This window comes from Catharus ustulatus, chromosome 3 (genome assembly GCF_009819885.2).
Source record: "Catharus ustulatus isolate bCatUst1 chromosome 3, bCatUst1.pri.v2, whole genome shotgun sequence".
Taxonomy (NCBI): Eukaryota; Metazoa; Chordata; class Aves; order Passeriformes; family Turdidae; genus Catharus; species Catharus ustulatus.
Window position 1 is genome coordinate 20,567,971 of NC_046223.1, and position 55,972 is coordinate 20,623,942.

Genomic DNA, 55,972 nt, shown 5'->3' on the forward strand with positions numbered 1-55,972 from the left:
TGTAGAACAACACAAAGGCTTGCCTTAATTGTTCTTTCCAAGCAATCATTAAAATACGAAGGACAGAACCCACTGTTAGTAATCTTCATCTATCACCTCTATAACCTTATTTTTCATCTGAAACTCGCCATAACTTTGAAAATCTCTTCAGCATAAATCTCTTTCTAATTCTGCAGTAATTTCTGCCTGCTCAGTTACCTGAATGGGAGTAGAACACACAGCATGTATCAGCTTGCTTACAGAAACTGTAGAACTGCTAACACAGGAGAAGAGTAAGGAAAGTTGAGATTGAATCTAGCAGCAGGAATCAAGCATAGAAACCAGCACGTAATGTGCAGTCATGCTCTGGCTGTACCACTACCTCCACTGCACAAAAAGCACAGGTTCACCAATCAAGCATTTCATAATGTCTCTGTTAGCACATTAGGTGCTACAGTAACAGCTATAAAATAGATGGGGGGGAAAAAATCACGGTGACACTGCATTGTCCTTGCTACAAAGTGAATTTGAGCCAGTCTCCTGTGAAAACCCGGTGACGCAGCATTTTGTAATTCATTCCAAGGCTCCAGAAGGAGCCTGGGCACTGGGACGGGCTCTCCAGTGAAGTGGTCACAGTGCCAAGCCTGCCAGAGTTCAAGAGCGTTTGGACCACGTTGTGCAGGGCCAGGAGTCGGACTCGATGATCCTTGCGGGTCCCTTCCCACTCGGGATATTCTAGCACTCATTTGACCCGCTGCAGAATTCGCACATTTGCCAAGAGTTGAACGAGCGACATCCCACAAAACCAGAGCAGTGAAACCACAGTACTCAAACGCGTTGCGGCGCTCGATTCGTTTGGATCATCACGCATAGAAAAGGGGCTGGAGGCATCTCCACGGCTGCTGCCAGACACCCAGCTAAGGGCTTTGGCAGGCAGCGCCCGGAGGAGCCGTGAGAAGGGAAGCACCTGCTGAGGGCAGGGCAGCCTTCCCCCGTCCCTCATCCCGGAGGGCTCCACGGGCGCGGCCCGCTCGGCACCTCCGGCCGGCTCCGGGCCTCGGCAGCGCCCAGCGGGACTGCCCGGCGGCCAAGGGACACGCGGGGCTCCCTCACGGCCCGCACGGCTTCTCCCGCGGAAGTGACGGGCGCTTCCCCGCCCCGGGGCGGGTCCTGCCGGGCCGCCCGGGCCGCGCCGGCCCCTGCCGAGCTGGCAGCGCTGCGCGCCCCGCCCCGCTCCTCCCTCGGTTCCGGCGCTGGCGGCGGGAATGGCGGCGCTGAGCCTCACCGTGGACGCGGGCAGTCCCCCGCTCGGTAAGTGCGGGCCGGCCTCGCCCCGATCCTGCTCTGCCGGGGCCCGGCGGGGCTCTGTCCCCTCCCTGCCTCCCTCGCTCCTTCCCTCCCTCCCTCCGCCCGTGTTGCATCATGCGGCGCCGGCCGTGCGGCGTGCGGGGCCGGGCGAGGCGGCACCGGGGCCCGTGCTCGTCCTTCCCTCCCATCCCTCCCGTCCTTCTCTCCCATCCCTCCCGTCCTTTCCATCCCGCAGCCCTTCCCGGGCCGTGTCCCTCCGGCCAGCTGCCGGGGCCGGCGCTGGGCAGAGCTCGGGCACGGGTGACTGGGCACGCTGGGGCTGGATGTTCAAGGCAGCCCTAGTTCGCATTGCCTCTTCGTGAGCTCCGTGCTGTGTTGCTGTCTTTCATTTTCAGTTCTGATCTGCTGCTAAAATTCCTCTCTGGGGAGCTGGCTCGAAGTTGCGCTGGGAAATCTTGCTTTCTCAGTTGCTCACTGCCCTTCGGTGTTATTTTGCCTTTAAAAATGTGAGAACCTCCTTCATTGCACTTCCAACCATCTGGAAACAGTCTTTCGTATAGGTTCCGTAAAATTTCTCCATTTCGTTATAGCTATTCAAAATAAATTTGCTTCCTATTCTTCATTGTAGTTTATTGATTTCTTTTTCTTGCTGTTATTCCCAAACACATTTCAGAGTTAAATGCAGCTTGCATGTCTACTGATTCAAGATATAAAAACATACAAGTTTTAAATAAAATCTCTCCTGATACTTGTTTATACTGATTTACCAGATGCAGTATGAATTATGATTAACATCAGTTTTAGGGGCTTATTTTCTTTGACAGCTGGTGAGTGGCACTGGAGGCTTATTTCAGGTGATTGCATGATTGTGTCAGAAATACTACAGATGAAACATTTATATCAAGGAGACAAGCACACTCATCTTACTCATCCCTACTTCATACCCTTCATCATGACTGCTGTGCAGTGGGAAAACTGTATTAGGTTTTAGTGTCATCAGTATTAATTACATAGCTTGGTGCACATAATACTAGTCATTTTCAAAGCATTTCCATGCATGTTATTAAAATACTTACGTGTCTTACTGAAGTATTGCATAAGGGATGTCACCCTGAATTTCACAGATGGATAGCTGAGGGATGAGAAGAACTTTGACTTACTCTTAATGCTACCAGAAGGGTTTTCAGCTGAGCAGAGGTGAGAGCTAGGGAATTCCTAGCTCCAGTGGTTTGTATTTAGGCCAGTGTATTAATAGCTTATAGTATCATCTGCCTTGGTAGCTGGAGTGTTGTTCTAGGGGAGATAAAGTGCGCAGCATGCTATGGCTGTAACAGGTTAGGTGCCTTTCCAGACCTAGAGTACAATCCTTTGGCTGGGTTGCCCATGCAAAAACTTGCTGCCTTTGTACATGCTTCTCAGCAAAGTTAAAGAACACAAGCTCCTCTGCTTATGCTCAGCAGGCTGGCTGGAGCAGAGCCAGTGCAGAAACACAGCCAAGTGAGCTCGGTGCTTTGTTTGAGCTGCTGTGTTGTGCTGTAGAGCCTCGAGATCAGAGCAGGTTTGCATCAAACCTCTTCGAATGTGGGCAGAGCTGTCTTCCAGTCAATGGTGTAGCCTAAAAACTTCAGTAATTCTTTTCTTTCTTTCTGGAGACCCTTTTTTACTGCCACTGGTGAACTATGAAAACCCTGCATAAGCTTCCTGAGTTTTTACATGGATGAAGTTCCTTGGTTTTGGATAGCTAATCTTTTCATAAACTTTAAATCAGGTTAAAAATAGTCTCATCCTTGTTCAGAAAGTGCTGGTATATTCAGTAATTGATCTCCTTTGATGCATGTGTCAGGGCTGGAATGGAGTACATTAGTAATACTGTTCAATAATTAAGAGCTTTTTGATTACATTCTCCTCATATACTGACTATTTTTTACCATGCCATTAGGAAGCAAAAATGCATTGCAGCTGACACTTGCTGAGCTCACTGCAGATCACTGTGTGCTGGACATTATCAATTTGAAGCTGTAAGGATTGCCAAGAAGAAGCCTCCTGTATTTTAGACTGAACATTGATTTTTTTGTTTTCCTGGGTGTTCTTACTTGAAGGAGCTGATTCTGTCACCTGGTCCTAGTGGATAGGAGATGTAACTGGTTGGTTGTAACTATGAAAGGTATCTCTCCTGGAAGAAAGTTCAGTATCTTTTTCTCTTGTTTTTTCAAGGAGCTCTGTTGACGTTGGAGCATGTGAAGAATGATATTGAAATTTCAGTGCGAGAAGGCAAAGAAACCATCCTCTCTGTGTCCGAGTAAGTGACTTTGCATCTCTTCTTCTGCCTTTGGGTCAGCAGTTTTAAAAATCACGTGGTTGTAACATTGACAGTAACCTTTTGAGGTAGAAGGAAGAGAAAAAAAAATACAGTTTTATTCATCACTGCATTACTGATGTCTCTGTAGCCCAGGTAAAACATTTACAGTGTATTCTGAACTAGATCTTTATGGAAAAAAATCTTTATTCACATACCTGTGTATAATCATTTATGCTGTAGCAGTCACTTTACTGTTTAGGACTTTTTGTGGTGCCATGGATTACCAACAGCAAGGCCATTTTATATTAGAGAGGTTTGATATATAAGATTCCTTGGACTTGCACATGTGTGGTGGACTGAAATTTGAATGTTTAGATGCCATTATTTTAGGCTTCCTCCTGTGTACGTATAAGTAAAGGCATGATGTTATCTCAGGAAAGTGCTAATTAACTGTGCTCTGCAGTCCAGTGTTTCCATCTGCACACTGTAGAAAGAATACTGGAATTTTTTGTAATAGTCTGTTGTCTGTCCTTCTAAAAATACTGTGCTATTGCAGTGGATAATTTCAAGTTTGAGGCATGAAGATGGTTTTTGCAATCTGAGTAAGATCAAATGCCTATGAGAAATACAGGACTAACAGTTAGTTTTGGGAACAATGTAGTAGTTAGCTGCATTGTTACCAATTACCAATGCAGTTAGCTGCATTGTCATCTTCAGTTCCAGATCAGTTAAGACATATGGATGTATCAAGAGGAGAGACCTTGCTGTCTGGCATATCAATGGGAACTCTGGCATTTAGTATCTACAGTAAGGAGCATATTTGTACACAGGAGCAATGCAGTTGTAATGTAAAGTATAAAAGTAACACCATGATAAATTTGGAATTACTGATTATAACTGTAGTTTTTGAACATTGATTTTTTTTTTTGAAGATCGGGGGAATCTCTTGTTCACAGACTTGCTGACAAACTCTCCTTTTGTGAGCTAATTCAGTAGAAGATGCTGTTAAAGCCACCAAATGCATCATAAACTGGAATTCCTGTTTGTCTGTGGAATGGCTATAAAAGCAACAAATTTCATCTTGTATTGCAGTTACTGACTTGCTCCTCATAAATTAACACCAACTGAGCATTTCCATGTCTTCTAACCTTAGGTAAAGAGCTTGTCACTATGTACTTCTATTTGTAGAAAATCAAAGTACAGGAAAATTCACAGTCTTCAGTCATAGTTGTTTTTTTGGTTGCAAATACTGTTTTCTGTTTAAAGTTATGGGCCTCAACTGAGGTAGGAGTTCTTGCATAATCTGACATTGCATGTTGTCTTTTTGCTGTGCCTGGTGATGGCATTGGATTTGTGGTTCTACATTAAAGCAAGAGAAATGTGACAGGTTGTATTGGGATTAATTTTGTACTGCTTTAATATTCTTCAGTGAGTGTTTTGCACATATATAACAGCTTATATAACAGAAAGTTAATTGGATTTTTTTTAGTTGCAGGAGAAAGTTTTCCCCTTAGGTTTAGATTTTGTATTACTTTGACAGTTTAAGCAGTGTATATATTAAAATACATGAATACGCTCCTGTGACACATGAAAACGATCTTGGATTGTTTTAAATATATATAGTTGGCTTTGAAATAATCTTTATTTCATTAAATAATCTAGTGTTACCATGCCTTCTTCCTACTGCATTGCAAAACTGCTCATTTTGGCTGTAATGGAACTTGTCAGAAATGTAAAGCAAACACTCTTCTTCTGCACTTTGGCCCCAGGAGGATAATGTCTAGAATCATGGTCCCATCAGATGGAAATTTTTGTGTGTTAGTGTCCTCTCTCCCTGGCATTGGCTTATGTTCAAGAAGTTATTTCAGACCTCAGTATTGCATTAATTTTCCCTCACTTGGTTGTACAATCATTTTAAAAATTGATTCTCTACCTTAAAGTCCGTTAAAAGTATATCTGCAATGTGAGAGGCATCAGCTGAACTCATATCTCAACTAATGCTTTTGGTAAATGGATTTCATGGCATCAGTTCTGCTGAAGCATCTTGTTTTGGCATGATGTAAAAATCACTTGGGATATTTTGGATTTTGTTGTTTGTTTTTTTTTTTGGGGGGGGGGGAATCCATTAGTTCTAATGACTTCAGCTGAACAAGAAAAAAACATTTTGTTTGTGATCCTTCTAGGTTCTGTTTTGAAGCTCAGTTAAAATCTGGTGTCAAAATTTTCAGCTACCTAGCTGAAACTTAGCTGTTAGCTAGCTGTGTGAAAGGTTAATTGTTCATTTGAGATAATGGATTTTATTTTAAAAGTTAATTTTTGAAACCTTAGCTTCAAAACTTCCCGTAATAAGCAAACCACTCTGCTAGGTGCTGATGGCTTTTTGGACAGTTTTGGTGTACCTATGTCTTGTCAGAAAACAAACTGCAGTTACAACTTTTGTGTTTTGTGTGGTAAGCACATTTCAGAGTAGTTATTCCTCCTAGGCAGATAAATCCAACCATTCTGCAATGCTTTTTACAAATCAATATTGATTCATTATGATTGAAAATAATTTGTGTTTGGGGTTTTTTTTGTATTTTGTGTTTGCTTTTTTTTTTTTGTCTGTTTTCCCCATCTTGTCTTCTTAAATATTTGCCCTGGTGTTTAATTATGTGGCATTTCATGTCACTCTCAGTAGCCACTCTTTGCCTGTAACATTGCATTGTCCCTGTTCATTCTTCCTTGCTTAGCCCTGGAGTTAGCAAGCACTGGTTGCAAAGAGCCTTTTGTAACTTTTCCAGGGAGGTCAATTAGTGATATTTGGGTCGGAGTATTTTGTTTTTCCTGAAGAAAATAAGAACTTTAAAAACATAAGTAAGATTTTACTCAGAGTAACATTTTCCCACTTCATACATGTATTCAGTTTTGCTTGAGTAATCAAGAGGTATTTGGTTTTGTATGGACTAGTGAAACAATGAAAGTGCATTTTACAGGCTTTTCAAGTGAAAATGTATTGGAAATGTCTTGTTTTCTCAGTTTAGAAAAGCTTCCTTAAAATCTGAGAGTGGGAAATTAGAAAGGGACACACTTTTTGTAATACGAACATGCTACTGTGACTTTTGGGTTTAGTTATATTTTATGGATCTCATATATATATATATATATATATATATATATATACACACACACTGGATCCTAGATGCTTGGAAAGCAAGCAAAATTAAAACCAAGCAAACAAAAAAACCCCTCCCAATGAACTATATTCTTTAGGTTTTACTGCAATTAATCTGATGAGACTGGCTGGTCCATTTCTAGTAAAAATGGGACACTTGTTAATATATCAAGTACTTTCTGTATAATTTTTTATTAACAGAACTTTTGTTGATTTTTTCAAGACTTGAGGGCTATAAGGAGTCATTTAATTTTATAAAGGACTCACTAGGTAAAAAAGGAAATAGAGAACAATGACAGAGCAGAAGTGGAACCTTGGTTGGACAAGATGGAATTTAATGTAGCATTCAGTCCATTAAATTGAGTAAATGTTCAAAAGAACACTTACAGGGACTCCTTTTGTTGATATCAATGCTTGATTTAGAAGCAATTGGAGCTCTGTCTTTGCAATCTGCATCCATGTGGGACTGTAGAGTAGAGATGAGTATTATCTGGAGAACTGATGCTTCTGATTCATCCTTCTTCCAAAGCTCTTTAGTAAATACTAATTTATCTTAGATGTACTGGAAGTTAGATTTCTGACAATTTTCAGATTTTTTTCATACTGTGTATAATGGAGAAAAGGTACATGAAAATAAAGAAAGAATTACTCCCTTTGGAGAGCCTTTATTCTGTGGGTGTGTTGGGAACTTTCATAAGTGGAATGGGGACAACAAATTCAAATTAGTCTGTTATCTGGAGAAAAATGGGTAAAAAAAACAAATACAGGCAGGCAAGTTTGTTCACCAGGGATGGTCTCTGTGAAGTGTGAATAGAGTAAAGTGAGTAACAAATGAACAGGGTTTTTCCCCCTGATGCTAGCCCTTAAAACTGTGATGAAGACCTCTCAATTTTTCTGCTGATTCATTAGGAATCCTCTTCAAAGTCATCCTGCTTTTATGAAAAGAAAGCAAATATTGATGAGCTCCTCATAATTTGTAAAATCTGTAGCTCACGTTATGCTTATGTCAGATGTGGAGAGAGTTTTAGTTGAAAGAATAATCAGAGTCTTATTTTCTTATTTTCAGCCTAAACAAAATTCTTTCACATATAGAAGCTTATTTTTCCATATTGTGATAAAAAAGCAAGGGCTTATTTATTCTTGTGCTAGGTTGTAGGGGGTTGGTTGGTTGGTTGGATTCTTTGGGTTTGGTTTTTTTTCCCTCTGATGACCTGGTACCTGTAGGCTCACCCAGAAGTTATTTTGTGTTTGCTTTGCACATTTTTCAGCTATGTGTTTGCAATTAGAGCTGAACTGACTGGAGGTAGTAATTTACTATACCTTTGTCTTGTCTTTCTCTGTTTTCAGGCAAGTTTCATTTACGGATGTGAATTCAATAGCTCGGTACCTGGCTCGAGTTGCTGCCTCTGCTGGCTTGTATGGCTCAAATCTGTTGGAGCACACTGAGGTGAGAAGGAATCACAGAATCATAACATGGTTTGGGTTGGAAGGGACTTAAAGACCATCTATTTCCAACCCCAAAGACCATCTATTTCCCATGGGTAGGGATACTTTCCACTAGACCAGGTTGCTCAAAGCCCCATCCATCCTGGCCTTGAATCACACTCTTGTCTCTTGGGTTTTTTGTTTTTTTCTTTTCCCTTTTTCTCTTTTGGCCTGTTCTAAGTTGGAGGGTGTGTTTTGGGGTTGGGTTTTTTTTTTTTTTGACCTTGTGTCTTTTGCTCTGCATTTTACTGTTTCACTGAGTTTCCAGCTCTGTGGGATGCTGAGGGTTTTGTTTTGCTAAGCTTCCTCCTTGGTATACTCTGACTTCTCAGTTTTGCAACAGCACCTCCTAAGCTGACAGCTCGCTAATACAAAATAATTCAGGTTGGAAGGGGATACATTTAATTTTCCCTGTTGCCATGAGTTGCTATCTTGTAACACTCCAGTGTAACACCAAGGAACGCTGAGTTGAATCCCGAGGTAGTTTTTGCTGTGTATGATGGGCAAATCCCTGACCCCGGTTTCTTCCTGGGTCTAGCTCAGAATAATCAGTCCTATGCTGAATTTTAAATTGATAACTGAAACTAGCAGACAAATTGAAATTTATTTTCTCTGAAATTTGGGGAAGGAGAGAAGGACTTGATTCAGGCCTTTTCTTCTTGAAGCCAGTGGTAATTACTCTTCAATCACTCTTCAGCCCTCACAGCTGGCCTCAAGGGAAGTGTTGTCTTAGTCCTTTGCCTGTGAGGCATTAAAAAGCTGTAAGTTATCTTGTGGCTACTTGAAATTTCTGTCCAAATCCCTTGTTTTTAAGTTAAGCCCAGACCTCAGCAAACACACTTTCAGGGCTGGTATTTCTGGTACAATACTTCTTTTCACTTCTGCCTCTTTCCAAAATAATATTGTACTTGGAGAAGTACAGGGACAGCTGCATTTGTGGTGCACATATTTTGGCCTGCAACTGCAGCTGACTGAACTGAATTCTGGTTGTAATTACATCTGTGCCTGCCACGTCGGCTTGAATCTTGGAAGGATTCCCATTGCAGTTTGCAGAGCACTTACACATGAAATAGGACCAGAGGAGTAGAAGAGATACTTAGTCTCTTGCAGGGTTGAGGGATTCAGTTTGCAGACAGGGCTGCCTAATTCTTAACTTTTTTTTTTGTATGTTTATGTGCAAAGTTGCAGGAAGAGACTTTTGCAGGAGAGGGGAGTAGGACTTGTGAAGGGCCGGGGTTTGATTTCCTCAAATCTAAAAGGAGATGAGGAAAAGAAGATAGGGACTGAGGGGGAAGTGGTATACTAACTAGTAGCAGCACCAGGAAGAGGAAGTAGGTCACAAATATGGTATCTAAATAGCTGAGGGATAATGATGATTATTATATGGTCTGTGTGATAAATATCTAAGAACTGCTTCTTATTTTACCAAAGGAAATAACTTCAGTAAAGTTGGTGTTTTATACAGTTTGAATTCTTGCTGAAGGAAGAAATTAAATTTCATCTTTTAGTATAGTTCTGGGTGAATTTTTCAGTATGATTTATTTTAAATATTCTTTCAACATGTGTCATGATCTGATATATTTAGTGCTAATGTTCCTGTTAGTGTTTTCTGTTCAGACATTGGATCGATTGTGTATTATTCAGTTATTTAATATGCTTAATCCTCATTCCTTAATTAACTTTAACTATCTTTTGTTCCTTCAAACAAGATTGACCATTGGCTGGAGTTTAGTGCTACAAAATTATCCACTGCCAGCCAGTTCCCTTCAGCCATCCAAGAACTCAACCACTGTCTGTCTCTAAGGACCTACTTGGTGGGAAACTCTCTGAGTCTTGCGGACTTGTGTGTCTGGGCTGTACTAAAAGGTATTGGCTTATGTTCTGTTTCCTTGGCTTGCAATCAGTATACTCCCCAAATTTTCCTTTTTTGTGGGTGCTAGTAGTGACTCCTTGCTATATGACAGACTGTGTACTGTCATGCACACTGCTGTGACCTGTGTATCACTAGTGATGGCAATAGTATAGCTTAGGAAATCTTAGATTTCTTTTTTTTTAAATTGTTGTTACATTTGGAAATTTATGGGCTTTAATCCCTAGGTGGAATTTTTTCTAGCTTCTTTTGTATTAATGATTGTAAGAACATCTTTTATTACCTGTTGCCTCAGTGTGAAAGTGTGCAACGTAAAATTATATGTATGGACTTTTCCGTGGCATTGTCTTAGCAGAGGAAATTTCTTTGGTGTTTACTGTGAATTATTAAAAAAGGTAGTTGTTAGTCTGCAAAATGCCCTTTGGACGTTAAAGAAGCTCTTATATCTGTTTTTATGGATTTGGTTTTTATTTTCTCTTAGCTCTATATCTGAAGGTGATAAGTGACAATTTACCATTCAGTATGACCCAATTCCACTTGAAAGTAAAGGGCATAATTAAGATTAAAAACTAGCAGCTTTTGGTATTTTTTCAAAGTTGCTGCTCCTAAGAGCAATCTGAAGGGAGTATCTTTTTTTTTTTTGTGGGACTACAGCCCCTCAGATATAAAGGGGGCTATTGGCACATGTTTCACTTATGATAAAGCTTAGAAAACATCAAATGTTAACACAATAATAGGATTTCTTACATTTCTGTCTTGAAATAAAGTTGCTACTAATTTTGAGGTGAGTGATATAAGGAAAAATGTGTGTTGGCTGTTCCCCCTCAACTTCTGCCTTGCTGAATTCAAGAAGGAATGTAATATGTTTTGGGTTTTAAGGGAATTGATTTATTTAATTTGCTTTTGAATGGTTTTTGTCCTCATGACTAAATCTCTTCATAACAGAGAGAGTAGATTTTTAAATCATCTTTTCTTAGTCTTAAAAAGCTGCTGTTGATAAAACTAATTTTATTTTTATAATTTAATAGTTTGAAAACTTCTTTGTTTTCTAACAGATAATAGCACGTGGCAGGAGCAGTTAGAGCAAAACAAAGCTCCTGTGCATGCAAAGCGATGGTACAGCTTCCTTGAGGTACAGCGTGCTTTCCAGTCAGTAGGAGCCAAGTGGGCTGCTGGTACACCAAAGGTTAAGATGGTAAGATTTACTCAGATCCTCTGGAGAGAGTAGCTTAATTTCTGTGAATACACTGCAAGATTTTTTTTTTAAGTTAGAGAATTAAAAACTAAAAGTAAGCAGTCGTACAGGGAACTAAACATTTCTAAACTCTTGTTTGCGGCTAAAGCTGTCACTTTTAAGTTTAGAAAGGCAGGAGTTGTCTAGTCCAGTGCTTAAGTGGAATCATTGAAATAGGGCACCTCTTCTTTTAATCAGCACTGCTCTTTAGATATATTATTTACTTTTTCTAAAGAGAGTTTGAGATCCTAATAGACCTGCAAAGATTGCTCTCTTCAGTTGGCTGAATTTGTTAATCATGTTCAGGTTAAGAACACTAAGATACAAAACCTTAACTAGCAATTGTTTTCTTCTATGGAATAAGTTGGTGGGGCTTTTCAGTCCTGGACCAGATTTGAAGACAAAATAACTTAAAACTCTAGAATTAATCTTGTTTTGGAGTACCTTGAGTAATATGAAAATTGTGAAGAGATTAATTCGGGGTCTGATATGGCAGCTTGTAGGTTTGAAAGGAGACTTCGATACAGCAGTTATTATCTAGAGTTTGATATCTGATTTTACAGCTAATACAACCTGTAATTATGCCTCTTTTCAAGGCAACAGAAAAAGAAAAGAAAGCGGATGTCGGGAAGTTTGTTGAACTTCCTGGCGCAGAGATGGGAAAGGTCATTGTGAGGTTTCCTCCTGAAGCAAGTGGGTAAGAAACATGAATACTTAGAGAAGGTTCTATTTGTGTTTTGTCTTAAAAAAAGAGTGCTTTGATGAGGATGTTAATCAGCTTATCAGACAAGGCTGTTAAACCAAATGAGAGTTTAAAGCTGTCTCCACTAGAGCTCTTAGTTCACTTCTCTGTACTTCATTGCACTGTTGCCTGAACTTGGACTAGGGAATTTAGTTGTGAGATGATGTTGTACTACTCAGCAGTGGGATGAGGAGAAAGAGGAGGGTGGCATTTGGATAATGGATGTGTGTGTCCTGCCAGGAGCTATGGTGTGGACATGCAGCCCTTATGAATTGGGTCAAGGGACTCAGTGCTTCCCAAGGAAACTTAGAGTTGAGAAAGGAAAGATGTATGGGACAGCTTTCCTTGGGGAAGCTTGACATCAGATGTATAATGGAGGCTCAGGGGTCCAGACTGTGTGGAATACCAAAGCACAAACTCCTTAAAGACCTCACAGAGGAGATGTGATGAGCCAGTATAATTGACTCAATTTTCAGCCAGCTTTTTATTTTCTGTTTCTTTTTGGAGTTGCCTGATCACCTGTAAAATTTCTGTGATTGCATTTGTTCATTAAACTGGCTGTTCATCATCACATGACTTCTGTAGTTGTGTTTCTTACTCTTAGTCCAATATAAACTGTTACTCAAATATCTTAAATTACGTGTTTATGTACATATATGTCTGTAACATATATTATTCTCAACTTACCTTAGTAGTTTTTAGTGTCTTAATCCTGGTGTTTCAAAACACTGTTCTTCAGGGACATGTTACTCTCTTTCTGTAAGAGATTTTAATTTTGTGGATTTGGGGATTTAAATTTAGTTTAAAATGTCAGTAACTTTAAAGCTTATATTAAAAAATACACAGCAGTCAGAAAATTCCACTCTTGTGAATGTGGTAGGTTCAGGTTATCTGGTAACTGCTACTGGGTATCATCAGCAGTTGGTTTTTCTAATTTTCTAATTTTTAACAGTAAAGTACTAAATTTGTGGTAGAAGAAACAAAATCTATTTTCATAAACGTGTAGTATTTCAACAAATATCCTAAGTTTGTTTGCTTGTTCCACTTAGGTATTACTTTCCATTCTTTCTCCTTCCCTCACAAGTAAAGAAGTCTAGCTGAAGTAGTTCTGGTGTATATATTTATTTTTTAATTTCCTTTGTAGATATCTGCATATTGGTCATGCCAAAGCTGCCCTGCTAAATCAGCACTACCAAGTTAACTTTAAAGGAAAACTTATTATGAGATTTGATGACACAAATCCTGAAAAAGAGAAAGAAGACTTTGAAAAGGTATGATAAGATATCAGAGTGATTATAGGCTGTGAAAGAATGAAAAGTTCATGCCTCTGTCTTCTTTCATGGTTACTCTTATGGCTTATCCTTCCTGCAAAATGGAGCATTAAAAAGCCCACATCTGACATGAAGAGGATAAAGATGTAAGAGAACTACCTTTCCTGACTATTACAGTGCACGTTTTCACACTTTGCAGGTTATTCTGGAAGATGTTGCCATGCTGCACATCAAACCAGATCAATTTACATATACCTCAGATCACTTTGAAACAATAATGAAATATGCTGAGAAGCTTATTCAAGAAGGGAAGGCGTACGTGGATGATACTCCTGCGGAACAAATGAAAGCAGAGCGTGAGCAAAGAGTGGAATCTAAACACAGAAATAACTGTAAGATATTTTAAGCTTTGATCTTTCTTTTTCACTTTTTTGATTTGGCATCAAAACTTGATTTTTATTAGTGAATATGAGTGAGATTACTGAATTGCATATCTTCAAGGTCCTTATGGGGACTTGAAAGTGTTTAGTGCTTTGCTCTACAAGGCTGTATGGATTAAGTATACATTTAGACCAGGGCAGTAAACTTGTGTATATATGAGTTAATCACCATTAATTCATTACTACTTAAAATTCAAAATGTAAAATGTGTGAAAATGAATTCCAGTGTCCAAAGAGGGGGGTGATGCTAATTTTGTTTTTTTTAATCAGTTTCATAATACCTTAGAAAATGGTTTATTTTTGTTGTTCTTAGGTGTTAATAAGAATCTACAAATGTGGGAAGAAATGAAAAAGGGAACAGAATATGGACAAACTTGTTGCCTACGAGCAAAAATAGATATGAGTAGTAATAATGGATGCATGAGGGATCCAACTCTTTATCGTTGTAAAAACCAGCCTCACCCTCGGACTGGAAATACCTACAAGTATGTCCACTTTCTCCTTGTGTGGCCTGTAGCTTTTGCTCTTTTCAGGGCATTTACAATTCCTTAAGAAATTTGCTTTGATACTTGGCACCTGCTAGCATTTTTCAACCAGAATATGTGATGAGTCTCTTGACTTTCTGAAACTCATGCAAAAGACTTTTAAAACCTGTGAGATGGCCATCATGGTCAACAGTGAATATTATTTCAGTTTTGGTCCTTATGTATGTTTGAAAAAAGCATTGGCAGTGTAGGGTTTTGGGGTTTTTTTTGGCTTGAATGTCAAGGGTGTGATCAGTTAATTTCTTGAAGGCTTTCTTTGTCTTAAAATGTACTGCCCTCTGGATCTTTTTGTGGACAATTTATTGTGTATGTAGTATTTTAGTCTTAATCTGGAGATTTTCAGGATCATATATTATAAATATTTATAATACCTGAATATAAACTGCACTAAGTTTAAATGTTTAGGTGGGAGGAAAGTGCTTTGTTCTGCCCTGCTAATTAAAGATCTTTTTTTGTCAGGGTTTATCCCACGTATGACTTTGCCTGCCCCATTGTTGATAGTATTGAAGGTGTCACACACGCACTGAGAACAACTGAATACCATGACAGAGATGAACAATTCTACTGGATTATTGAGGCTCTGGGCATAAGGAAACCCTATATATGGGAGTATAGCAGGCTGAACCTCAACAACACTGTGCTCTCCAAGAGAAAGCTCACGTGGTTTGTCAACGAAGGCCTTGTGGATGGATGGTATGTTCCATGGCTCTAGGTCAGCACTGTTCCCTAAAATCCTTGTGACTGGCACATTCATTTTTGCTTTGGGACTGTTTGAATGAATATTTAAACAATATTAAAGAATATAGATTATTTGCACTGGCTTCTGCATGTACAATGTGTCTGTTTCCTGCTCTACAGTAGCTGTGTATATACATATTCATGTCCTGTAATAAACATGAGGCAACTTATATTTGGACTCTGGCTCTTGTTGTGGGTGGCATTTACATGTTTTCCACTCTTGAGTCATTGGTTGTTGTCATTAGAGTCATTCCTAAACCATGCCAGAAGAGGGCCTGGATTGAAGTATTTCTGGTCCTGTCCATCTCGTCGAATCCATCCCACTTCTCTCCCACCTGGCTTCACTTTCCTTCTGTTAATTTTTTCAGTTGTCTAGTTGTCAAATGAGTTAGAATCTTAGACTCCTAGTTTATGCATGGAACCACTTGGCTAGAGCCAAATTTATCCTTTCCTGCCCCTGCCTGTTTTTTTTTTTACCCTAGAGGTGTAGCTGGTCTTATGATGACCTCTCCTTTCCTAAGCCTCCCTATTAGGTCCTCAGCAAGGTTTGATTCATGTTTCCACCAAACTCAAATGTTACATTGCAGAATAGGCTTTTTTATTTCTCCAGTAAGAGAAAAAAAAATAGAACTCTATCACTTTTATTAAGAGGTAGCATTGTCACTTCTTTCCAGTAGCATTTTCTGAGTGCCCTTGGAAAAGAAATAATGGATAGGAACATAACTTTTACCTTGCTTGTTTTTGAGAGACCTAACCTTCACCATACATTTTGTATGGATAAGTGCTCAGTCTTCTCAGTTAAGTGTTCTCACCTAGCTGTGAGTTCACTAAGTAAAATACACTGAGGCTGTGCCTTTTGTATGTGGCAGTATTAGTAAAGTTCTTGATCAGTGTAGAATTTAGAAAATCTAGTGTATGACACTAATGGAATACCTTTTACCACTAGGGATGACCCAAGATTTCCCACTGTACGTGGTGTCCTGAGAAGAGGCATGACAGTTGAAGGGCTAAAACAGTTCATTGCTGCTCAGGTGGGTATTTTCTTCTGTTTCTTTGAATCTCCCTCAGTAAGTTTCATAAGTTTTTGTGAAGCTTCAGTTAATGTATTTGTCACTGGGGGGTTTCTTTTGAAGCTTTGCTACTTTGATGTGTATTGCCTCAACAATGGTAGCACCTGTGAATAGGTGTTGGCAAAATGGATTTGCAGGTTTCTTACTTGAAAAGGTTTTATTTTGCAAGCTCAAAAACTGTTTTTAATGAAAGGAAACCATAGAGGGTTTTCATTTTAAAGTACTTTGTTTTAAATTAGTCTAAGAGCTAGAATATTTATATTAATGTGGTGTTGGTTCGGGTTTTTTTTTTTCCCCAGGGCTCCTCTCGATCTGTTGTTAATATGGAATGGGATAAAATCTGGTCCTTTAACAAAAAGGTATGTGTTTACTTGGATTTGATGCTACTCCTGATATCCTCTTTCTAGGATATATAGAGAATCCAGCGTTCATTGGAGTGCTTATCACAACAAGTAGCAGTTGCAGTATGCTACATCATTTGGCACACTCAGGAAAATGGAATGTCCCCCCTTCTAACCTGAAGAAGCACTAATCCTGTTGATTCTCCTATACCAGTACTTGCTTGCCTTCCTTAGTAGTACGGGAAAAGATAATGGTATTTGCTGTAAATCTGATCTGAAAACTGCATTTCATTTTTCTGCTTTCAAGCTGCGAGCTATCTGTAAGAAGGTATTACTTAATGCTTTTTACCTCAGCATATAGCTTACAGTGCTGTAAGCATACATAGCATAAGCTATCATTTCGCAGCTTCATAGCACAGTCACACTTGCTTGTATAACAGGAGCTCTACAAACCCACTGAAAATGCATTATTCCTAGTTTTCAAAGGCTGCCCACCTCTGGTTTGGCTGATTTGTCGACTTAAACACAAATTTTCCCTGATTTGGTTCACGTTGGCTGCGTTTCCTTTCTGTGGCAAAAGGATGAACGCACTGCGTGCTCTGCCTGGGGAGATAAAGCCAGCACTGCTGGAGTTTCTGACTGAATGGCAAATCAGGAATATTGCATCTTGACATGATGAGTTGCTTTTTGGCAGCAGATGCTTGGACACTATAATAAGGCGATTTGTTTTCTTGAGGATTGCATATTTTGTGTGATTGTGGAAACACCTGTTATTTTGCATTGGGATTCCTGCTTGGTTTTGCTTAGATAGTACCTGGATCTGTTCATTTAAATAGTTTTTGCTTGTCTGGCATGTGTCTTGTATTTCTTCATGTATTTTGCATTTGGTTTGCTACATACATGTAGGTTTATGAATTGGTTCTTTCTGTTGCTGCATAAATATTTATGACTAACATTTATGACTGACATTTATGACAAAAATTTATGACTAACAACTGGTTTGAGGGGAAGAATCCACATTGAGCTGTCAAGGCTCATTTTTTAAAATTGACTTTTAAACTGAGTTTCTTAGACCTCTGACTCAGCTCCTTGTACAACACCATATTTATTAGCCAATTTTATTTACATGTGCAGATTGTAAGCTGTCTGCAATATGAGCAAAACCAATTGGCTTTTTACAGGTAGTTCTGACCTCAAAGACTCTATCAATGTGACAACTCATAATTTTTAGCACCTAATAAGGGATTGTGAGTTTTAATCAATAAAATAAAGAGTCTGGTAATACTACTATAAAATCTGGTCATTTAATTATGAAAATTATGATATTAAGTCGTATAATGCCCCTACATTTTGAGATACATACACAAGTTCTTTTTCAAAGTGTATGTCTAACATTTAGGAGTCTGACTTCAGACTTATAAGACTACTAACTTATAAAAGTGTGTCTTCTTAGAAGTATATAATCATATCACTTTATATAGCTAATGTCAAGTAATTAGAGGTTAAATACTTTTTTCCAAAATACAAAAAAATATATAGAAAATAGATAAAAATAGATAAATATATATATAGAAAAATATAAAGCTGTGTAGCTTTTCAGTTGAGGAAAAATCACTTTATATTAATAAAAGCATGTGTTTTCCTTTGTGTTAGTTTCCAGTTAACCTGGTAGATCTCCAATATTCCTTTTGGCCTTAGATGACTGCTTTACCTTAATTATGTATTTAAGTGCCTCTAAGCAGTTTGACAAACCAGTGTTTCAGGTATAAAAAATGGTGTGAAAAACTATAGCAGCTAAGTTGGATAATGGGCAGAAAAAATACAGGAAGACATGCTAGTGGTTCCTTTTTCTTGCCAAACTCATGTTGTAGAAATCCTAATGAAGTCAATGTTATGGTATTGCCTTATTATAGTATCTAATGTGTCTGTAGTAAAATTGCAGACTTGATTGGTGCCTCCTCTACAGCCAGTTCTGTCACTGATTCTGCTGGAGTACTGGCCTGGAAAATGAGTATGAGATCAGGTCTTGTGCTGCTGGATAAAGAACAAACTCCACTTAAAAATTATTGCTTTAAATTTAGTGAACTGGAGAAAAAGCGGGTCAGATGTAATAGCCTATGTGCACAGTAAAACTGTATCAGAGTACATTTTTGTGTCTTCCCTAGAAGGCATTGGGTCACAATTTTGATTACTTCTGCTGTCAGTAGTACCCAATACTCAGAGTATTTTAGACAAGATTGGAAATTGTAAAGTATTACCACTATATTCTCACTATTCTGTGGCTTTGGATGACAGCAACATTAAAGCAAACTTTGAAAAAATGCAGTAACATAAAGAATACCAGTTAATATTCCTTCTTTTTTGTGGTTATTGTTTTGTAAAGCACCTTATTTCTCTGTCAGTGGCATATATTCATGATCCACCTAATTTGTTTTCTGTAGGTTATAGACCCAGTAGCACCTCGGTACACTGCTTTACTGAAAGATGCAGTCGTCCCAGTAAATATTCCTGAAGCTCAAGAGGAGATGAAAGAAGTGGCTAAACATCCAAAGGTTCTTGCTTTACTTGATATTCTTGTGCTGCAGCTCAATAAAGTTGGGAAGTACCTTGACATGAAACAGTCAGGAAGGAGAGTCCTGCTTTTAGCTTGCTCAGATAGCATGAGATCTATCCAAGGAGTGCTTTTTTTTTGCCTCAGAATTGTCAAAAACTGTGCTACTACTAAACGTGTGTTCTTTTAAGAGGGAACTGTTTTTGTAAATATATAGAGTGCGTATAAAAGGTGCCCTAAACAGCCTCTCCGGGAGTTTTCAGAAGAGGTGAGGCATTACAAGCCTGGAGTGCTGCTCAAGCTGGTTTTCCTATTGTTTGATGCCAACTTTCTCAGAGAAGTTAAATATTAAATTTTATTCAAGCTTTATGGCTATACACAGTTGACACTCTTTAGCCATTAACAGTGAGGTGCTTTTTAAGTGGCTGATAAAATCAGGTTTTATGTGGAGAAGTAATATATTAACCTGTTGATTCTGTCAATCTCTGGATTTTTAATATGACTTTCAAATTTGTATAGCAAATAGCTCTTACCAAAAGCTAAGAACTTACTGCTTTGATACTTTTAGTATTCAGTAAACAGAATAATTAAAATTAAAAGGGGAGTGTGGTACTGATACAACTCTTTCATGGTGCTACAATTAACAAAGATGCTTTCCTTTGAGTCTGATGTCTAAAATTGTGCTTAAACTTCACTGAAAGCATTCCTTAGTTATACTTACATGCACTTACATTGAGAAATGAGTGAGTATTCCCGAGGCTTTGCTTCATTCTTTTGTTTTGATTTTGTTGCTCTGAGTGTTCCTGTAGCCATTTCTTGTAACTTGTAAAAGAGGTGGACATTGGGTTTTCCCTCTTCCCCATTGCTGATAACAAGGAAACAGGTTTTGAGCAGATGCAAGTGAGAGTTGTGACTCTTCAAGGCTCAAAAGGTCTCAAGTTTGGTCAGATACAAGCCAGCATATTGAAACATTGATAGTACCAGTAAATGCTGCCGCCAATATACAATGAAATAAATACTGACCAGAAGAAACAAATTGAAAACTCCTGACCAGCTGAAGAAGTCTGAGCTCACAGCTGTCGGCCATTTTTAGAAAATGAAAGTTTATCTCAATTGTTGAGATACTTTAAAGCTGAACATTATATAAGTGATGTAGTTCTGGTTTCCATCTTTACAAATCTATGCAGCTGAAAGAAGCTCCATGTATATTTATGTAATAACTTTATAAAAAATCAAAAATGAGAGTTCTGTAATTAGTTTTGAAGGGAATTTGAATGGAAACTTAAGAAAACTTGGGATTTACCTGTGAGATCTTAAAGATGTGTGGACCTTAAGGAAATGGGATATGCCATCAGTGGATTTTTTGTGTGTACTGTTGGGGGAATGAGGGCAACACCTGTGAACAAGGTACTGGAGAGAACTGTGGAAAAATATTGTAGCTTTTCATTACTGTTATTGTCCATCTGTCTTCATCTGTTGTCTTTGAAATGTAAACCATTATTGACAGAATGCTGAGGTTGGGTTGAAGCCTGTGTGGTACAGCTCCAGAGTCCTCATCGAGGGTGCAGATGCAGAGACCCTGGCAGAGGGAGAGGTGGTTACCTTCATAAATTGGGGCAATATCATCATCACCAAATTAAGCAGGTAACCTCTTTAGTGGCAGATGAAATTAATTTTTACTTTTCAGCTTTTTGTTGCTTTTTCTTTTAGCAGGAAGCTTGTAACGGTGAAGAATTAATGGTTGGCCATATATGTCCATTCTTTTATTCTGTATTTATAAATCTATTTTGAAATATACCACAAAACTGCATTTTAGCAGAGTGTAGAGTGTATTTACTGTAAATTCAGGTTTGAAATCATGAGTCAGTCCTGATACTGCTGTCCCTCTCATCCAGTGCTGTCCATGATTCTGTGGTAATATTGCCACTGTAAAACAACTTTTTCAGACAGAAAAATTCACCTAGAATTTCTACAACTTTCACCCCATAACAAATACTTGTTTTGCATACTCAGAACCAAACCTGTCACAGTTTCAGCTGCACAACTGCTAAGATGGGGAAGGAGACCATTGAATGTCATCATAGTATCTTTGAAGTGGTTGTGTTGAGACGGTGCCAGAATGGGGTGAGCTCTGGTAGGGAACATAAATATGAAAAGATTTTTTCCCTATGCTTTTTACTCTGTATTGGTATTTAAGACAACAAAATTAATGGAAACCTTCAACAGGAATTAATACACTCTTTCATTCTCTGTGATTCACACTTCAAAAATGAACTCTGAACACTTGTTTTCGCAGTATTGAATCAGAACTGATCATTTATGCTGTACTGTTACAATTTCTGTTTTCCTGTAGAAATTCAAGTGGAAAAATTGTGTCCATCGATGCCAAGTTGAACTTAGATAATAAGGACTTCAAAAAAACTACTAAGATCACTTGGTTGGCAGAAACTCCACGTGCCCCTCTCATCCCAACTGTCTGTGTTAATTATGAGCATCTGATCACTAAGCCAGTTCTAGGGAAAGATGAAGACTTCAAGCAATATATCAACCGAAATAGCAAGGTGAGTTATATTTTTTGTCCTTTTTAATTCCACTAAAGTTTTTAACGTTCACTGTTTCTAGCTGCTCTTTTTAAAATTTAATTGGTTGAGTGTCAAGCAGATAAATTGTAACAGTGTATCTATTTTCCATGTTTCCATGTAACCTGCCATAATCTCAAAATTAAAATATGACTCTTGTTTATTCTCAGTGGTTACCAGGCTTTTACATGTCTGAGACCAATAGTTTGAGTTTTTGTTGTGATACATTTTTATGATATGTCATCTTCTTGCTAGTAATTCTAGTACTAGTACTTCTAGTTCTGCTGATGCTGGAATTAAGTAACATTTTTACACTTTGGAAAGAAGAAAATCACCACTTTCCTTCTACATCTCTATTTCTTACTGTTCCTTTGCTCTGTTAGACATGGACTGATTTCTTTTAACACTTACAGCAAGAAGAACTGATGCTGGGTGATCCGTGCCTTAAGGAGTTAAAAAAAGGAGACATCATACAACTTCAGAGGAGAGGATTTTTTATTTGTGATCAGCCCTATGAGCCAGTGAGGTAAGTTACCTGAGAATGCTCTAAACAGACTTCACAGAATTTGCTTTAGCTTGTTTTAGTGTTTTCACATACATGCATTGGCAAGAGTAATGTCGTCTGCAAATGTTTTCCCCATTACCATGATCTTTCAGAGGAATATCTCTGTGGACTGGCATGGCTTTGATTTTGCATATTCCTGCCTGTTCAAACTGTCTTAAGCCAAGTATCTGGCACTTGAGGTGCACCCCAGCTAACCTGGACTTGGTAATGGTTTCATTGTGATTTGAAATACAGAAATTAAGGAGCAATGCTACAGAATAAAACAGGCATTTTTCCAATTACTGAATTGTAACACTTCTTAGCAAGCTATCAAAACCTCTACATGCAATTCTAACATAAACATATAAATATTATTAAAAAAAGAAAACTTGCATGTAAGAGGAATCATTGCAGATCCCCAATTATGTAAATGTAGGTAATTACAGCTGTGTACAAAGATAAACCTGCAGTTGTGTGAGAGCATCTTTTAAAAAGAGTAGCTCATTTGTTTCAATAAATGTTTGATATTTATCTTCTTTTTCCTTTACTGTTGTGTTTTCCACAAATCATTTTATAGTCCTTACAGCTGTAAAGATGCCCCATGTATTTTGATTTACATCCCTGATGGACACACTAAAGAAATGCCAACATCTGGGTCAAAAGAGAAGACCAAAGCTGAAACTGCAAAGAAAGAGGTAAACTGGTGGCTTAGGAAAGTACCATAAAATGTATTACGATACATCTATTTCTGTACAAGATTACATGCTGAATACTTGGCTTTTTTTTTTTTTCCTTTTCTTTTGTAAGGCTAGTTCAGCTGCAAAAGGAAAATCTGCTCCAGTTGTTGGTCATGCCCCTACACCAGCCTGTACTGTATCTGAAGGTCACCTGATCATCTACAACAAGGTGGCTGCACAGGGTGATGTAGTTCGTGACTTGAAGGCTAAGAAGGCAGCAAAGGAAGATATTGATAAAGCTGTGAAACAACTGCTGGCCTTGAAAGCAGAATACAAAGAGAAGACAGGCCAGGAGTATAAGCCAGGAAATCCTCCAGTATCTGGAACTGCACAGTCATCAAAGCTTGAGACTTCTGGTACCCTGGACAATAAAGCTCTGTATGATAAAGTAGCAGAACAAGGAGAAGTAGTCCGAAAACTGAAAGCTGAGAAAGCATCTAAGGTGATGATTAAAATAATCCTTTTCTTTTGTCTGGGTTTGCATAGCCCATTATTCTCTGTCTGTGGAGATGAATGGGTGCTTTGGATCCAGGGTTTTCATAGTGGTCATCATTTGGACGGGGCTCTGTTCTGTCAAGACTTGTGTTTTCCAACACTTACTTTTTCAGTTAGATTTGTATTACCAAGTTTGTATTGGTGAATTCCCATATTTCTTAGGTGCTCTGAAACATGGACAGAATTTACCCAACAGCAAGAGTTAGGTATCCAAATCAAGTCCTTGAGATTAAAAAGGCCTGGAAATTTCTTCATTTGTTTAACTCAGTATAGTCAAATTATGTGACTTCATAGGCTTGAATTGTTGCTGTTTAGATCTTAAAACAAAGCCCCAGAACCAGAAAGGGAAGATCCAAATACCACAGATGTGTTTGAGACATCATCCTCTCTGTAGCTGTACATAGCAAACATGGCAACTATTAACTATGTTACTTCTTTTCTTTCTAATGCAGAAAATGAAGAGAGGGAAAATAACATAGTTTGCATGATGGTTAAATAATGTTGATAGAGTAATGTGTCTTGGTGGCACCATAAAATCTAAATAAATGGGAAGATCTAAATGAATTTATTGTTATGATTTTACTTAGGACAATTAGGGTTATATATCTCTTAAGAGGAGTTACTTTGTTAAAATAGGAAAGTAGTAGAGAAAACTTCTCTGAGTAACTCTACTAAGTACTTAGGAAAATGGAATAGGTGCACATAAACTGCAGGTCTTTTTATGAACATATTTATGATGCTCTTTAGACTCTTACATCTCTATATCTTTGTTCCTCCCTCTTTCTGCCCCTTCCTTTCTTCTTTCAGGAGGAGATAGGTGCTGCTGTGGAAGTCCTTTTATCCCTAAAGGCAGAATATAAGCGACAGACAGGCCAGGAGTACAAGCCTGGAAACCCACCTGTGGTCTTAGTCCCTGCTCAGTGTTCTCCTGTTCCCACTCCTCCATCCCCATGTCCAGTAGACAGCAAGGCTCTGTACAGCAAAGTAGCTCAACAAGGAGATGTGGTCCGCAAGCTCAAATCGGAGAAAGCTTCAAAGGTGTTCTACCTGTGGATGCTTCTGAGTAGAACAGTGTCTTCAGTTTAGGCTAAAACCCAATGGCAGGTTTTGGGAAATTTGAGGAGCAAAACATAAGCAAGTTGCATGAAGTGCTTTCCCAGATTCTCTTGAGCTGATGATATGGCTGACTGCATGTGTCCTGTGTTAGTGCATGGAAAATAATAAGTTTTTTTTAGTCATACAAGATAAGTGAAGCAGAGGATAGGCAGTAACTTGAAAGAAGAGCTGTAACTTGGAGCCAGAATGGCAGTTAAAAATTTGAGAGTTACCTAATCATGACCAAAGAACCATTATTTATTCAGAGTCTCTGTATATGCTGCTATTCTCCAGCGTGCAACTCATGGACTGCTGTAACTGGAGGGGACTAAACCACCTAAATGGGAGGCTTTTATGGCACAGAAATCAGCCCTTACCTACACTACCTGATTTGGTCCTTTGGTGTAGAACTTGTGGGTGTTCTGACTAAAAAGTTTTACCACCGAACTTAATAACAACAACTTATACTAACAGGATAGCTCTAGAAGTTTTATTACAACAGCTGTGTACCATTCCAGTATAGCTTGTGTTACTTCAGCTATTGTGTTACACCTCTGTTATTTCTACCCTTATCTGCAACTGCTGTTTTTTCTCTCTTGCTTCAGGAACAAATAGATGAGGCTGTGAAAATTCTTTTAAGCCTCAAAGCAGAATATAAACAAAAGACAGGTCAAGAGTACAAGCCTGGAAATCCACCCTCAACCCCTCCTTGTCAATCTTCTACTGCACTTCCATCTCCTGTCTGCTGCAGTAACTTTGCAGGCTGTAGCTTAGTGGATGGCAAAGCACTTTATGATACTGTAGCTGAGCAAGGGGAAGTGGTTCGCAGACTCAAGGCAGAGAAAGCTTCCAAGGTACAATAGGCATTAACGAGCAATTGTAATTCTGACCACATTTTGCCACTGGGGGGAAGTCTTTCACCAAGTAGTGATCAAACTCCCCTTTGTCCAGGTCATGCATGCTCTGATAATGCCAAACAGAACTGTTCTGATGCTGGACATTTTCTTGACTCGGATATAAGGAGTCAAACTTAACCTCTCATATCTAGGCAAATAGGCATGAGCATGGCAGGTGTTGACCTTGCAGAAGGGTTTAATTTATTTTATTATCTCTTGCTGTATTTGGGACAAGTGACTGTTTAAGTATCTGGTGTGCTGTAGCAGCAGCAAGACTTTTCAAAACTAGACAGATTCAGTGATGGTTATGGACAAGAGCACAAGACAAACATGCAGCTTTTTAGGCACTTCTGGCAGGTGGGCGGTTTCTGCCTGTATTTCTACCTTAAAAATTGGTTTTGGTGTTGTTTTTTGGGAGGCTTTTTTGTTGGTTGGTTGGGTTGGTTTCATAGCCTGATAATCACTGCTTCTGGCCAGTTCTCTCTTTAATTCTCACCAGTAAATCTTGCTATTTGTCCTCCACACAGGATCAAATAGATGAAGCAGTAAAGCTCCTGCTTTCTCTAAAAGCTGACTACAAGGAGAAGACTGGGCAGGAGTACAAGCCAGGACACCCACCAGCAGCTCAGGGGGCTTTGCCTCAGACATCAAACACAGCACCCAGCGGTCCAGACACTCCTGAAGCTAAAGCCTTGTTTAGCAAAGTAGCTCTTCAAGGAGATGAAGTGAGGAAGTTAAAAGCAGAAAAAGCAGACAAGGTAATAAACATCTACACTGTAGTGTAAAAATGTAGTATATGTATTTAAATCTAAAAATGTCTTTGAAATTCAGTGTGATTATGGGAATTTGAAAAGCACATTTTGAATAGGCAGCATTTGAATTCTGAGATCTGAAACATACTTTTAAAATTAGATATACTGTCACATGTGGCCCTTTAAGATGTCAGGACATTGAAGTTACATACTGGCTTATGCAGATTTTTCTTCCAACAGTCTGTGAATGTCCATAATGCCATATAGATTTTTTTTTTTTGATAGAATCATATTATTCCAGAGATTTCTTTATAAATTCCTTTTTTTTTATTGTTCTTCAAGGAAAAGATAGATGTGGCTGTTAAAGAACTTCTTCAGTTGAAGGCCCAGTATAAGTCTGTTGCAGGAGTTGACTATAAACCAGTGTCTGCTAGTGGTGTAGATGACAAAGACAAAAAGAAGAAAGAGAAGGAGAACAAGTCTGAAAAGCAGAGTAAGCAACAGAAGCAAAATGATGGCCCCAAAAAAGAACCTTTGCAAGGACAGAGTGGTAATGAGCGCTCCTCAAATGGATCTGGAGAGGGCCAAGGCCCTAAGAAACAAACCAGGTAAAGATGCAGTCTTTAATCTTATTGGGTAGAAACATCAACTGTCTACCTCTGTTCAGATTCAGAGTTTGATACATGTCTCATTTCACTTGAAAGTGTGGACATTTGCAAAAGAACTCTGTTGATTTTCATATTCAGGATTGAGCCAAAAGCAAGTTAGCAAAGTTTATTTAATGTCAGTTGTACCTCAGCATCCTGTATTGTTACTGTCACTGAGAAGTTTTTGTGCTTATTATTTACTTCAGCAAATGTGCTGCTGTGTCTTGCTGAAAGTTTAGAGATCTTTTTACAGCATGTATTATGCAGCACTGTGTATCTCCTGTTTCATATACATAAATCATATATTAGAGACAGAGATGTGGTTATTTTGTGCAGAAATAATGCCAGAAAAAATGTATTTTCCACCTTTAAAACTTCTCTGTAAAGATATAAAACCTTTACTTTTGTGTTCTATCATTTGAGTCTGGTGAGTTTAACCTTCTTTAGAATCCTGTAGTTTTATTGGCTATCTTTATTTCGAGGTAGGGTCAGTTTTCTGTCTCAGACAGTGTGACTGACATTCACATGAGTGGTGAATTTGAGTTGCATATCTTTCCTGAAATTGTAGCTACTGGCTAGGTAGGAAATGTTTAAAATAAAGAGTAAAACAGCTCACACACAGGTCTGGTTAATTTTAGGTTCTTACTGGACTGGTGGTTGGGTTTTTTTAATGTGTTGTTGTGATATTCTTTAATACAACCGTAGTGAGAATTCGAAGGGTTCAAACTGCACCAAAAAGTTGGAGCTGTTCTTATTAAATATATTCTTGTAAGTATAAGGAAATACTAGCAACTCCCCCCAGCCAAAACTTAGCCTTTTGATGTAAAACTGAAACATTGTCTTCCATCTTATTATGCCATACTTCCTGCCCCAAAATAAGAAAGAAAAGGTTTAGGATAAGTTCTGCTAAATCTGGTTCTTTTGTCATACCACAGGCTGGGTCTAGAAGCTAAAAAAGAAGAAAATCTTTCAGAGTGGTTCTCTCAGGTAAGTGCACATCAGTCGGATTTAATTGTTTCATTCTGTTTTAAATTAGTGTCTGTTTGGGATTTACATCTTTCTGTTTGAATCTCTTTTTTTTCAATACAAAGTAAAGTATTTACTCTTTTCTATGTCTTACGTTGTCATCTTGGTCTTAAATAGAAGTGCCTTGGAGTAAAGAGCTGAATAAAGTTAGGAAGCTGTAAAAAGGGTGAGTGTCTACCACCCAACCTCATATATTATATATATATGATTTTCTTGATTCATAGCTGAATTCCTCTACTCTAAGAGTACAGAACTTAATTGAAATTATAGGAATTTCACAGACTTGAGAGTTTTATTTCAGCTCAAGGTGATGCATAACAGAAGTTAATATCTGTTGATATTGAACAATTTTGCTGACTTGTGAGATTGAAAACAACCTGAGTAGAGATGATTAGTTTAGATTAGTCTTGGTATGAGAGACTGTAAGTAGCTGTCGGTGTACATTTCCTGTCATTAATATAATTTTTGCCTGTACTCTAAAGAATAAAATTCTCTTCTAATATGAGCTAGAGACATTTCTTACAGAAGTACAGGTTTTTTGTTCCTGGAAAGTAGCTGTAGTCTCTTACTTGGGTTCATGACATTCAGTTTTAGTGAAGTGTTTACATTTTTCAGATCTATTATTAAACTTAATGCTCGTGGTTAATTCTCTCTAGGTAACACAAGTGACCCGAAAGTATATCTTAGCTGCTAACAATTTGAACAGTTTTGAATAGGAGACTTCTCTTGAATTGCATGACATACACTTGAATTACTGAATGTTCTCTATGTACCAACTCAAACTTCAGCATCTGATTAATCTTTTGCAAGGTGATCACAAAATCAGAGATGATTGAATACTATGATGTGAGTGGCTGTTACATTCTTCGTCCTTGGGCTCACGCTATTTGGGAAGCCATCAAAGACTTCTTTGATGCAGAGATCAAGAAACTTGGAGTGGAAAACTGCTACTTCCCCATGTTTGTGTCCCAGGCTGCCCTAGAGACAGAGAAGTCTCATATTGCTGACTTTGCTCCTGAGGTACACTTCAAAACTTCCTTTTAATCTGACTGTAAGAAAACCCAACCACTTAGTCTGCAGCTGGGTATGAAAGTAAATTTGGGGTTACAGGAATTTTTTTCCAAACTTGTTTGCTTTGATTTTTTTTTTCTTTTCTCCTTTTTTTAGGTTGCTTGGGTCACAAGATCTGGAAAAACAGAGCTGGCTGAACCAATTGCTATACGTCCCACAAGTGAAACAGGTGGGCCTCTTTTCATGTAGTTTGGCTGTAAATTTATATGTGAAGTTTTACATACAGTGTAGCTGATAGACAAAAGTCCCTTCTGAAAAGTGGAAGCCCCCATTTTTCAGAATGCTTTCTGTAATTCCTTGGGAAAAATTTCCTAATTTTGCTGCTGCTCATAGCAAGTTCTCTTAAACAGACACTTTTAGGAAATGCACATTTTAGGAATTTTTTCATTAATATCCTGAAGACTGACTTACTTTGTCTGAAAACACATTTGATTATTTGGTTTATAGTGCTTATAAGGAAATTTTTTCAACTCATAATTCACTTTAGTTTTGCACGTGTTTTGACTGTGACTCTTCCTCTGACTAATTTAAACAAGCATTTTAAGACCTAAGGGTGAGTTTTTAATTGAGTCAGGTCTAGTATAGCATCCTGAAATCTTGCGGTCAGTGAGTTCCTTCTTGCGAACCTGGGTCTGTTTACCATATTGTAAGCCAGTGACTCAAACACAGTGTCATTAAATAATAAGCTTTGGGTTGTACTTTGACCAGCAGCAAACAAGCTCTTTTGCAGAGACTCGGAATTAAGTGAAAGTACTCTGGTGAAAATATTATGTATTAAGACAAAACATGTATTTTAAAGGAAATGAAACATAAAAACATAATTACCACAGCAGAGACTGTAAAGCTTACATGTAGCAAAAGGAAGAGTATGACATAAATGTCTTTATTGTGTGGAGACTCAAAACTGCTTTCTTTTTACAGTCATGTATCCTTCCTATGCAAAGTGGGTGCAGTCACACAGGGATCTTCCCATCAAGCTTAATCAGTGGTGCAGCGTCGTGGTATGTGTAACCAATTTCTGAGTACCTCTTCTTATCACAAATGCAGTGTAGGGCAGTTATTCACTGTGGGCTTGGCATGATCATAGTGATTACAGCACATATTTCAATACAAAATCATTACCATAATTTATGTGATGTTTTTCTCAGTGTTTCTAAAGAAACATTCTTTATCAATGTATGTGGTTGATTATATTAAGTAGAAATCTGTGAATAGTTGGCTTTTTTATCTTAATTGAGAATTTTCTAATACTTGCTTATAAACATTATTTCTAACAATAATTTGGCACTTCATAATGTTAATTTTTTTTTACATCTGCCCCTCCAGCGTTGGGAGTTCAAACATCCCCAGCCTTTCCTTCGCACTCGTGAGTTCCTTTGGCAAGAAGGTCACACAGCATTTGCAACATATGAAGAGGCAGCAGAGGAGGTAAAAACAAATGCACTGATGCTTCTCCTGTCAGGAGGTTACCTTACTCCATAGCAACACAAACAAATCTTTGTACTGAGACCTCATAGAAATCTTTTTTTTGGGAGCCCTTGTGAAAAATGCCAAGTTTATTAGAACCCAGTTTTTCCTCAGATGTAACCCATTTCTGAGGCTTCAGTCTCTACAAACAATATGGGGAGTTTGAAGAGTGTGATATATAGTGTGTGGTTTCCTTAAAATTATTTTTCTTAAAAATACTTTAAAATCAACTTTTCTTAAAAATTTAAGTCATGCATTCACATGTTTACTGCTAGAAGTTTTAAAACTTTCTTTGCCCAAAAGGCAGATGTTTCATTGAGTGTTGTGGCATATCTTTATTTATGTAGCAGATGTTCAGACTTTTAGAAGTGGAATTTAGAAGTCAATATCACTCTTAGAAGAGTTATATAACTTATATAACTATAAGAAGAGTAATTTCTGCTGTGACTCTTGTTTTCTGTCATGATTTATAATTGTTGCTTTCTGATTTAGGGAAAATAACATCCAAAGTTTGAAGTAATTGAATAAATCTTCGTTTCTAAACAAAGTCTTGTGAAAGTGTTAAATTTTTAAGATTTCAGACTCTGTCATGTAAAAATATTTCATGATGTAGCAAAATGCAAAATATTGAGTGATTCTGAAGACAGTTTGTTCTTCGTAGGTGCTGCAGATTCTTGATCTCTATGCTCGGGTGTATGAAGATCTCTTGGCAATACCTGTTGTGAAAGGAAGGAAGACAGAGAAGGAGAAGTTTGCTGGGGGGGATTATACAACCACTTTAGAGGCATTTATATCTGCCAGTGGAAGAGCTATCCAGGTATTGACCTATTCAAATAATTCTTTTTTCATTAAATATAGGAAGATGAAATATTTAAACTGATGCTTGATGGACTTAACTTTCCATTTAATAGAATTTTTTTTGTGTGTCTATTTCAGGGAGCAACATCACATCATCTAGGGCAGAATTTCTCAAAGATGTTTGAAATTGTGTTTGAAGATCCCAAGAAACCAGGAGAAAAACAGTTTGCTTATCAGAATTCCTGGGGCCTTACAACTCGGACTATTGGTGTAATGACAATGATTCATGGAGATAACATGGGATTGGTACTCCCACCTCGTGTAGCCTGTATTCAGGTGTGTAAAAATGCCCTAAACTGCCTTAGTTTCCTTTCTTGTCTTGAAATTCAAGAGCATTTCACATCAGGCATCAGATAGATAGATAGATAGATAGATAGATAGATAGAGAGATAGATAGATAGATAGCTGATTCATATGGGATGGAGCTGTCTAGTTACAGAGTAGCTGTGTGAAGTTAATACAAATCCTTAGGATACTTGTGGCGGACAAGTTCCCTTTGACAGTTTATCTATTTCAAGTAATGTTATCTGTTGTCACTAGTATGAAAAAGGGAAATGTATCCTTCATTTCTGAGAGCGTGAAAGAAATTACTGAATATAGGGCCACAATATTGGTTTTCAGTGTTTTACAACTATGAGCTATTTTTTTTGTAGCATAAAGTACATGTCCTGTTCTATTGCAGGTTGTAATTATTCCCTGTGGTATCACAAACTCCCTTTCTGAAGAGGACAGAGAGGCTCTGTTGAAGAAATGCAATGAATATCGTAGCAGGCTGCTTGCTGTCAACATCCGTGTCCGGGCAGATTTAAGGGACAACTACTCACCTGGCTGGAAGTTCAACCACTGGGAACTTAAGGTACTTTTCTATCCAGGAGGTGTTTTGAAGCCTAGGTGAGGGGTGTACATTATGTATGCTATGTGTGCCCTGTGTTCTGATGGCACATGTGCTCTGTAAGTTAAGAATTGCTGCCTGATAATCAGTGATTGCTTTTGTGGATAAATGAAGAAAAGGTGTTTGCTGAGACTTGTTCTGTTTACTAGGATTGGCACGTCATTAAGGATTTTTAAACTTCTAGGGCTCCACTTATATGCCTAGAAATCTAAATTAGGAGGATAAATTGTTTGTATTTCTGTACTAATACTTCAGTTGTCCTGACTCACAACAGAGCCTTCTGTGCATACAGCACAACAAAGAAGATAAACCTGCAGTGTCAGCAAAGGAAGGAGTAATTTATTTGTTTTAAAATTACCATGTTCCCCTAATATAGCACTTAAGAGGAATAGTTCTGCTTCCTCTAATAGAAGAGTCTTTTATAAAGCAAAATTAGTGAGCAGAATGAAACAATGGTTATAACGGTAATTAAAAATTGAATGATGTGTGTTATTATGGAATCATATTTTTTTTCTGAATTTAAAATTAGTTTCAATATGTTAATCTTCAAAGTAAAATGATAGAAGTGATCCAAATTGTTCAAAGTTCCCATGGTCTCAAAGTTCTCTTCCCTTTGTGTAACCTTTTTTTTTAATGGAGCTCTTGTGCTGTGAAGCCTTATTGGGAAACTTTCTCTATAAAATTAGGTTTTTCAAGGAGGAACACAGCATGGGATAAACTTGATGTTTTTTATAAAATCTACTAATGTATCGAGCATAGTACCTAAACTGCATCTTCAGTCTCATTGCAGGAACAATACACTCCTTTTATGGAGTGTATAAGTAATTTCATAGGGTAAAAAATACAAAGGTGCTGGAACAAGAAGTACAAGCATTAACTGGAAAATATTTTACCTTATGTACTTTTCAGCTTGGCGGATTTCTGATGTTACTTCCTAAAAAACTGAGTCACTGGTATTTCTTTTGTATGGTCTGGTATTAGTTCATTGCTTTCTTGGGAAATCTTCCGGAGGGACCATGAAGTACTCTTTAATAGTAGTATTACAATAAGCTTTTATTATGGAGACAATGTTCTGTGGGTCATAAACTAGAATGTTCAGTTTCAATTGCTTGTTGATAACAGTTTTCAATAGCTTTTTATGTAGCTTTGCAGCAGTAGTAGATAGTTCATTGATCAGATGGATTTTACTGTATTATTCACCTTTTTAGCATAATTGAGGCAGTGGAGGCAGAGGGAGTGTAGGGAATCATTTGGAAGCTGTGAACTTGAGGAGATTCCAGAGCACACAATGCATAGAAAGTTTGGGTACATGTTTGGATTCTCCCATTCGTCTCTTGAACACCATGGAATAGTTTTAGCTTATAAACTTACTGATTCAATTTCCTTGGGAGGGCAGGGGGGAAGAATCCTCCAAAATGTATTTGCATTCACTCTCTTAATTTCCTGTGAAAGAATGTGTCTCTGGGATACATGTTAGGATGTAGAGAAAATAAGTTACACGGTAGACTCTGAGTTGACCCTTTTCACTAAGATGGAAAATCTTTTTGTCTGATGGTGTGCAGGGGATGAGAAATTACATCTTATTACCAAAGTTTATAAAGCATTAAAGCTTTGTGAAAGCAATTAGCTGTTTGTAGTCACATATCCTATGATATTAGGGCTGTATTTAACAGAACTTATTCTGTTTGCTGTTAAAACAATACCTGTTGAATACTATTGACAGCATTCTGTGAAAACAGAATTAAATGTATTATTGAGTGGACTAGAACGTTATAATTGCTATAGAAGTCTTAATTGTTCAGACTTAAAAAATCTGATTTGCAGTATGTGGGATAACTTACTGCAGTTTCAGCAGTGCTTCAGTATTACTTGCGTGTTGGCACTGATGCAGTCTCCGAGCTAGTGAAGCAAGGCAGAATGCACAAGTGAAGAGAATGTGGATGGGAAAGACAGAAATGCATAAAAGCTTTGGAATATATGATGATTTTTTTTACCAAAGAAACTTAAATATATAAAGTGAGTCTGTATTAAGACTGGACTTAAAAAAAACCCCAAAAGCCACACAGAGAGAGAGAATAATTTTGAGAATTACTTCTTCATCATAACTTCTAATTTTTTTTTTCCACAAAGGGTGTCCCAATCAGGGTAGAAGTGGGACCACGAGACATGAAGAGCCAACAGTTTGTAGCTGTTAGGAGAGACACAGGACAGAAGCTGACATTGTCTGAACACGAAGCAGAAGGGAAACTTAAGCAGATCTTGGAGGAGATCCATGCAAATCTTTACAGCAGGTAAACTAAAAGTTACAGTAAATGGCTCTGCTAATCACAGATGCCCTTTATCTGTCAGAATTTCCCACATTAATAGTTTGTCTGTGGAGAAAGGTTAGGCTCTTCCTGTTTGTGTCATGTAATTTTCTGCCTCTTAAACTCCTTCACATGCAGTGATAGAAGCTACCAGTTGTTCTTTCAAAATGTAAGGTGAAAGGTAAAAGGAACTAATTAAGAAAAATACATCTGTGAATTCGTGTGTATTATTAATCAATAAATAATACATAATAAACATACCATAAACACACCATAAATGACCTAAGCAATGACAGTGCTGCCCAAGGAAGGGCAGCAGAGCTGGTGAAGGGTGTAGAGCACGAGTCCTGTGAGGAGTGGCTGAGGGAGCAGGGGGTGTTTATCCTGGAGAAGAGGAAGCTCAGGGGAGACCTTATCACTCTACAACTGCCTGGAAGGAGGATGTAGCCAGGTGAGGCTTGGTCTTTTCTCCCAGATAATGAATGACAGGATAAAAGGAAATGATCTCAAGTTGAGCCAGGGGAGGTTTAGATTGGGCATTGGAAAAAACTTCGTCACTGCAAGTGTTGAAACAGGCTGCCCAGCAAAATAATGGAATACTTATCCATGGAAGTATTCAGAAAACATATAAATGTACTCATGGAGACGGTTTAGTGGTGGGCCTGGCAGTGTTGGCTTAGTGGATGGACTCAGTGATCTTTAGAGGTCTTTTCCAACCTAAATGATTCCATGATCTATATATAGGATTTATTTGTGAATGATGGTTTTTGGTGCAGAATTTTGAAAGACACAAAGTTGTCCAAGAAACTTCAGTAGCTCAAGTTCTGTGTTCAGAAATGTATTTTAAGACACTATTGACCTTCACAGGATTGTTCTCTTGTAAACAATGAAATACTTTTTGTTTTTAACCCTTATTGCAAATGCCAAAATCCCTCACAGGTCTGTCACTGCAGACTGTTGCTCATAAGTTCACCAAGAATAGCAGGGTGTTCTTCACAGTGCTGTTCTTCACACAGCACTGTGGCAGATGAGCTTTTCTATTTCCTTCTCTGGTGATCAAAATTGTTTACAGGCAGAATATTTTTACCTAGTTCAAAAGCATCTTGTGATTTAGATTTAGAAGATAATTTAAAAAGAAAAATATACATGTGTAGTATTTATTTGTGTCTCCTTCAGGTCAGTGTTTAACTGATGGGCACAATAGTGTGAATGAACACGGTGAAGTATGCAGTAGCCTGGAGAACACCCCATCAGCCATTAATCAAAATTTTTCCTCCTTGAGGATCAGTGGTAGAAACACATAATCTGATTAGGAAAATTCTAATGAATATATAGCTCTTTTTGTAACCTTTTGTTTTGACTGGCTCTGAAAACTTAGCTCATTAGGCCAATGAGTTTATGTGAATAAATTTGCCCTGACTAAATATTTTTCCTTTTCTTAGAGCGTCCGAAGACCTAAAAAGTCATATGGTGGTGGCCAGTAATATGGAGGACTTTCAAAAAGAGCTTGATTCAGGAAAGGTAAGGGAATTTACTACTTCTATTCTTGTACTTCACACCCTTTTCATCCCATACAAATAATGTTTTTATCAGAATATGCTTTTAAGAGAGAGTGGTGTAAACATTTCATTCAGGTTACAGTAACCTCACTGTCATAATTCTAAAGCAAACAGAGACAAAACACTTATGAAGTCTCATAATAAAGGTCCAGGTAAGAGTTTAAAGTACAAGCTATTTACGTCAAGGAAGTTTTACCTTTATGACCTCAGTAGAAGCCATTGGGTTCATTAAGAATTACTGCAAGTCAGAAACCTCCTTAGATTTATAGAAACGATAACCCAGCATGTGGATGAGTGCGCTCTACTGATCTAAACATCTGAAAAGTGAAAAAGTAATGAAGTTTAGATGAGGGATTAAGCCTTCAGCAGAGAATTTATCTGTTTCTTTTACAAAGAGCTGCTGACAGAATTTTTTAACCCTGAAATTCTGTCACAAATCAGGTTGGAAAAATTGTTTATCTGTTTGGATTAGTGTCCTCAAGAGGTAGGATCCCCACCATTAGTGACTAAGTTTGTGTATTTTATAAAGAGAGATTGTACCAATTAGATCCACTCTAAAAATTTCAAAATTCCTGATGAAAAATGTACAAGTGCTAAGAATTTATAAATACTCTTTAGATTTCAAAAAATAATTTTAAGTTATTCCTGGTTAGGCATGGCCTTCCATTATACTGTTTTCTTGTACTTCTATTGCATTTAAATTCAATTTAGAACAAAATTTAAAGGAATAATGATGGGACTGACTTAGCAATGTCCAGCACTCACTGTTGTGTGCAGCTTGATTCTAGAGATGACAAAGAGAATTAAACAGGTTTATAATGCTTAGAATTCTAATGTAATCTAAATGTAATTAAGCTTGGAAATATGAAGAAATAATTTTACATTCCACTTTGGATATTTCCCCTGTTTTGGTGCTTAGATTGTATGAATTTATTATGAGCTGCATATCTGAATTGAAAAAAAAAATTGAAAAAATATGCCATTTTGTGTTTGTTTCACTCTCTACCTATTTTTCTTGTATTAGTGTAATTTTATAGTATGAGTATTCTGAATTACTTGAAATTACACTCTATTAGTACTTACTATTACTCTATTAAAGAGGAAATTTTTTAAGATTAAATAAGTGCTCCTGCTTATTTCCTGCTACTGTTTGTCCTTTAATGGAGTTACAGACTCTTAGCTCTTTAAAAATGTGGACTGTTTTTCATTTCACTAACAAAAGATTAATGCAAGAACGGTGTAGTAGAGTGGTGATAGTTCCTTTTGTCCAGTTGCAAGAAAGTGAAGCCATCAAGTGAAGTTTAATAAAGATGTGTTCCAGTAAATGGCAAATTTTGCAGTAAGAATGTAAATTAGGTGAAAGAAAGATGCACTGAGTAAACCTTAGTCACAGTTTGGATAGAATTAAAATGAATGAAGATTGAATTTAGTCACTGAGGTTGCCCTCAGCTATCAGCATTTCGCAAGTGTTCAAATGTGTGTAGGGGGTGTCTTTAATGCTAATGCTGTCTCTTGGTAGCAAACTGAATTTTCTCTATGAAAGTCCATTAAAAAAAAGGCAGTAAAATTGAATATAAAATATTCAACTAGGGGCAAGAGATCTGCTACAATAGCTAAGAGTAGTACAGAGAGGAGTGTGTGACATGATTTCAGCCTTACTTTCTCAATTTTCTTCAGTTAAGCTGAGTGAAGGAAACAGCAGGAAACTGCACACCCACCCCCATGTCCCCCAGAAAAAATATGCTGTTGGCAGTTCTGTTTTCTTAAAATAATGTATGCTCACAAAAAAAAAGAAAATTCATAGTGGAATGGAATTAAAATGGGAGCTTTGTTTGGGCACTGTCTTGCAGTATGTAAGGCAAGCATTTTCTCAGTACTTAGAAAATCTTAAACTTTTCCTGAAAAACAGAACATTTAGTGAGGAAACAATGTTTATACTTTACAAGGAATAAAGATGTATTTGGTCAAAAAAAATATTTAAATTTAAATGGTGCTTTGGGTTTGTGTAGGATTTTCCTTACTGCCCTGTGGAGGGATGACTGTGCTTATGTATTTCTCAGATGAAAAAGAGCTATTAAACTTGTAATAATTGCAGCTTTTCCCAATTTGAGATCTGTATATGAGATCTGAAGGTTTAGGAATCTTCCTAAGACAAAGATGATTGTTTTAGATGGATAACTGCTGGGTTTTTCTCTCTCCCCTCCTCTCTTCAGATTGTACAAATCCCTTTCTGTGGGGAAATCGAGTGCGAGGATTGGATCAAGAAGACCACTGCCAGGTAAAATAGAACTGAACTGGAGAGTATTTACCAAGATCAAAATCAAAACATTTTGAATGTGAAGCAGAAATGCAAGGTGCCTTTGGGTATAACACTTATGTACAGACTCTTGTTGTCATGCATAATATTAACTTCCCTTAACTCTGGAACCATCAGAATAATTAATGTGGTTTTAATATTTTATGTATAATATACTTTAATGCATTTTATTTTTAATACAAATATTTCTTTATTAATATATTTATTTATTAATATCCTTCTATTTCAGGGATCAAGATCTTGAGCCTGGTGCCCCATCCATGGGAGCAAAAAGCCTCTGCATACCTTTCCAGCCTCTCCGTGAACTCCAGCCTGGAGCAAGATGTGTGTGCGGCAAAAACCCTGCCAAGTTCTACACCCTCTTTGGTCGTAGCTACTAAATCACTAGTGAAAGAACCTTCTCCTTTATCTGTGAATTGAACTTTTTTTAATAAGACTGAAATAGCCCCTTAAACTTCAATCAGTTTTGTGACCTTTTTAAATAATTCAAAGACAAAGCCATAAACCATAACCCGGCTCCCCAATGGTCAGTCTTAGGCTAGCAGTAATTCACAGACTTTTCTGTAAACATCTCCAATAATAAAGATGTATTGTGAGCTGTAACATGCTGTGGTGAGTTTTTTCTGTGTTGCTCAGTAGGGAGAAATAGGTTTCCTTTACTTATGTGCTTTTATTCTAGTTTGGTTCATGTATTTCTTTGTACATTGAGAAAATGTCTGACAGGTTGGAGACAATGTCATGAAAACCACAGTACACTTTAGTGTGCTGACATCTACTTTCTAGATAAAACATCTGCTTTTAATTTTGCCTTCAAATTTTTCAGTAGAGACCTCCTGCTAACCTGTAGGCATAGTAATTACTACCTTTAGAAAATCCCTCTCTGAAGCCAGATCTTTTAAGGAGTATTTTCATAGAAACATAAAATCATAAATGGCTTGGAAGGGTTGGAAGGGACCTTAAAGATCATCTTGTTCCAGCTCCCCTGCCGTGACAGGGACACCTCCCACTAGACCAGGTTGCTCGGAGCCCGATCCAACCCGTCCTTTAACACTTCCAGGCATGGAGCATCCACAACTTCCCTGGACAGCCTATCCCATTGTTTTTGCCACACTCACAATCAAGAGTTTTCCCCTAATATCTCACCTGAACCTGCCCTCTTTCGAGTTAAAGCCATTCCCACTTATCCTATCATTGCCTGCCCTTGTAAGCCCCTCTACAGGTTTCTTGTGGGCTCCTTTAGATGCTGGAAGGTGCTCTAAGGTCTCCCTGAAGCCTCCTCTGCACCAGCCTGAGCAGCCCCAAGTCTCAGCCTGTCTGCACAGGAGAGGTGCTCCAGCCCTCTGAGCCTCTTCATCACCCTTCTCTGCACTCATTCCAATAGCTCTACATGTTCTTCTTATGTTGATGGCCCCAGATCTGGACACAGCACTCCAGGTGGGGTCTCACAAGAGCAGAGGTAGAGGGAAAGAATCACCTCCCAGGTTTTCACCCCTTTAAAAAGCAAGTTTGCAAGATTAAATGCCACATGTTAGCAAGATGCAGGCTGCGGCCATTTCTTGCAGATATTTTTTCTTATTTTTTCTCTCTTTTTCTTGTTTTTCAGTCTGGCCCTTATGGGTGTCTGACAGTGATACTGCAATGAGTAATGCAAAGGCAATCTGAAGAAAGTTAAGTTCAATGTTAGAGTTTTTAGCTTGTGGTTATATCTACAACATGTTTCATAAAACCTTTTTTGCATTTCCTACACTTACCAAGTGTTGCTCTAGCAGAGGAGGCTGGATGTTACAGAGTTGAGAAATCATTTTAAAAATAACATTACTTCCACTGCGAGCAGAAGATCAGCTTTAAAAAATAGAGAGGTGGCCCTGGCACAAAACAGTGGTTAGATGACACACACTTGATTTATTACTTTTTTTCCTCCTGTACGTTTGAAGGCTGTCTATATGAACACCTTTCCCTGAAAAGAGTATAGTGAAAACTTGGCAATTAAAAAGTGAGATCCTCCCCAAACTCTTCCTGGGCCAATGCTATTTCCAAAAACCTGGTTTTATGTGGCAGCCATAGTCTTAAGCGTGCAGGAGACTTTGAGTGCTATTGCCAGATCTTCCCTGCTATTCAAAGGCATGCAGAATGTTTGTTTTTCTCCAGATTCCAATGGTCAGCCTTCCAAGTCAAAATTTTGAATATTAAAATTTGAACCTGACTTGTCCAGTTTAGGATCATGTGCCGTGTGATAATACCCCAGTTTTTCCACTGAAAAGTGCACAAATTATTGAATATTTCAGATCAGCTTGCTCAGAGTGGTTGAAACTTGGAAATTTTCTGTAATATTCTTTGGATTATGGTTAGTCCTGAAGGGTTTGCTTCAATTGCATCTTAAAATCATTTATCTTGCATTTATCTAGATAAGTTCTCAGGTGTAGTAATGAGCAAAGGATTTATGGAAACGTGTCTGTACATGCATTTATCTTTGGATTCATTTAACAAACCAGTCAAGTGGCCCTAAGGTCTCTATTCTGGTGTGCTGCCTCTACTGCTGGTGGGGATTATACTTTGAGAAAAGAGGGTGAGCAATAACACCAGAGTGATGTTTTCACAGCCTGAAATGGTGGGTGACTCAGCATAGCCTGGAGAGGGATTGGCCATGGCACCTCTCTGGTGCTGGGGAAGGAGAAAGCAGCAACCAGCAGCTTCAATGTCCTTAGGTGTAAGAGGCAGGAATGTGCCCAGATTTTTTGGCAGAGCAAACCAGATTTTTAAGAATAGATGAGCACTCTCAGCTCCTGCTGAAATGTTCTACAACACCCATGTTTTAAAAATGAGAAGTGGAAGCTGTTAGTATCTCAGAACAAAGGAAAGGTAAAACTAAACGCAGCCTCTGACCTTACTGGTTTGAACAAACAGCCAACCTTCAACCAGTTGACTGGATCAAATCCTCGAGTAAACATGTTGACACACTTCTTAGAAATTAGTTGCTCTGAGCCTACAAATGGGTTTGTTTGAAGACAGATTTCACAGAATGCCAGCTTTTTTTCTTTTTTTCTGAAAGGTCTGAAATGTTGATACCTCACACACAGATGTCCCTGTGATGATCTCCCACAAAGAGGCTAATGTTTGCCTGGGAGAGAAGATAACATCCATGTCAAATATCCTTTTGCCAAAAGCACATCCATGAAGCATTATAGAAAACAACTTTCAGACCTGGAGTAGATTCTGTCTGTTGGAAAAATAGGTATATAAATTGGAATAATATACTGCTGTCAATTAAATGATACTGCTTTGTATTTATAATAGAATTGCAATCTTCCTGGTGTTCTTTAGTTCTTGTATATGATAAATTTGGGTTCAGTTGTAAGGGAGGTGAAAGGGAAGTGCCTTAACCTCATGCTAGCAGCTCCTTATTGGGAATAGACCAGAGGTGGACATTCTATCTCCGCGGCAGAGGGAGTGCTTAATTTCTGTCTTGTTTTTGGTAGCTACAACCTTGTGTGAGGAAGGATTTTTGAGACTGCTGAAGTTTGACTTTGGTCTGTACCCACTGAAAGGAGAATAACTTGAAAATAATTTCTCACTTTTCATGCTCTGCAGTTCAGGTAATAAAATAAGTAGTTAAACATCACTTTAAAACAAGAAGGAAAGGAAAATACCATGGAAATATCTGGGAAAAAAAAACCGGTGACACAGGCGTGAGAAGACGAAGAGGAAGATGAGTTAGTTTTCAACATTGTTTCAATGTTTTAATTAGTTCTAGCAATCCACCCTTCCAGGCTTAATGGTGGTGTTAAAACGGCAGGAGGAGAGGAACCCTTAGGTTGCAGATGCAGTGTGTAGGTAGGCAAATGACCAAATGTTAAAGATTACTTATGTTGGCAGGCAAGGCTTCTAACAAACTGGACTTTAAACATAAATATTTTGGTTGTTGAAACCCTGAGAGCAGAAATCCAGATGAAAAGTGGGGGTGGATGTTTGTTTTTAACCTAAAGTTAATTCACCTTGGGAAGCCTAAGGCCAGCAGGGACAATTGGTCAGCTCAGGTTATCAATATTATCTTATCTCTGCATGGATGCACTGCATGTAATTCATGTAATTTCCTTCCGTCCCATCTCATAACTAACTGTGTGCATATATGTACACAGATGGGCATTTTCAATAAAAAGCTGGATCATAAATTTTCCAAGGAAGATACCTGGTCTTATGGCCCACATTGCCTGTGTGTCATTAAGGGTAGTTTGTTGAATTTGGGTTAATTATGGGGACACTCAGAGCTCAACAGGTACTGCAATGAGTGACAAAAATGTTACAGGATCCATTTTCCAGAAATGGCATGAAGTGTAAACTAGGACTTCAGCAGCTTGAACTTCTGGTTGTGCTTTCCCCAACTCTGACATATGTGCAAGCATATAAGAATTACTTTGAGCTTTTGAGGCAGGGCTTTCAAAATGGGAAATAAACAATGTGCTTTGTGTTTATTGTTAAGCCTCAGCTTCCATGTCTACTGGTGGTTTGTTTAGAAAATAGCCTCCAAATTTTCTCCGTATTCATGAGCAATGTCAAAATGTGCCAAAAGTACCAGAAGTTGTTGTATAGTTGTTGTATTAGATCGCTAAAATGGGAGATAAATTCATTTGTCTTTGAAGCTTGTTCTGTGGACAACATCTTCAGTGCCTCTCACAAGCGGTTCATGTTTGTTGTGCTCTTAAAAATCATGTCCACCCAACATGGATCTCAAATGTCTTTTTCCACAGATGTACAGTAGGATTATTTCAGTACTAAAATTACTGGGAAGAGAAATGGCAGGAAAAGACACGAGAGGAGAGTTTAATGCAAAAGAGAGGTCTTTTCTAACCATTTAAGATTTTGAGCCACCTTCTTATGCTCTCCTGTCTGGGCCTTTTTCAGAACACTGACACTGAGCAGAGTAGCGAGTGCTGCTGCTCCCAGTAGCCTTCCTCAGTTTATTTTTTGGTTTTGTAGCAAAAAAAGTCTCCTGAGGGTGGGACACCTGCAGGACTGGAGCCCTCACTGTGTCTTCCCATGACAAATCTCGCTGAACCGCCCTTTAAACTGATTTATTGTTTTACTGCTTCCTATAAAAGCAGCTCCCACATGTGAGCAGCACTGACAGCTGAAGGGCAGGGAGCTGCTCCTCGCTCTCCCGTCTCCACAGCTCCCGGCAGTGAGGGAAGAGCAGGAGCGGCAGGAATGGGTCGCTACTCCGGCCGCAGCAGCCGCCTCATCCTCATGTGCGTGGTGAGCATCGCCATTTTCGCCGTCGAGATCTCGGTGGCCTACGTGGGCAATTCCCTCTCCTTGGCCTCGGACGCCTTCACTGTGCTGTCCCACCTGATCTCCATGATCATCGGGCTGGTCGGCGTGCGCTTCAGCCGCGTCAGGTGGCACAAGGCCAGCACCTACGGCTTCAGCCGGGCGGACGTGCTGGGCGCTTTCGGCAACTCCGTCTTCGCCACCGCGCTCATGTTCAGCATCTTCGTGGAGGCTGTCAAGAGGTTCATCAACCCTCAGAAGACCGAGAAAGAGCTGCTCGTCCTCATTATTGGGGTCACAGGCCTGGGCTTCAACATTCTGAATTATGTTATCTTCATGGAGTGCTGCTATTGCCATGAACCCCCCGGGGACATCGAAACAGGTAAATCATCTCGTGCAGCTGCTCTGCCCCTCAGCTTGGCTACAGAGATTATTTACTGCTTATGGGCCACAGAAATGCAGTTTGCTTCTCTCTTTTGTTAGCAAGGGTGATAGATTTTGTGCCCAAGCCTGTTGCATGTTTCCAGCTATCGCCACAGGTGTTTATCAGTAAGTGACAGGCAAGCCGTTTCAGTGATGCCTTTCCAAAGCATACAGTGACCTGCAATGGAAATTTCCTCCCTAATCCACTGGCTGGCCAAGCACGGGACAAAGTGCTACCACCCTAAGGAGATACTTGTTGTGAAATACCTAATCCTGAAATATCAGTCCTCCCCAACTTCCACCTGTCAATATTTTAGTAATTCTGCTGTAATTTTTATCAGAGTTGTGGTTATCTTTAGAGCAGTGTTCACTGTTTGCAGGAGACAAAAGAATAGGTAAGGGCAAAAGGAGGGTCTCACCCTTTCTTGATTTGGGAGATGTTGTGAAAATATTTGGATGCTGACTGAAAAAACCCGTGGCTACAGTGCTGAGGGTTCTTTACTGGTGTTTGTTAACAAGTGCTTGGGGGAGCACGCAGAGGAGAAATGGGCATACTCAGCCACAGAAATATTTTGCAGGGGGTTCTCTTCAGTGCATAAAGTTTTGGCCTTTCTGTTTATTTTTCTTAGCATAGGATTTTGCAATTTCTACATTTGGGAGGAGAGATGGGGACTGATTATTGTATTCCTGGAGAAACTCTCTCACTTTATTTGATGTAAGATACCTGTGAGTTCCCTTTCTCTCTCTGAATGTTTTTATATACACCTACAAGAGTATTTCTTAAAACTAGAAATATTTCAGTTGAGATAGGAGCCAGATATTTGCCAAGTGTTAACTGGATGTGCTAGGGGGGAAGCTGAGAGCCTGGCTGAAAAAGCAGCTGCTGTTTCATACTGCTCTAGGTGAGGTAAGGTAAGTCTTATGTTTGACTTTCAGGCTGGACAGGGCTTTGGAGCTAGAAATTAAAAATTTTCTTCGTTTGTGTTATAGTGTTTACTGTGTTTTCTGATGGACTTTTAAATTGGAAGATATTCATGTTCATTATTAAAGGTATCTCCAGATCATATTGAAGCTTAAACTTCGTTGCAGTTTAACATTAAAGCCAGATGCATAACTGATCTTGGTGCCTGGTTGTTTATATGCCCACCTGTTTAAAACTGAAGCTGCTCTTAGTCTAAATTTCTGGTGGTATGTAATTTTCTGGGGGATTTGATTGGCTTTGTTCTGGGAACTGTCAGCAATTCCTGACAAAGTCTCTATTTATGATGACTTCTTGTAAGGCAGCTTCTAAATTGTGCTTCTGAGTGAAGTCAGGGAGGAGGAACACATCAGCGCTTACAAAGAAATTAACTGAAATTAATGTCAATTGTGTAGCTAAATGATGATCTCACTGAATTTCCAGGGTCCTTCTCCTAATAACTTTCTGGGACAACACAGCCAGCCCTCTCCCTCCAATAGACTCTTGTCCAAAGACCTGGCAACTCGACTTTGTTTTCAATTGAATTTAAGTTGCGTGAGCCAGGGATGAATTTTGTACTATCACATAAACATAGTGTGTAGATTTGCTGGTGGTTTTGCCTCTGCCTTTCTGGTCCAGTGAAACTTCTCTGCTTCCAGTAGTGCCTACAGGCAAAGTAATGCTGTTTTACACAGCAGAGGGAATGGTCTTTTCTTCTGCACTTAATTTTGCAACTCCCACTTAGGTAAAAGCTTATTTATTTCCTCTAATCCTCTCTATATTCAACCTGAGTGGGATTTTAATGACATTTCTTTCAAAAGAAAGAACACATAGCTGTAGTCTGAAAAGAAGACTTGAATTTTTACATATATTTTAAGGACATATTAAAAAAAAATGAAAAAAGAGGGATTTCATCTCGGCCTCTTGTTATCTTGCATATGAGGAAAATATGCTTTTTCCTGGAGCTGGAAGGCAAGGTGAATTTTCTAGTGTGTCAGCACCACTAGCAGAAATTCGAGGAGATGGCCATGGTCTCTGAGTGCTGCTGGTGCTGTCCAGCTGCCCACAGCAGCACCTTGGAGACACCTGGGCAGGCTCCTGACCAGCAATGGTCAGTGATGATTTGCTGGAAGGTAAAGGTTTCTAGAGTAGCTCTCTGCCTCTTAAGCTTTCTAGGTAAAGGGGACAATTGCCTTCACATCTCTGCTCCCCACGTAGGGAATGGATTTACACCACCCTCTCCTCTCTCGTTTGCACCACTTTGAAAAAACCGAAACAAAAACTGAAGAGAGCAGGTCCATCTCTAGTGCTGAACTGTGTGTGCTGAGGGAGCTGCTGAATCCACAGGAGCAAATTCTTCCATGAGTATTAGTGCCACAATTAATCACCACAGGCAGTGGTTCTTCTCATTCCTCTGTTGCAAAGCCTGTTCCATCAGGGAGGGAACAATGAACTGGTGGGTTTCATGGATGCTGCTGACAGCAGGGGCAGAGTGAGATGTGTCTGTATCGAGCCCATGGACTCTGAGGGAGGTACTTAGAGGTGCCAAGCCAGCTCTCCATTTTTTCCTTTGTTCTACAGCTGTACTCCACATTTAACTCATTGCAACACCCATTCCCCCAAGTTCTCATCTTAGTATGAATATTCTTGTTGAGTGAGTATAAATATGTTTTTTTCCAAGTTACCATCTCTGCTTACCCAGACAGAGCAAATTTCCTTCTTCACTTGTTTTCTACGTTTGTTTTGCTTCTCACCCCTAGCTCTTCAATCTTTCACCCTTCATTTTTTCTGGTTTTTGCAACTCTTTTGCTCAGTGTCCTATTCCCTAAGTCTTCATCTGCTGCCATTCCCCTTGGTTTCTTTCTTTCTCTCTCTCTCTCTCTCAGTTGTTCAAATTACAGCTGTCCAGCTGTAAGCTTCTTTCTCTTCCCACCAGGCTGAATTCAGGTCTCTCTGTCCTCTAGGTCCATCCTTGCACTTGATTCAGACAAATGCATTTCCCCACACCTAGTCAGAACTTAGAGGAGAGGTCAGCAAGAGGACAGGGAAGACATGACCCTGTTCTTTCTTTTGGTGCTGACCCAGACCAGCCACTACAGGCATAAAAGTATTTCTATACTCTTTAAAGGAAGTGCTGTGTAGAGGAGCATGAGCCAGCTGGATCATCCGTAGCAAAGGGCATCACTGACTAGTTTGTGCTTTGGCTTAAAATCCAGGAAATACTTGTTAAAACTCAGAAATATTAAAGCTTCCCTAAGAAACTTTTCCCAGAACCTGAAATTCACAGAAGACTTTTCTTGTTGCTGCTGTTGGAAACGACAGAGCACCTTCAACCAGGATTTTCTGACACTTCTGAGGTCTTGTATCTTACACGGAAAGTTTTGGTCCAAAGATGAAGAATATGGCTGAGTAGCAAACAGATGAAAATAAAAAAAGCATCATGCTCTCATAATAAATACCAGACAATCTTAATACTAGCCATATACCTTATAACAAAAATACAGAAGCCTGTTTTACTGCACACAGAGACCCAATTACTCTTGTCCATGTAGGTCAGTGCAATTGTCTCTTCTACTCATTTATACAGAGTTTTAAACTGTTAGAAGAACTACAGTCTGGAAAGCACACATTAGTCTGATCATAGTAATTCTCTCTTGTTTGTCTTGAGAAAATAAATAAAGGTTTAACTTGGAGAAAACCTTTGTTCTGTTGTCTTGTGATTTGTACAGGGAAGTGGGAGGGAAGTAGGAAATGAAAATGTCATCCAGCCCATCTCACCTGACACTGAGCCACCCATAAAATGTCTCAGGCTGGGACAAACAGCTCTCATCTTCTCATGAGAGGCCTCATGGTCTTTGCACAGCTTATTCAATAAAACATGTTCTGTGTTAGCAGCCAAGTGCCTTTTGCTTCTAATATCCCTGTTTGTGGAATGTAGCAGGTATGTGAGCTTTTGGTGTGGCATCACTGCTGGATCTTGATTCTCCTCTTTCAGTGTGCACCAGCAGCCTGCCTCTCAGATGAGAGCTGGAAAGTAAGGTAGCAGTCACACAAATGGAAAACACACCTTCTTTCTCCTTCCAGACCCATACAGAGTAAGTTTGTTTGTTCTGAGGCTTGCTGTGAGGTAAATCTTTTTTCTAGGCTTTGTAAGAGGAGACATTTGGGGACAGACATGTGAAAGAAGAGAGGCACTCTCCTTTATTGGCTGGGTGATTCGGGAAGACTTTGTTGCTGTCATATTCTGAACTAAATATTCACATCTGTTGGTGCAAACATGCTGATCCCAGGGGAAAAGAACATTTATAGAACAGAATAAGTGAATAAATGACTGCTTGATCTGTATTTAATGTCACAGACCTTCCCAGTGGAGATCTGGAGAGCTAAAATGTGCAGGTATCAAAAAACAATTGTGTTTGTAGCTGTGCTCTGTGATTCAACATTGCAAAAATGCATACTGCAGGTGGCAAACATGGCCTGGGAATTAAAGTTCCAGAACAGAGGATTTCAGTTTCTTAAGTTGTTAGTCTGAAGAATTTCATGATGGCTTAATTTAACCCCATTTAAAAGAGAAAAATAAGTTCCTGGTTGGAATAGCTTTCTTTCTCGAATACAATACTGAAAGTGTGGCAGACTTTGCCAGGTGATGATGACTCAGAGACCTTTTGAAGGAATTAGAAGGAACCCTGAGTGTAAGACCTGCAACAATAATTCCCTGGCTTACTCTGCTTTTTGTACCTGAAAAGCATAAAATCCTTTCCCCAAGATCAGCATTATTCCATGCTTCCCCTCTTTTGAGTGTATTTTCAACAGATTGATTTTATTTTTCCCTGAAAGCACCAACCCTTCAGTAAACCCTTCATGCCAATTCATCCCCTGGCCACATTCATACAGATGATTTAGAATGCACAGCACCAGAGTGTGCCAAAAGAGAGTTCTGTCACACAGTGCATCCCCCTCCTCAGGATTTAAGTTGCCTCTGTAGTGCACTGTGATGTCCAACTCCTAAACATGATGCATAAATGCATAAATGAAGGAATATATGCTTTATGCATTCATTTCCATAAATCCCAGAGGTGTTAATGCATTGGCATGCAGGTAAACAGAGCCTACTGCAACAATTTAGATTTTTTGGCTTTTTTTTGGTAGTCCTCTCAAATAGAATAAAAAGGCCAAGGGATAAAGTATTTTTAAGTGTTTGTCAAATGTCTAAGACTGAACACATATTTATCTGAAGATTTTCTTTAGTTTAATAGTGTGGCAAATAGTCCTCACCAAAAATTTTCAAAGCTTCTCTGAGCAGTCACTGCAAAGGTAACCAGATTTGTGTTAATTTATATTTGTTGGAGCTCTAATAAAAATATTTAAAGAGAAAAGGGAAGAGACTGCAAAAGTTTATTTAGCAATGTCCTTCACTAAATTTTCTTCAGAATTTTGAGGTTTCTTCATAGAAAACTTCAGAAGATAATCTGAGAATTAGTTGTCAATAAGAAAAATGTGCATCAAAGCGAGTAAAAGCAGATGTTTTAGGGTTGCGTTGTGTCTGAAATGGAAAGTGCAGAATGAAAAAGTGAAGTCTTGAGTAAAGCAAAGTATCCCTGGATGGTTTATGCAACAGCATAAAGGTGAGACAAAACTCTCTGAACCTAGATTCCAACGCTGCTAGTGCTGCTGAACTTTGGGTACCTGCATTCGCTGTAGACCTTGAGCCAATTCCTTATTAAGGGCATGGACAGACTCTGAGTTGCATCACAGTATCTGGAGCTGTAAGGAAATAAAAGGTCTCTAAGATGACTGAGTTCAAAGTCATAACCAGTTTCAACACAATGGGGTTTTAAAAGGCTGGCATGTTTTATAGGTTAACTGCAATTGCTTTATTTGGAAGTTCTGCAGACAGTTTGACACAGGCATAAGTCTGCTATCAGTTTCAGTCTAGAAATGCTGCTGGTATAGAAAATGAAGCTTTTGCAGTAGGACTCAATGCAATTTACAGTGATGAAATCAGTGAGTGGCTTCCTCATGGTCATGTTTTTCCAATGTGCTGTGCTGCCTGGAAAAGGTCATAGGTAGGTATAAATATACATACACATGCACTTTTATGAGAAACAGAATTACACTTTTTTTTAAATAGTGAAGTATTTGAAATATTTCAGGAAGCTTTATCCAGGTGATAGAGCAGATACTGACTGAATATGTCCTAAAGTAGGCAAAACTGTTTTTTATGCTGGATATTAAGTGTAGAGAATGGTGATTTTTAACTAAAAAATTGAACAACCACCTTAAAGTAGGAAAAAAAATATAGCAAAAATAAGACATCCCAGCCTAGGAATTAAATAATCCCACTGGTTCATAATTTCAGATTGACCCACCAGTATATTCAAGTAAAATTTAGGAGAACATGGAAAATACATTCTCAGGCCAAATTCCAACACAGAGTTTTTCCCCAGGAAGGTTTCAGGACTATCACAGCTGTGACCAAAAATCCAGGAACGTTCACCTCTGTACTCTGCCAAGGTCACTGATAAAGCTTTCCCCCAGACTCTTGAAGCCTTGTTTGTCTAGGTTTCTGCTCCCTGGATGGAAGCAGACCTAACAACTTTCCAGCCATTCCACCTTTCAGTCTATGCCAAGAAACCCCATATTCCTCTTCCAGGTGTGAGAGGGAGACACAAATAAAATGAGCAAGGAGTGACCACAACTAGGTCTGTTGGCCAGTGTTTATTTTGTTCTTCATTTTGGGGTTGAATTTATCTGTGGCAGAAGCCAACTCCATGGTTTCCATTTAGATTTGCTATGAATTTGGTCCATGATTCCTAATTTAGGGAAACAAACTTCACAGTCAAAGCTGTCACCAGGTCTTCTTGGAATGAAGGTTAAAGGCCCTCTAACTGCCACCTGTTGCATTTCAGCCTAGGGATGCTGCCTTTAAATGTGCCCAGCCTCAGCTTTTTAGTCCAAATGTAATATTTTCCTCCCCACAGCCTTAAAGAGGCATAACTCCTTCTTTACATACAGCAGTGTGTGGGCATTGGCTTCCTTTAATTCTCCAGTTTCTTCCAGGTCATTCCTGAAATGTCTTTTATAAATAATTTTTTATGATGGGTTAAAAAGTAAAGTCTGACAGGACTTTGATAAGCAGAATGAAAACAGATCTCTCTTAACGGTAATGCCAATAGTTCCTTATTTTCATGATTCTTTTTGGTATCCAAATTCTACAGAAGCCCAAGACTGTGAGTGACCTTCTTTTCATTCAGCAGTAGAGAAAATTACCATCATTACTGCTGTTATTGTTTTCATATTTTGTAATTACAGAGATACCTTACTTTCAAAGGCTGGTGATGGCTCCTCTGGAAGGAATTAAGTGGAATTTTTACCTGCCACCTTGGAAATTAGTAACTTAAGGAGGATATGGCACAAATCTGCAAAACCAAGAGTGGCATAGGGAGATTCAGTAGCCATTGCATGTTTATCCTGTCTTCTGAAACAAGAACATTTTTAGTGAATCTAGCAGGATTCAGATTCAATACAGGGAGAAAAAGGCAATAGCCTGAGAGAGTTGAGGTTGTTCAGCCTGGAGAAGGGAAGGCTCTGGGGAGACCTTAAGGCACCTTCCATTCTCCTATCTAAAGGAGCCCACAAGAGAGCAGGAGAGGGACTTTTTACAAGGGCAGGTAGTGACAGCACAAGGGGAAATGCCTTCAAACTGGGAGAGGGCAGGTTTAGATTAGCTATCAGGAAGAATTCTTTACTCTGAGGACGGTGAGGCACTGCCCAGAGCAACTGTGGATGCCCCATCCTTGGAAGGGTTCCTGGCCAGCTTGGATGGGGCTTTGAGCAACCTGCCCACGTCTCTTCCTGTGGCAGGGAGGTTCCAAATTAACTATCCTATGGCTTTTCACACTGTGAAAGGTGATGTGTGGAGCTTGTTTCCAGTTAATGTTGAGGTCTGCATTGCTGAGTGAGAGGCTGGAGTAGGACATGAAAGAAAAATCCACTGAGGGCTACTAGATAGAGATATCTGTCTCAGAAACTCAATGGGCTGAAAATACTTGAAGAATAAAAGAGTATTAAAGGGAAGTATAAAATACACTTCCCCTGCTTTATTGTTACCTAAGCATTCCTTATGGCCACAGGTGGGGGCAGCCTCTTGGCTGCCAACGGCCCAGTGTTAAAAATTGTTATGTTGAGTACTTTGAAAGCTTGGTACACAGAGATCTTGACGCTTACAGGAGTGCTTTGCATCTTTGGGGCTCAGAAGGGAAGTTTTCTTGTTTGTAATAATTTTAGGAGCTCCGAAGAATTTTTCTAATCCTGATTAGGATGAGGGAACTGCAGCTTTTCTAGTGGCATTGTAGCTGAAACTAAAGTCAGCAAATCAATCAGAAAATTGAGGTGCTGGACAAGCTTTTCTGTGCTTCCTAAGAACTTGTTCCAACGCAGCATAGCTAGAAATGGAGAGCCTGGGATATTTAGGCTGCTTTTTTGTTTAATAATATGTAGCTTGAATAAGTGAAATCATAACATTCTACTGCTGAATGTTATGTAAACACTCTACTGCTGAATGAGTGTAAAACACACAAGCATGCCAAGCACACTGCAGAGCAATCACACACACGGTTCCCTTCTAAGAGAATTTGAGACCAAATGTTCTGGTACCGCAGGTGGATTGGATTGGTGCAGGCAGAATGGAAGTGTCAGAAAGGGGGAAGATCCTGAGTGAAAACATTGGTAATGGGGTCAGTGACTGCTATGTTCAGGATCATGGCTTTCTTTTGGACTGTGTGGAAGGAGATCAAAGTGTAAAAGAGCTACAGGAATAACACAAACTTTATTCTGAAGATTCACCTGAATTAATTATTCTTGCTATTGAAAGCAACAACTTATTGAATGAGAATGATTAGGGTAACTTTACTCACCTGGCAGTTTTAGGTGTCCTTTGTCTTGAAATGATTGAGGCACCTGGATGAAGAGGGACAGGGATGCAGAATGAGAAAAGCTTGGATTTTGAGAAGGCTTCTGAACAGCTATTGTGCAAAGGCTCTTGCATGGATGAAGAGCTGGTCGGAAGACTTCCTGATTTTGGCTGGGATAGTTAATTTTCTTTGTAGAAACTGGTACAGCACTGTATTTTGGATTCAACATGAGAAAAATATTGACAGCACACTGATTTTTTTTAGTCATTTCTGAATAGTGCTTACTCCAAGTCAAAGATTTTTTGGTTTTCCATGCTCTGCAAGTGAGGAGCTGCACAAGAAGCTGAGAGGGAGCACAGCCAGGATAGGCAGGACCTGAACTGAACAAAGGGATATTCCATACCACAGAGTTATTCTCAGAACATAAGCTGAGAGGAGTTGGCCAGGAGTCACTGATTGCTGCTGGGAGATGAGCTGGGCATCAGTCAGAGGGTGGTGAGCAACTGTTTGTGCATCATTTGTTCCTTTGGTTCATTTTTGGTTTGGTTTGGTTTTGTTTTTGTGGGTTTGTTTGTTTCTATTTTGCTTCATTTATTACACTGTTCTTAACCCATGGTTTTAAAATTTTTTTTCTGATTCTCCTCCCCATCCCCCTGGGGGTGGGGGAGAGCAAGCTGCTGTGTGGCAGAGTTGCCAGTTGGGCTGGAACTGTGACAGAAGATGAGAAACAGAAAAGAGGAGTGAGTTATCAGTTCCATAAAAATGTGTGCTAAATGTTCAGAACAGAAAAGTGAATCAAATGTGAGACCACACAGAGCAGTAAAGGAGACAATCAGGAGTTTTGCTGGTCCTCTGTGTATCTCTTGTTCCTCTGTATCTGCCCCTGCGTTTTGAAGACTGTGCAGGTTTGGTTCCCTCATCTCCCAAAGGTGTAGATGGGAACTGGAAACAGTCCAGACACGGATCTCTGGTCTGACCCAGCAGACACTGTGCTGTTCCTGTGTCACTGTGTGGCTGTATCGTGCCAAGCAGATGGAGATGTGTGAGCTTGACAGAAGGAATAATCAGTGGAGCAGCAGATCCAGTGTCAGAGTTGAGGCTCTGAACACACACACTTTCTGACACTGTCAGAGAGTCAGCTGTAATTGTCCTCCATGTCAGAGTCAGCCTTATTTGCTGAAAACAATATTTTGACACTATTTCTTCAAAATAACTGTGTATTTTTACATTTTGAAGTGAGTTCAGGGCTATGAAACTTCCTTTTTTTTTTCCAAAGAGGGTTGATGTATATTTTTCACAGGAGGATTAATGATGTTTCAGCAACTGTCTTATGTCTTCCTAGAACAAAAACCACTGGAAATTCCTTTCAGTTCTGTGAAGGTGCAATTAGCTGGGCTTCAGAGAGTTGTCTTATTTTTTTTATTGTAAGTGCCGGAGGCAGAGTTTTCTATCATTAATTATAGTAGAGAAGATATATTCTGTCATTTTAAAAATTTATACCTGACTGTTTACCTTCCTATAACTCATATTTTTCTTCTTATTGTTCTACCTATGTGCTTTTGATTTGGCACAATTATTAAGCATCTCTTATCCTGTGCTGGCAGTTGTAATTCTAGAGTTGAAATGTGTGTTGATGTAAGTTATTCCATCCTCTCCCACAATTGTGCTTATCTTTATGGTAAGGTTTATTTCAATACATTTTTATTTATGCATTTGTTAATTTCCATACTGCAGAATATCAAATGTATGAATCTCTGCTTAATTAGGAGTTGTGTGTTGATTCCTTGCAGGGAAGACCATCCCCTGAAAGGCTACTCAAGTCCACTCCAGAGGTTAATACACATCTTGGATTCTGTGCACAGAATTAGGAGAAATGGAGAGACCTCTTAAAAGATGTATTCAAGCAAGGGCTCAACTCATTCAACAGCAGTAACAATGCAATTGCTTCAGTTAGAACAAAGAGGAAATTCCCTAAGGAATTTCTGGTTGTAGAGAGTACTGCCTTAGGCAGGTGGGACAAGATAGTTATCCCTAGCCTTGCTGGTTTAAATGTGACAACAATGGGTGTTTTATCAAGTGTGGTGATATGTGTGATGTGGCATTTCAGTGGGAATTCTGGCTGCTGATGTGGTACCTCAGCACTGGTTTGCCTCCACTGGTTTGGAGCATTTCAGCTGGCATAGCTCAAATGCTCCAAACTCTCACAGGGTAACATTTTAAGGTCATAATTTTCACTAGGTCTTGCATATTTTATTTATTATTTTGGGCCCATTTCTGATGCTGAGAACCCCATAGCTGAGGATGACTTGATTTCACAGCAGCTCCTTTAGTTGTTTCCATCAATTGAAATGATGTATTAGCAGTCCAGCTTTGTCCTTTTCCCATTTGCAAGCCGGGCTGTCATTTTTGCAAGACCTGTCATAAGAACAACAGCAACAAAATGTCTACAAATAAAAGCTAAAGGCTTACTATCTCATCATGGTTCTTGGAGACTATCCTGTAGGTTAAAAAGTCCATGCAATTATTTTTCTTGTAGAATAAGGATAGATTTGTGAACTCTAAGGTACTGTGGTCATAGAATGTTAAGGGTTGGAATAGACCTTAAAGATCAAGTTCTGACTCCTGCCATGGGCAGGGGCACCTTGCACTAGACCAGGTTGCTCAGAGCCCCATTCAACCTGGCCTTGAACAATGACAGGGATGGGACATCCACAACCTCACTCTGCCAGTATCTTATCACCCCAAATCTGTTTCTTTCAGTTTGTAACCATTACTCCTTGTTCTATAACTACCATTCCTGATGAAGAGGTGCTCTCTGGCTTCCCTGCAGCCCCCCTTCAGATACTGGAAGGTTGCTGTGAAGTCTCCCCACAATCTTTTCCACCATGAACAGCATTCTCAGCCTGTCTTTACAGGTGAGGTGCTCCAGTCCTCTTATCAAATTTGTGGCCTTGCCCCAACAGCTCCGTGTCCTCCTTATGTTGGGGTCACCAGATGTGGACGCAGCACTGCAGGCGGGGTCTCACCAGAGCCGAGTAGAGGAGAATCACCTCCAACCTTCTGTCCACGCTGCTTTGGATAGAGCCCAGGATTCGCTTGGCTTTTTGACACACCTTTTAAAGGCCGGTGGCTGGAAAAGAGCTGGCTC

The 55,972-nt window shown here is 39.0% G+C and overlaps 1 protein-coding gene across 6 annotated transcripts; it reads left to right on the forward strand.

The window, feature by feature from the left end:
• The first annotated feature begins 1,184 nt into the window (after positions 1-1,184).
• EPRS1 (glutamyl-prolyl-tRNA synthetase 1) lies at positions 1,185-38,868 on the forward strand. 6 transcript variants are annotated; one of them, XM_033055129.1, is made up of 35 exons: positions 1,185-1,290; positions 3,502-3,586; positions 8,085-8,184; positions 9,932-10,088; positions 11,148-11,287; positions 11,923-12,023; positions 13,213-13,339; positions 13,539-13,731; positions 14,093-14,264; positions 14,784-15,017; positions 16,009-16,093; positions 16,432-16,491; positions 16,781-16,801; positions 18,915-19,025; positions 20,532-20,668; positions 21,378-21,585; positions 22,017-22,129; positions 22,725-22,842; positions 22,955-23,326; positions 24,187-24,417; positions 25,080-25,328; positions 25,898-26,128; positions 26,465-26,730; positions 27,705-27,756; positions 28,606-28,815; positions 28,963-29,035; positions 29,788-29,867; positions 30,193-30,294; positions 30,995-31,150; positions 31,270-31,467; positions 31,874-32,047; positions 34,214-34,374; positions 35,832-35,910; positions 38,162-38,226; positions 38,495-38,868. In XM_033055129.1, exons 1-35 carry the CDS (start codon positions 1,245-1,247, stop codon positions 38,643-38,645), a joined length of 5,058 nt encoding a protein of 1,685 aa, XP_032911020.1. In that variant the 5' UTR covers positions 1,185-1,244; the 3' UTR covers positions 38,646-38,868. The 6 variants fall into 6 exon arrangements, with proteins under 6 accessions (XP_032911020.1, XP_032911023.1, XP_032911021.1 ...); XM_033055132.1 differs by lacking the exon at positions 24,187-24,417; XM_033055130.1 differs by lacking the exon at positions 16,781-16,801.
• Positions 38,869-55,972: the final 17,104 nt, after the last annotated feature.

Bases quoted from the DNA above. Each gene is read 5' to 3' on its own strand.
- EPRS1 (XM_033055129.1), top strand. From the start codon at position 1,245: ATGGCGGCGCTGAGCCTCACCGTGGACGCGGGCAGTCCCCCGCTCG. The intron at 12,024-13,212 runs GTAAGAAACATG...TTTCCTTTGTAG, and splicing joins TTTCCTCCTGAAGCAAGTGG to ATATCTGCATATTGGTCATG. The intron at 13,732-14,092 runs GTAAGATATTTT...TGTTGTTCTTAG, and splicing joins ATCTAAACACAGAAATAACT to GTGTTAATAAGAATCTACAA.